This window comes from Hydractinia symbiolongicarpus, chromosome 15, assembly GCF_029227915.1.
Source record: "Hydractinia symbiolongicarpus strain clone_291-10 chromosome 15, HSymV2.1, whole genome shotgun sequence".
NCBI lineage: Eukaryota > Metazoa > Cnidaria > Hydrozoa > Anthoathecata > Hydractiniidae > Hydractinia > Hydractinia symbiolongicarpus.
The window spans coordinates 8,777,572-8,838,519 of NC_079889.1; the positions used below are offsets into that span (position 1 = coordinate 8,777,572).

Below are 60,948 nucleotides of genomic sequence, written 5' to 3' on the forward strand. Positions count from 1 at the left end.
CAGTACGAAAAGTTATATTGGCGTCATAAATATAAAAAAGTTCGATAAAAGTATTTTAACAGGTTGGAATTAGCAAAGCATGAAAGGGTTACGAAACATAGGAATTCTTGCAACGAAAAGTTGAATCAAGAAAGGAACACTTCCCCATCTATAACTATTAATTTCAACTTGGGTGTTTACCTTGCTGCATGAAATAAAATTTAGCTGATTAGTGATGGTAGCGAACTGTTATTTTACGTCTTATGACGTCGAAAAAATACTGAAAAGCAATTAAATAAGTAATTATAAATTTCTCGATAATTTTTTAATTTTGAAGAATTTTTTTTCTTTTTTGTTCAAGCCCTTTTGTTTAGTTGACTGATAGGCCTTGCCTAATACATAAAAAGTTTTTTGTTGACGTTATATCGTTGTTTTTTTTTCATTCCAAATTAGTATTTATGCTAACTTGTAAAACTTTCTTGAAATTTGGATTATACATGAACAATGAACTGGGATTTGGATAAAGCAAGAACAAGGCTTGAATTTTACTGATTTTCTGTTTTCCTGAAAAGTTGTAAGTTTTGCTGGGATTGCCAATATACTTTGGCTTTCAGCCGCAAAAATTTCTTCCTTTTGATATTAAATAATTTGAAATAATTTGATAGAAAAAATTTAGAATAATCTAATTTTTATACGACCAAAAAATGTTCAAAAAAAACAAGTTAAAGCATGAGAAAAAAAGAGTAACAATTCCGGTTTAAAGACAACTTGTCTGAATCTGATATCGCGTGTGTCAACAATTAATTGCCACAAGAACGATCGTTTTCTGTTTATACATGTCAATGTTGACCTCAAAGTGTATGAACATTTTTCCCTTTTTCTGGCAACGTAAGCAATTTTTAACGCAACTTGGATTTTTAATATTTTTTATTTTATTTATTTATTTATTGCTGCCTTTACACAACCATGTTAAAAAAAAGTTAAGAAAAGAAATTCCGAGTAAAATAAAAAAGCATATATCACTCATTTTTATCGGTACGCATAAGGGTGCTAAATTTCAGGTACCGAATACGCCAATTCAAATTTGCTTGCGGTCTCTACAAGCAAGTTTCAATGTTTATTAGACTTGGTGAACAATTCAATCTTTAACTACCTTTCGTAAGTAAAATTATTCACTGGAAAAAAACTGATGTGTTGTTGATAAGAGAACAGATTTGTTCAAACAAATACATAATACAAAATAATCATTTTAACAATAACAAAAGTGAACATCAAAAATGACATTCCATGCTGATAGGAATGGGTTCCCATGGTAACATCTTTTCACTGAATTAATATCGAGTTCATTTCTGCTGGTTAGCTACATCGCTTTCCAAAAGTTTTTTTTCTTAACGTATTACGCTTTTAACCCTATTCGTGCTGGAGGGGCGGGGCTGAATCAGCCCGCCCTCCTAAAACTTTTTTAATAACTTTTTATGTGTTTATAGTTACAACTTCAAATTTTGCGGCTTTCCCTAACTTTTATTTAGCTTTATTTTCCAAAAACAATTTTTGGGGAATTATGCCGTAGTGTTGCCATGACAACACTTTTTTATGTTGAGAAAACTTTTACTAAAAATTTTTTACTAAAAATTTTTGAAAGCTTTATCTCACTTCTTAGTTTATATTGTTATATTACTTTGTTTCTATTATTATTGTTACTAAATTCATCGCAATTATAAAACAATAAACAAAATTTAAAGTTACAGCTTTTTTTCTCTGTCACCGAATTTGATGACGTCATCATCGAAATGCTGACGTCATCACTTTTTTTTCATCAATTTGTTTATTAATACCTGGACAACACTCTTGGTAAGTTTCGGGTCCAACGGACAAGAATTTTAGAAATTACCAAAGGGGGGGGGGGGGCGAATCAGCCCCCCCCCCACAGCATTGAGGAGCCCCTAAAAGGCCCAGCAGGAATAGGGTAAAAATGTCAAAGTTTTCTGAACAAAAGTAGAATGGGATATTGAAAATCGTGAAATGACTAAGTTATGCTTTGAAAGTAAGTAAACCAATTTTAAATTGTTTTAAGGAAACTAGAATCAACAACTGAGACACTAAAACTACTTTCATCATCTTGGAATGGAAATTCCGAAAAATCTATTTGAAAAATTTTAAAGCAATACTTTTTCGAAGTTCTTGATATATTAGTAATTCAGTTTTTTATTTGAGCTTCGTACGTCATAACTAGTTCTAATACTTTATACACCTTGCTACAAACAAACGTTTACGCCCAAGAGTTTTAAGCTTATTTTAGAAAGAAAATATCAACAAAAACCTTAGACAGAATAATAAATATTGAACTATCATTGTTTGTTGTTGCGTTATTCTTTATCTCCAAGATTTGTTTTGGGAGATGTCTCTTGCTTTTGAATTGATTAGGTGGTGTCTTGTTTCGTCGAGTTCGACATAGTATATGAAAGAAAGAAAAGAATTTTTAAGTCTGAGGTTAACGATAACAGCTTGTTGCGAGAGAGAAAGAACAGTATTTAACTGTTGAATATATATTAAACGCGCTTCAAACAGCGCATGCGCGTAATTTACGCACTAATTGCAATGCAGAATCCGAAAAGAAACTTTGATTTCCGAAATCTTCGAAATCGGGAAACATCGCGTATATAAATAATATAATACACCTCATAGTTCGGCTGTTACAGATTACGGTGGTTTTTATCCTGGAGTAGGAGGCGATTACAATAAAAGTAATCCTCTTCGTGCAATGATCTCACGTCGACGTTATCGTGTACTTGTACATTATTTACGACGGATCTCAACGATTTCAGCCAGCGCGAAATACCAATGTTCACCAAAAGAGTATTTTTTTGTGTTTTTCAGAAAGATGTGAAAAGAAATGGTATTACTACATGTTTTTAAAGGAAATACTTTTTCACCTAAGGGGGTTCTAAAACAAATTACTCATGCGTTGTTGATTTATATAAGCAGGTGTGTGCATTTGTCAAAAAAACACAAACAGAATACATTTTTCTCACTGAATTCATCTGAAATTTTAATATTTTTTTTTAAAATCCTATAGGCAAAATAATTAGGGATTCCTCCAGCCACCAACTTAACAGCAATTCGCGCCTTACTCATAGCCTTGTTATAATATTTTGCTGCTATTTGAAAATTGGGATTGAAGCTGTGTTCGTAATGAATAGGCCGGGTTACCATATATGGTAAGTAGATGGAAAAGGGGAGTACCATTACGTGTGGTACTATTCTGTACTTACAATTGATACAAATTTGACATAGCTAACATTGAAATGTCATGTCTTTTTACTTCAACCCATAGAGGTTAGCAATATGTCCATTAGCAGTTACCACTAATTGAAATTTTATTGCACTAATTTACTTGTGACCATTGTATAACACTCGATGAGTGTATTTAGGTCTACACACACGTATAAATATGCCGTCAATAAATCACCAACAGTTGTCTTGAGGTTCATTCTTATCATAAACTGCCCATGCATATAATTCTAATTGTTGTGGCGCAAGCTAAGGTTAATTGAAACTTTCAAGCAGATGGTGATATCCTTCATAAGTACCTTTCATAATAATGTTGGGAATCAATTATAGTTTAGGAACTGAACGAGCAAAACAGGGGAAAAGTCAGATTATCACAAAGAATAAGAAAAGAGTTTTAAAACACAAACAAAACAATTTGACTTTATTAAATGTTGATCTGTTATAGCACCTTATTTCATCAGATATTACCAAAAAATTCATTAAACCGGTAAATATCGTTCTTTTACAATATCAACTTAGTAAAATATTCAGCGCCGTTTATAGAATCAAACTCAAAATTCTGACGATTCCAGGATGGAAAGTTTTAGTTTTTGCTCCTGTTGATGTCATAAAGTAACATAAATTCCTTCATCAGTAATTTGGTTTTGATTATAGACATTGAGCATCTCGTTCCGGGTCTCTCGATAGGACGCCATAATTGTTTACAATATTTCGCGCGTTTTTACATTATACTGCCTAATATTAATATTGAGAATCGGAATGGTTAAGAACGGCAACAGTGAATATCTTGTCCGCATTAACAACCCGTCGTCATTGCTTGGATGCCATGGACTTTTTAAAATTCCCTTTTTTAATTTTTAATTAATTATTAAGTTATTCTTTTTACTATTATTTCTAGATAAGATATTTTTCAGGATATCAAATTTCAAAATTCAGTTTCTCTCATACTACTCTGATACCTAAGATGGCGGCAAGAGCAGACGTGTTTCGTGTTTCTCGTATACTGTTAGCTATAATTATTTGTTTTATGGTAAAAAGAAAATCTTTTTTTAATACAGACATTATTGGTTTATTTTGTGGAGAGAAGCACCTGATGCCAGGGGCAGAAACATATATTTCAGTAAGTTTATGAAATAATAAAGTTAATAATAAAGGTAAAATATCAATGCTGGGATCACCACGTAAACATTCATGTCTTATTTTACTACTCGCTGGTGACTTTGAGACTCAGCCTGGACCTGAATATATGAAAGAACTGTATTATTTATTATCAAAAAGAGGTATGAAAATATTTCATCAGAATGTACGAGGACTGTTGGCAAATATAGACCATGTTAAAGTTTTGTTAAACGAACACAAAACCATTGACATATTAACTTTATCCGAGACACATATAAACACGAAAGCGTACACAGAGAATCCTGACCTTTATCGCATTCCGGGGTATACTTTTATCTTCCGGAACAAGAAAACGGGACTTTGCGGAGGAGTAGGCATGTATATTTTCAGTTGTATCAAATTGAAACGTAGATTTGACTTAGAACATCGTGACTTGGAGTGTATTTGGATTGAAATCTTTTAAAAAAACTCAGTCACAAGAAGTGAATCTTTTGGGAGACATTAACGTTGATTTTTTTGAAAGCAAACGATAATAAAGATATTAAGGAAGTATTCAATTTATATGGACTAAAACAAATTATTACTAAAGCGACAAGAGTAACCGAAACATCAAAAACTTTAATTGACTGTATTTTGACATCTTTCACGCACGGATAATACTTATGTCAATGACGTAATACCAACTTCTATTAGTGACCACGACATGGTTGGCTTTGTGCGTGAAATCAAAAGAGATAATTACCGCCGAAAAATGTAAAAAGTAGGAACTACGCAAAGTCCAACAGCGACAACATGAACGAGGAGCTTAGACATCACGACTGAAGTCCAATGTACGAAATGAAAAATGTTAACGAAGCATGGCTTTATCTGATGAATACACCTCTTAATGCATTTAAAAACACGCGCCGACAATCGAGAAAAAGGTCAAGGGTCGATTTTGCCCTTGGATTGAAAACAAAATCAGATACTCATGATCGAGAGAGATAAAGCCCTTAGAAAAGCTCGTAAGACAAACACAGCAGCAGATTGGAAAGCATATAGAAAAATTCGTAACAAATGCCCCACTGACTTACGAACAGCTAAAGGTAACTACAGTAGGCCTCTGTTAAATCGAAACTCAAGAAATCCAAAAAAGTTTTGGGACACTATAAAAACCATAATGCCCACCAAGACGAGGAAAGTTACTAATGATGCAACTACAACTACCAATAAATTCGAAAAAGTAAGTATATTATGTTTATTTTTCTCTAACGCAGCACATCAGTTAAAATTAAAATCTATTTAGCTAAAAGATTTTATCTGGAACAAACCAAAACATTCACTTTTAAGAACAAATATGAAATTTGAATTTAACTATATATCACGCGTATTTGTTGAGAAAGAACTAAAAAAGCTTAAGCGTCAAAAGTCAACTGGTTCGGATAATCTTCCGGCAGCTTTATTGAAGGACTGTGCATCTGCGATTGCTGAACCACTGTGTTATTTAATCAACTTATCATTAGACAACTCAGAAGTACCATCAGATCGGAAAAACGCACATAACACTCCCATCCTTAAATCAGGATCACCATCTGAACCAAATAACTACTGACCAATATCTATATTGTCAAGCCTATCAAAAATACTTGAGAAAGCAGTTCATAGCCAACTTATCTGCTATCTAGAAGACAATAATTTATTATATCGTTATCAATTTGGTTACCGCAGACATAGCTCCACGGACATAGCTGCAACATTATTTACTGATAGCATCAGAAAAGAGCTTGATAAAGGAAATTTAGTTGGTGCAATCTTCATTGGTTTGTCGAACGCTTTTGACACTGTTTCACATAGCATCTTGCTTGAAAAGCTTTGGGCGTATGGTATTTGTGGCAAAGAGTTAAAATGGTTTACCCGCTACCTATTCAACCGTACACAACAAGTGGTTATTGATAACGTCAGATCTAAAACTGAGAATGTCAAATGCGGAGTCCCTAGGACCGCTTTTATTTTTAATTTTCTCCAATGATTTTGAGACCTCGCTTATTAGAGCACGTACTATCCAATTCGCTGACAACACAGTGGTTTGTATTGCTGAAAGCAAAGTGAATTATATCGAAAATATTTTGAACTCAGAATTAAAAAATATTGAACAGTACCTAATCGATAGAGATCTTGTAGTTAACTTAAAAAGAGAAAAAACGGAAGCAATTTTATTCGGAACAGGAAAAAAATTGAATTCAGTATCCCACAAGCTCAAGCTATCTAACAATTTTGTGGAAGTCAACACGACTAGCTAGTTTAAATATTTGGGTTCGACTCTGGATTCAAAACTATCTATGCAGGTACATTTTGACGCAGTCTACAGGAAAGCTTCAACAAGGCTTCGTCTCCTATCAGCATTGAGATCGCAAATTGATGACAACACTGCTACTATCATTTACGACATGATACTACCTCTTATCACGTTTAACAGTGTCATCCACCTTAAATTTACAAATACACAACAGAACGAGAAATGGCACGAACAATGCAAACGTTACATCAATCAAAAGTATGATAATAAGAAACGTGTGTTGCGTAGTTCGTAAATGTATTGACGGAGAGAGTTGTAGCAGCTTCAACAATTACTTCGAGTTGATGAATCACGAAAGGGTTACACGGAATAAGCAGTTATCATTACGCTTGCCAAAAGTTAAATTAGAAGTTGCGAAAAGTGGTTTTTATTACATGAGTGCTGATACATACAACCAATTGACATTAAATATGAGAAAAGAAAAATGTTGTTTAACATTTAAAAAGAAATTGGAGCAATATTATATTTAGTTGTATTTTATGAAATTTTGTTCCTTTGTTTTCTAGATGTGTCCCATTTGAGTAGAACCTTTACTTTAGGTTTGTGTCCACACTCAATCATTTTCTCCGCCCTTTGTTTTACATTTTCTTCTAATTTTTCCCATACCGTTTTTATTTAGATTTTAATCATTTGATTAACTAATTTTTAGCTATTTTTTTAAACAGGACACATTTGTAAAGCAGATATTTTATCTGAAATGTTTTATCCTGTATAAATATTGATAAATAAATAAATAAAATAAGTACGGTTTAGACGAATAAAATGTGCCAGAGCAAATGCTGAATTCAAACCAACCAGTAAGCACAAAGTGGAGTTAATTAAATTTAAATAATAATTTAGGGAATCATTGTTAGAAAAAACGATAAAAAATATCACTTATAAACAAAAAAAAATTAGGGAAACTTACTTTAAATTTTCAACACAAAGCTTTAAGATTCCGTCTTCATTTTAGCTAGTTTTAAGTTGTAATTTTTATTTTTGTGTGCTTTCTTTTATACATTTTATGGTTTTTTTCTACCCAGACAGAGGGGAAAAATAAAACTATTTTATTTTAAATTATTTAGTATTATGCTTTCTTGATGTTTTTATAAAAAAAATAGTTCTATTTTTGCACGTTCATTGATATTTTCCCTAATTAACGCAAGATCAATACAAAAAAGTGCTAGCTACGAGCTATCGGAAAATTCTTTATGTCTGAAGATTTAAAAACATTTTATCAAAAAGAACACGCAAGAGTTATAATAATTTATTCCATTGACACATAAAAAAGTGATGAAAAATGGACCTTGTGTAACATTAACATCTATACTAAACTTTCATGTTTCATACGTTTTAACGGCCTAGATATTAGCCATTACTCGAAACTACCACTTAAATTTCTTGATATCATTATAAACGGTGCAATGTAATAACTTTCGTCAGGATTACCCTTAGAACTTGAAAAACGCAACACAATTTTACCTTATTAAAGGGAATCATTCTGAAGTTTGAACATGTGTAGAAATATGATTTAAAGTTAATACAAAAATATCGCCAATAAAACTTAGAAATGTCCACCATAATGTTATTTATTAAACCTTCTGTTTGCATATCAAGCTAGACTTAATGGTTTATCTATATTGGTTTATCTACCCTGAAGCATTTTCAATATCTTTTACAAAGACCTGATGTATAGATCCTTGGGAAAAAACCTGCCAGTTACTCATTACTACAATTGATGCAATTCATATAGTGAAACTTCGTTATGTACAATTGATATAATTATGTTTAACATACCAAGTCGTACATTTTTTCCTGGTTTCTTTTTTTTTCTTTCTTTTTTAAACAAATAGTACAAGTTGCGAGAAAACTGTCACTTTTTTAATAACTCCTTAATGCTATATTGCATGGCTATGATACTTACTGAATTTTAATAATAATCTACAATGCACCCGCATGCAAAATTATTAGGTCCCATACCTTTCAGAAGCTTTGATACAGGCTATTACTTGAAACTACCCCTAAAAATCTCTCTTATAATGTGGAAAATATAATAACTCTGGTTAGGATTAACTTAAGGCCTAAAACTTAAAACACAACTTCGTTTCATCAATTAGAATCATCTTGCATGTTTTTGACATGTGATTAATCCGATTTCCCGATTTGTTTAGATTTTACCTGAAAATCGATAAAAACGGATTTTTGGGCAATATTTGCGAATTTTTCATGCAATCTATGTAAAAACCAGAAAATTTGTTAAATAACTTTCATTTAGCTTTAGGAAACTTCAAACAGAATATAAACATTCGCTCCAGAACTAACGCAATTGAATTTTAAGCAGATAGTGGCATTTTCAACAAATTTCAAGCTTTTGATGACGTCACAGAAAATGTGCTGAAGCAAGCAAAAAATTGCCACCATTTTGTTTCCTTTTGTGGCGTACTATAAGTGTGCCAAATCTAATTCAATTTGGACAAGCCTATGAAACGTTATTAAGGGGGGGACCCCTGTCATAATATGTTTGAAAAACCCCGGACCGAACAGGGTTAATCCTGAATTCATTATTTTTTTAAGACCCCCTTAGACGGTGAACTTATACATCAAGTTCACTAAAAATAGAATACTTAACGGAATGTGTATTGTACCGAATATTATTGAAAATTATTAGCAGCATCAAAGTAATAGTTTAGGGTCTGTTTACACCTAAAATATTATCCCGGGATGAGTTTCGTCCAGTGTCGAGTTTATCTCTGTCTCTAGTAAAAATCCTCACAACGTCTACACGTTTCAGCCGGGATGAAATTTCCATCCCGAGATAACATCAGATAAGAATGCTGAATTTACACTTCTTCACATTTTTTAAACATTTTAAAATTAGCAGCCATAAAAACATTTCTTAATGACCGACAAGCCAAGAAAACACTTGAAATAAAAAAATATATGAATACATGAATACATGCACCGTTAAAGTGTTTTATTTCATTTTAATAAAAAGTTAAAATAAATTTCATCAAATTTTATACCAGCGAGTTCAACCATTATTCAATTCTTATATTTAGTAACTTTACGCGAATAATTTATCGTCTAAAAGGGCCTAGAGTGAATAAATCTCTCTGGTTGTCATAGATATCATAACCGAATAAGACTTCCTGCCAGCACGAATAAGATTATCAAAAATTACTTTAAGTAATTGTTAGAAAAAATTAACTTTCCTTAAAGATACAAGATTTTTTTATATTATTTTATCCTAAATTTTGCCAACATAAAAATTCAAAGGATTAAAAAGTTTGTTTATCAGACAGTTTCTTATTTAACACTTGAGGATCCTGGAAAATGGTTTCATTTCTTACAGGGGATATGGTGAAGGGGCAGCGAATCCAGCTTTTAATCATAAGGTTTCGAGTTCGATTCCCCTCTTCGGCGCACTTTAAATGTAGTTTTGTAGCCCATTGGGTGCCATCTACTAACGCACAGACAAGCTAGTTAGGGAAACGCTATTCGTATCTCTTGTGGTAAAATTACATAGTTACAGTCAGATGGAAGAGTTAACCGTCACGATGGAAATCCCGAAGGACGTTAAAACTTTCTTTTGCTCACTTACTTTTAGCTGAGAATGGCAATCGAAAAAATATTCATTTATTGATTTACTTACAACAACGATATTAAGTGTTTTAGGAAAATTGTTGTTTTAAAAAACAGGATGTTTAATGACCAATGTTAGCTTTGAATCAACTAAATGCAAATCACAACGAACATTCCCGTCCCAAAGACCCATAATTGAAACTAACAAAAGTTAAAAGATATCAAATATTTGGACTATAGCCTACCTAGAAAAAAGTTTTTTGCAATAAGTTGAAAGGGGTGGTAAGATTTATAACTAAATTAACAATTAGATGCAAGTTGGTTTCATTTGTTTTTAGAAAAGTTCCTTCCGTGCGACAGCAATTTAAAAGAGTACTTTTATAAGCAGGTGGAGAATCGATGCAGATTTCGTAGAATCAGGTTATAGATATTAATAAAATTCAATAAAGCTTTGAGCTTAGCAAGTAAAAATTTTAATATTTTATTGTGCATTATTGAAGCTTTAAGTGTTTTAAAGTTAAACGAAATTTTTAGTGTTGTCTAATAGAAGACAACAGTAAAATTAGGTTTACTTGAATTTGTTGGGGAGCGAAAAAGTTGGTTGAAAAGTATATGCAAAATGGAAATATTGGTACACCTTGAAGTCAACTGAAAATTCTTTTATGAAGGCAAGTTAGTTTCATTTGCGAATTATAAATTGATTTCACAATGGTTTATGTCAAGTTGTCAATTTTGCTTAAGTAGAATTGTATTTTGAGAATCGTGAAGTTGTTAAAAAAAGCTTTTGACCGTGAATAAATTGAGTAAAGTTAGTGCGTACTTAAAAACCTTATGTATGACGATTAACATAAATGTCATTTTAACCGATCTTTTCTTTGTTCTGATGAATTTCTTGCACTTTTGCTTTTGAAAGAAACAATAAAACATTTTTCTTGAGTTTTTCTGGCACTTCGATTGGTTAATCATGCTGTGTTTATTTTATATCGAGAAACGAGTGCAATATTTCCTAATTTTTAAATTCTACGATGCAAAATGCTGATATTTTTCTCTGTTTTGCTGAAATAGCCTGGGAAAAAGTTATAGTTGGTTGAGTAAAGAATTTGTAAGGAAATTGATTCCATAATTTTCTTCTTAAATGAAACATAATTTGTGGAACATTCACGATTCTATTATTCTTTTGTTCGCATAATAGTCATTAAATTTTCAAGAGAGAGCCAATGCTCTCCACTGCTGAGATAGAGCTTACACCTTTGATTTTAGGGACTTAATTTGATTATACAAAGAACTTCATCAACTATGATTGACATTATATAATCTTCTGCCGAGTTTAGCAAATAAAATGCTCGGTTTGAATTATAAAGTAGTTTGTAAAACAAGTATATGTACATATATTTGGGACATTTTTTAGTACTAAGACCCTCTTTCTACGCATGTTGCATTAATTGTAAGTAAAACGTCAGAGTCAACATGTATTTCGTTTGTTCATCTGTGTTTTAAACTATCAAGATTTTACATACTTATTGCACTTTTTCTTGAAAATTGTCGTATTGATCAGGGGGGCCCTCCTCCCCCACTTGTTTGCTAAGTGATAATTTTTTATTTTCTGCCAATAAGTGTCTCTATCACTGCATAAAAATTGATGTTACCAAACCAGGGAACCTGCAGGCTAGCCCTCCGCCCCTCCCCACTTTGGAAATTGTGGCGCCGCCCCTGTTATGATATTTTCTTGCCATCATGCGATACCTGCTTGATATAGGTGGGGTTTATTGGTAACATAAAACAACAAAGTAAGTACACTTATTAATATTACTACGATTATATTATTTATATTACGCATTTAACAAAAACTACGATTATATTAGTTGTACAACCTTAATAGCTACATTCAAATATTTATATTTCCTAAAACAATATCAATGCATGTGGATTGAAATATGACTCAGCAGTTTACAGTTTCTGTCAAACTAGCAAAACATTTTATCATAGAGGAAGTATTGGAAACCACTAAAACTTCTAATCAAATACTATTTTTGCTTATTTGCTTTCTTTATTCTTTACTTATCTGCTTTTAATTCACAATGCATATGATGTTTGCGACCTATTTGTTCAACAAATTAACTTGTATAAAGACTACCGTTTTGTGCACGTGCAAGAATAAGTAACACGGCGGCTAAAAAAAGGATTCTAAAAGGAAAACGAAATTGATAAGAGATTTAAAGGGTTTTGAAGAATTTAGGAAAAAGTCAGCGCCCATCGTGTTATTAAATCCATCGTATAATTTACTTATATAATACTGCTTCCTTATAATCATCATTCATTCATGGTTTGGAAAAAATATTCTCTTTATTAAGTTCTCTTGTTGAAATTTTTATTGGATGGGAAGTTGTCATTAGACAAATGTTTTACTGTTGATAAAAGAATTAAGCAATGATCATTTTTATAATGAGATATTGGAGCAGTATTAATTCACTCCTAACATAAAGCATACAGAGGTAGTAAAAGCAGACAAAAAAAACCAGTAAAGCTGAATCCTGACATATAATAAAATAAATTATATAAATAATTTCAGTAGTAAAAAGAATTGCTTGAAGAAAAATGGTTTTCTTATTTTTGTCGGAAAAGTTGATTTATTTCTTAAAATCCAATTTTCTTTGATTCGTAAAAGTAATTTAACTTGTGGAAATTCGAGCCATATTTGTGCAAGGATTTATCCATCTTTTATTTACTCTCAATTTTGCTTAAATAGAATTCATTTGGGTTTTTTAACGTTTATTATTTTATCCCATTGCAATAAGCCCTTGTGATCTTGCATTAGCGTAGTTTGCAACTTCGTTCAACACTTGTTGATCTTTATCTTCAAAAATGTTCTCGTAATCAAGAAAGTAGTTGTAAAGTTTACCACTTCTCAATCTTTGGGACAAATCCTCCAACATATCCAGATAGCGATCTGCTAGTTTCTCTTCTGACCAGTCCAATTGTTTTTTTTCATTCATCCAAAATAGCTGGTGCTATAAAAAGATTATTAGGAATTCGTTAAGCTGGCATCTTGTTTGTCCTTGCAATTTTTTCAATCATGGTTTGTTTTACTGATGTCTTAGTGCCATGTGATAAAAGAGTTAAAAAATATTTAACATTGTTTTAAAAAAATATTAAAGGCATTGGTGAAAGAAGTTTAGAAAGCTGTTGTAAGATTGATGCAGGGTTGATTATCTTTCATTTTACCTTGCAAAAATAATCGGACAGTTTGGTGTGTTAAAAAGATTCATAATTCAGTATTTAGCCTTATAGAATTGCACGCAAGACTTGCAAAAATGCTGTAAAACGCCTACTTTTAACACCATTGTTGATATTCCTGGAAGGTTATTTCCAGATCTTCCCAACCATGTCTGAAAATCTGCCTTTAACAATTTGTGGCATTGTCTGCGGCATCCTTTGTCGGCGTCATCAATTCCGTTCATCAGAGCTTGACCAGCTTTAGAAACGGATATGTACCAGAACTTTAAATGTTTAGGTGTCAAGTGCAAACCAGCATTCAAAATTAATCTGATAAGCTTTGGTGACAAACAATTTCTTGTTTGTGGTCTTGGCCACCTATAATGACGCAGTGTAATTTTATCAGTTGCGATGGAGGCACATAAGTTTATAGTAATATTCGGTAAACCTGGTGGTTTCATTCTTACGGTCAACGCTGGACCTTCAGCCTCCTGAAAAACGTCAAGGGTACCTAATAGAGAAAATTTTTAATTGATTTTAGATTTTATCTATTATAATATCGATTATTTTTTCTACGAGCTTTTTAAAAAGCATCTATAAAACTTTTTAAAACATTGTTCTGTGCTCTCACCCTCTACTTTCCCCTTTGCACACATGAGATCTTGATACAATTCTTCTTGAATTTCTCTCGGAACAACAGGTTCTCCCCGTTTTCTTTTAATTTCAACGTATCCTTGAGGAATCAAGTAATATTTCCTTGTCACCTTCATAGGTACATTCAACTTAAGATTCTAAACGAACAGAAGACACTAGAGTATTGTTTTTAAATTATCAAACGTTATTGAGCTCTCCAACATTTTAGTATATAAAATAATAATTTTATTTCAAAGACTAAAACTACATGAACAAAGATTACTTTTTGCGCTTGGTCAAAGTGCTGATACACTTCATTCTTTTCATAGTTCAGATGTAGTTTCTCCAACTGGAACTTTAAAGGCACGTCGAAGTCGAATTCATTGGCATGCAATTCCTTCGTTTTCGTAGAATAACTCCCTGATTTTTGAAACTGCTTTAGAAAAATGCCGTTGCCAAAGCAATCAGCCAGCGCTTCAAATACCTTTTGCACCTCTAACCGTGCAACTTTACGATCAGATGCTTCCACAGTGATTTCTGCGTAACGATTCTTCAAAAAATCTAGTAAAATACTTTTTTGATGTTTGGTTTGCTTGTGACGTAAACAATCTGATCGACGAGGGAATCTTTTCAAACATACGTCACATTCTGCACTTTCATGAAGATCATGGTCGTCCTCTTCATGATAAATAAGGTCCAACTCAGTTGAATAGACATTCTTACAACGTAAACACTTGTAATACATAATTACCTATGACAAACGAAATTTAATGTTAAAATTCGTTCTAGAACTAAAGTGATGTTCACCAGATTTTAGGTTATTTTAGGAAAATCTAAAACTTTTGATGATGTTACTGAAAAAGTGCTATTCCTAAATGGATTATCTCACGGATGTTATCGACTAGTTGCATAATATTTTTGAGATGTTTGTTATCATCCTTAAAAAGATTAGCCAGGTGACCAAGTGCTGCACACTAAGTGTACAGCGACCAGCAAACTGGACAGCGGACTTTGTCTATGCGCTTTCTAACAAAATAAGTTTTCACCAAATGGCAAAAAATAAAAAATACCATAACCAAAAATTATGGTGTTTTTTGTGCGGTCTAAGAAAATTAGTATAAAAAATAAATTTAGATTAGCTATACTTTCTATGTTTTCAAATATACAGAAGATAATATGATGTCAATACGCAATATTATCAATTTTGAACGAAAATTTGTACAGAAAATCAATAATATAATTCGTCTGTGACGAAAAATGCTAACCGCAATAGCGAGACACACGAGATGTAGTAAATAAAGGACGGACTAACCCGTAAATTTATCCATGGGCAACCGACTATTTTCTCACTTTTCTTGTTGTACAAAAAGATCTTTATGTTTTAAAAATTCCAGATTTTTCGGACTCGAACTTTTAAATTTCTAAAATTTTTGAACAAATTTTATAGTTTTGAGAAGCTAAATAACCCCGAGTTTTCAAATTATTAACTAGGCAAAATTAAAAAAAAATCGAAAAAACCTATTTTTTTAGAAATGCATGGTAAGTGATTAATAATAATAATTAGGGATCTTAAATACTGTGCTAAATGTTATGTCTAAATGTTTTTTTTTTACTTCTTCCATAGTATTCATTATTCCAGCATGAAGCAGCCGCAAAATATAATCCGAAAATCCAGTGGAAGTTATTCCTTAAAATAGACAAGAAAATATCATTCCAAAACGTATTAAATGTTTTTCCTTGTTTTTTAAAGACTTCTGGCAATTCTCGATTTTGCGAACCCCCGATTTTTCGAACTTAATTAATTAATAAGTCTAATAAATTAGTAAGAAAAATTAAGACGAAGATGCTGCTGTAACCCTTGAACTGTGAACATCTCTCAACCTATCATTCCTTTCTTCCACAGAAAAGGTTCTTGTACAAATCTGCTAAAACGATCTACAAAAAATAGCTTGTCACATCAATCAGGGTGAAAAATAGTATGCATATGCTGAATAGCACTCCTCCAATAAAATGTACGAGTGTATGCGTTGAAAATTACTAACATTTCCACACTTTTTTCTTGAACAATAAAAAAAGCGTAAATTTTGAAACTATACCTAACACAATTTTTTTAACGGATTTGAAGAGGTTAGTCTAAACAACAAATTAGAAGTTTTAAATCGATGCCTTTTTTTTAACGAAGTTTTTTTTAACGAAGTTTTTTTGGTTTTTTACAAGATAGCCAAAGGGTAGCTCTTCTTGGTCTGTTTGGTTAAAATCAAAAATAGAATAATTTGGTTAAAAAAAAGAGTTATTGGTTTGAAACTCGACAAGGGCTAAATGACCCTATAGTTAAAGCAATTGGATCTTTTTGTCAATTTTTATGTTAATAAATATGTGGTCCATAAGCAAAAAAGACAAACATTCGAGTCTAACGTCTAAAAAAATTTTATATTCTTGAATAAAATAATTATATAACTACTTTTTTGTATTCTTGGAATGTAAAATCTCCCCTTTTATGGGACATAACTAGTAAGCTAAATAGATTTTCAATTTGATAGTACAGACCATTCTAAGTTCAGTAATCATTATTGATGCTTAGGCAGATGGAGTGAGTTTAGTTTTGGACCCCAGATCTTTAGCAGCGAAGAATATTATAATATATCGTTTAGGCTTTATTTTGTCATCTATCTTGGCATATCTTTATATTTGTTTATTTATTATTATGTACTAACTCCTCCCCTTCAGACCTTATCCTGTTACATGCTTTAGCTAGCAAATGTTTGCATAACTTAGAACTGGCTAAAATAGCTGTTACCAATCTTGTCACGCCTGTCACAAATATTTTTAGCAACTTAATCCTTAATTATATAATTAAACAGGCTTATAACTCTAGCTAAGTTACGTCACGCCCTCCCGCCAAAAAAGAAAAGAAAAAAGGAAATATAGCTAATAACCGAATTACTCGTGTTTACTTATTGTAGACTAGTAATTTGAACCCGTGAAATAATCCACTAATTGTCTTTTTAAAATTTATTGTGCTTCTTATCACAAAAATGTTTGTTAGGAATTTCATTAAGAAGGCTGGAAAAACGTTTTAAACGAAAACCCCTGAAGGAATCCACTCAAGAACATTTAAAATTTATTTATGTTTTATATCACAAAGTGATTTGCTATCAATTTCAATAAAAAAGTACGAACAATGAATTAAAACTTTTGAACGAAATGGACAACAATAATAACGTTAATTGCTTGTGACTTTATCTGCACAATAATTTATAACAAAGCACTCATCACGGTAAATTTATATTATTAGGACGCAATGAAATTCTTAACTAATTTTATTTTATCACATGATTTGTTCTAGCCAATCAAAATCGTCAACAAAACGTTTATAAAATACAGAACACTTTTATAGGGGATACATTACGCTTTTAAAGAAAATTATAAAAATATTATCCACTTTGCTTGTTACAGACACCCAGAAGTGGTGTATTATTATAGGGATGACATTTAACTTAATTTTGGTTATACATATTAAAACTAAGTATTTAGTGTTCTTATGGTACTAATGTCTTATAAACGGGATTTCATAAGTTTTTTAACCATAGTTAACAAATACAAAAATGTTAAAATTCACCGACTTTTAGCCCTATTGGTTTAATATTCTATAAAATTTATCACAAATGGGGATTTGATTGTAGAATCCACATACTGCTAAATTTCCACTTCAATTTCAGTAGGAATAAACGACCTAAAACTGGAATAATTTAGCCAGTTAAAGTAGGCAACTTTGAATGGTGGTAACTCATGTTATAAGACGACCGCAATGGAAATGCTTTAAGTTTATAAAAGTTAAAAGTGATAATACCATATTAATATGTTCTCCTTCGTAACCTTTGTGAATCAAAATGTTCGGGTTTATCTTGGTAAGCTTCAAAATTCCCTTTATTATTTTTAATTAATTATTAACTTTTAATCAATATTATGTTTCCGTATTCTCATGTTCTTACATTTTTTAACATTATTCTAATGTTAATTGCTTAACAATTGTTATTAAACGTGCTTATAAAAAATATTTTAGTACAAAAAATGAAAAACATCAACATGCTTGATATTTTTAATGCTAAGTTTCAAGACTCTGTTTTTACTTCGGCAAATTAAAAGTTTTAGCGTTTAATTTTTGTTAGTTGTCGTGCTCGTTTTATTTTACCATGACAGAGGGGACAATGAAATTTTTCCTTTGCGTTATATAATTCCATGATTGATAGAGTTTTCTACGACAGATGATTCTGCTTTTTCCTGTTCATTTCTATTTTCCCTATATTCTTTGCTAAATAATACTGTTGTCTAATAGCCATTTGAAAAATATTGTTTTGAAAGCAGAATACTTTTACGTTATATGAAAACTTCCCGTTACTTACTTACTTACCTAAATCTAACTAAATAACTTTTTTCGTAACGTCAAAGTAGACAAAAAATCTTTTTTAAAATAAAATGAAATTTATATCAGAACTTTTTTCATATTTTGCTAGTTAGTTGTTATTAAAATGTGAATAACATGTGCAGCTACTTTCATATACTTTAAGTATAATTTTCATCTTTTATTTTTTATTCTAAATTTATTATCGTGTTACTCGTGGCCTATTATATCCTCTATTTTTGCAAAGAACAGGTAATTCGGTTTTGATTCTCTTTTAGGTTAGAATTCGCATCATTTTTTTATTTATTTTTGAAGTCACGCAATTAAAATCTACTTTGCTAAGATCAAATACTTTAGCATAAAAAGCAGAATGCAAATAAGACAAAATTAAAAAGCAAAGTTTTCACAACTATATTCAATTTCTTTTTTTTTTTTGTATTTTTTTGTATTTTTTTTTTTTTTTTTTAATTTCGACAAAAATAGAGATGGTATTCCTCGGAAATTGTTTTATAAAGAATGCTTATAATTAATATTCAATACAAAATAAACACGATTTTTGATAAAAATTGAGAATTTACTGGTGATGATATTTCCACTACCTAAAGCCCATTTAATTCATCACAAAATATATATGTTAAATTTGGACGAGCAGCTCCTAAACTAGTATTCAATAATTCGAATAAATAATTCAATGTTAGTTGTTAAATTAGAAAGAATCGTTCTTGCAAAGACAAAATAAGAACATCAATCATTTACAAGAACAAAAAAAAGAAAGGAAGCAACTCACTCGAAATGTTTAGCGCAAAGCTTCAAGACTCTGTCTTCACTTCGGCAAATTCCCAATATATGGTTTGATTTTTATGCGCTTCCCTTTATATATTTTGAACGTGCATCATATTTTCCCCTTTTTTCAATGAATATCGATTAATAGTATTTTAGAAAAATAGAGAATATCTATTTTATAGAATATCTATTATAAGGGGAAAATGAAATTCTTCCTTTAAATTATATACTAATCTCATTTTTCCCTTTTTTCAATGTCTATTTTACACGGCATGTTCCTGTTACAGGTTTTGTTCTGCATGTTCATTCCTATTTTCCCTATATTCATCTCTAGCGACTTATAATAATACCTGATAAAATAATACTTCGGCTAATAGTTATTAAAAAATCGTATTACAATTAAAAGCTTTTTACTTTCAACTTTTTAAAAAAAATTTTTTAGCAGAGTTGATTGAATTATTTGTTTGAACACAACAACTTGTTTACTTTATTACTGCTATGATTTGACCAACATATATAACACATCATTGAATTTCAATCCTATACTGTAAAATCATAAGCCTCTTGTTCAAATCTTTAAATCGCTTTAACCCTATTATACCTGAGCTTGTTTGACCTTTGTAACCCTGGGAAAGGGGACAAAGTGCCCACGGGTCATAAATCCTGAACCACTTAGGCTTAAGTGATGAAACTTTGCTCAATTGCAGAATGTCTTAGTACAAACTTATTCCAGGTAAAAAAATTGAAGGCGTCATAGGGATCAGAAATGACGTCATGTATGTATAAATTTTTCTGGTCTTGATAATGCAAAAATTCTGGTCTGCATTATATACACGTTATGGTATGTATCCATGGTAACCCAAAAACATCCATTAGCATATATAAAACTATTTTGTAACAAAACAACGCAACAAAACTGTTTTATATTGACTTGCTGAAAAAAAATCAAAAAAAAAAACAGACCATGAATTCAAAAATGGCGGGAATTTCCAGGAAATTAAAAATTTTTTGATGGAATCTATAATAAAATTTAGGAAAAGTCACCAAATTTTAACATTCAATGTCATGCACCAAAAGAGATATGCCCATTTGAAATTGACACAGGCACTTTGTGCCCCCCCCACCCAGGTATAACAGGGTTAAGTAACAATGACGCATCATCTGCACGAGCGCCCCTCTCTTGCGACAGGTACTCTGAGCCATTTCGAATAGCAAACCGAAAACTTTTTTTGTGTTCATTAAAAAAATAGCTATGTTTTATAGTATTTACGGGAGGTCTTCATTAATGAGTGTTAAAAGAACAATAAGCATGTTGTAAAATTTAAGTTTTGGTAGGAACATTAATAAAGGGACGTTTGGAATAAATGAGAGTGTATACGTATTGCGTTAAGTTTATTCTTTTTACATCAACTAAGATATTTTTACCTTTCTGGTGAAAAAATAGGCTTATAAATTTTAAGTTTGTATAAAATGTGATGTACTTTTATAAATTTGAGAAATCATAACTCGACGAAATGGACGAAACGTTTTTGTATTAGCTACATTCTTTAACAAGCAATTCGTGTTTAGCACTCTTGGAAGGCCTGTCTTTCTTATAAAGTAGTAATGAAAACAAAGTATTTTTATTTTAGCAAGCATATGCAATTTTATTTTGTTGTGATAAATTACATATAAAATGTGTGCAAAATTAAACTTTGACCAGGTAAAAATTTTTATGAGAAAAAGCATTTATGCGCGAATTCAAAGCTAATTCGTTTTTCCCCTAAAAATAATAAAAAATACGAACGCCTTTTGCACACCTCATATATACATTTATAGAAACTATAATAAAATTAAATAAACATTTAAAGCATTCAGAATCTATATTATAATGCCCGTATAGGTCTGTCCGTCCGTCCGTCTGTCACGAAAAATGGTAGCTTAGCTGCGACGGGCGAACCCGTGGATTTTTCCACGCGCCAACGACTAGGATATTAAAAATTACATAGATAGTACAACCATTTAACATTACAAATGCTATTTCTTGAAAATCTATTTCAACGTCTGTTATTCCACTAAGTGGAACATTAAGTATAGTTACTAAATGGAAAAATGTGCTTTTCGTTGCCTCCCGAAGTTTTCATCGATAAAAAACTGATGGCTAATTTCAGCTAAGATTTTAAATTAATCAGAGTGGAAGATTCATTAATGTAGTGAAAATAAGATTTGCAGTTCTTTTGTTGACCAAAACCAGACAATCTTTAAAAAGTCTTCCGTATAACGTATTTGTTGTTGTTGGTCGAAATTGTGATATCACAATGACAAGTAAGCACGCTTCAACTTTATTCGTCCTCCTAACAAACAGACACAAATACATCCCGAAATTTATGAAAATGCAGGCCCGATAAACAGTCAAATATTTTTCCATTGATTGATCGTAAATAAAACATGGTTATAATCTTCCAATAGAAGCAACTGCTTATTTATGATGTGAATGCTTTCAAATCCCTTAACCCATCATTGCAAGTTCTTGTCTTCTCGCATCAACCAAATTGGCTAATTGATTCAACACCTGAAGATCTCTATCCTGGAGAATATTTTCGTAATCTTTAAAATAGTTGTATAAAATTCCACTTCTTAATCGTTTGCCCAAATCTTCCAACATGTCTAAGTAGCGTTCTGCAGTCTTTGTGGGAGACCAGTCTAGTTTAGGATTGTCCTCGTTGAACCAAAAGAGCTGATGCTGGATAAAATAGACGGTTTATCATAAAAAAAGAAATTAAAAAAGTGCTTTTTGAGCCAAAATTATTGATCTGTTGTAACACAGAAATCTGACTATGTTCTACTTATATTCTTGCGAGTATAGAAATCCCCTTTTGAAATTTGTAAGAACAGCTAAATTCCCTGTAGCTCTTATTGACTTGTCAAAAAATTAAACATTAATTTTATTAACTTTACCTTAAAAATCATTGTCGATATTCCTGGTAAATTATTACTGGATCTTCCTAACCAAGTCTGGAAATCAGCTTTTAAAAGTTTATGGCATTTTTTTCTGCAGCCATTATCGTTAGAATCTATACCGTTCATTAGTGCCTGTCCAGTTCTGGAAACAGAAATGTACCAAAACTTCGGATTCTTTGGAATGAGATGGAGCCCAGCATCATTAATAGATTTAATTAATTTCTTTGTTAAACCAATTTTAGTTTTTTCCCTTGGCCATTTATAATCACTTAGTGTAACTTGATTTGTGGAGATAGATGCTGACAGATCAACCGTTATGTGAGGAAGGCCAGGTTTCTTTATTTTAACTGTCAGCGCTGGACCTTTAGGTTCTTTAAGAACATCTACAATACCTAAAAAAAGTTAAAACGAATAAACATCCATAAATGTTATAACGTTTAATCTCTTACCACAACTCGGGGCATAATTTGTTGCGAAAGGCCGTGTTTTAGCTATTATAAGTAAAAATGACTAAATGGACAAATAGCAGCACTTATCCCGTACTCAAAAGCCGGTGAGTCCTTATACACAACAAAATAAACAGATATTTTCAAAAAGGGTAACGTATCTTACCATCTACATTTTTTATAGCACATAGTAAATTTGTATAAAGTTCTTCTTGGATGATTCTAGGCACAATTTTTTCGCCATCTTCAGTTACAACTTCCACATAACCCTGGGGAATTCCCTCCCAACTTCTCGTGTCAACTACCTTCATAGGGACATTCAAGTTAAGCGTCTAAATAAAAGATGAAGATTTGTATATGTCAATATTATAATAACAAACATTGACCAATTTTAACATTAAATTAACATTGATACTTGTCCGTTAGTAGTGATTATAAATTTTCGGCTTTCTGAAAATTTGTCTTTATTTCTTACCTTCTGTCTTTGGGTAAAATGATAAAAGACTTTCTTTCCTTCTCGGTTTAAATGCAACTTCTCCAAGCAGAACCTCAAGGGTACATCGAAGTCGAACTCATCTGCGTGCAAAACTTTAGTGTCCGTTGAATAACTTCCAGACTTTCTGAAATTATTGGAAAATATCCCATCGCCAAAGTATTTTCCAAGTTCATCAAATACCTTCTGAACTTCCCTTCGAGCAATTTTGCGAGAAGCAGGTTCTACGATTATTCCACGATAGCGTTCTTCCAAAAACTCCACCAGATGGTTAGTTTCATGTTCCAGTTGCTGGTGGCGTATGAAGGTAGATTTTCGTTCAAATTGTTTTTTGCAAATTTTACATTTCTTTGGCTTAATTATCTCATGATCATCTTCCTCATGATATATTCTGTGAAGTTCAGTTTGAAATTTCTTTTTACAGCTTGATAATTTACATTTAAAATACATGATTATCTAAATAAACAATATCATATATATAGAAAACCGAAATGTAGAGTGGGCGTGCGGAGTACATTTCAGAACATTTTATTTCTTGGGTGTGAAAGAAGCTTAGCACTCGTTTGTGCCTTTAATACATAATATGTTTCAAAAAACAATCTCGGACTGAACAATGTTATTAATGAACTTAAAACTTGAGCTAATCAAGATCTGTCGTTTATAAACGTTCTATGGTTTTTGTTCTTATATGAAATTGTCTAGCGTGACAGTAAACACTGTTCCGTTTGGTTTTAAATTTTTAAAATCTTTTCTTTTTTTCTGAAACTTTTATTAAAAAAAGTGTTTAACCAACCCACCTTACCCAATGTTCAAACTATGTCTTTTCGTTAGCAAATATTGATAGGTTAGCCTAGCTCTTATATTTATGCACTTTGATAAATCAATCTTAGTTTTCCCTTTTTCATGATTAAGGGGAAAAGTTGGTAGCTAATAATGATTTTTATGTTGCTGCAGGTTGATTTTACGGGGAGAGTTCCCACATCTTATAAACAGTTAAAGTTTATTTATTCCAAATTTTCTCTTATGACCACCTATTAATCATCCAATACAATGGTTTGTTAGTATTTAAATACCCTCAAGTTATTGGGAAAAGCTTGCTGCAAAAGCATATATTTAAGCTTTTGTAATATAACAATCAATTTTACAAAAAGTTTACCTTTAAAATTGACTTTCTTCTTCTAATGCATCCAAGAAATTCTCCAAATTTAATCCTCGCAAAAGATTTTTTTTGCAAAATTTGTCACTAAAATATTTAAGAAAGGCAGTTAGTAGATAGCATGTTTTTTTATATAAAGGTCTGGTTTTGTAAAAGTTTTAAAGGTAGTGTTCTAACATGGGCCATGGTCCTCCCACAAGACCTTGAGAGAAGACCAAGGTCCCAAGGAGAAACGTAGCCAAAACAGTAAGTAGCGAAATTAACTTTTTTTCTCTTCATGACGTACATACTTAAAAGTAAAAGATGCAACTAATCCCATAATTACATCCATATGGCCGACTTTTGTTCTTCTAGCGACAGTATTCAATTCCTAAAATTCAAAAAGGGGGTAGTTTAACAATTACAAATATCTTAAAACACGCTCAGCCTTGAGGAGGATTTAAAGGCAGGGGAAAAAGAGAGCATATACCATCGATACATGATCAACATGTATCGATGGTATATTCTTGATCAAAATTTCCCCCGACTATTTTCCCCGACTAGTACTTTTACCCGATTTTTTATACCCGACTAAGAATTTTTGTACTTATTCTCGCAGTTGTTTTCGTATGAAAAGCATACATAGATAGCTGAATAAAAAAATTGTTTTAAATTCCCTTGTGAGGTTATGTACAGGAATATCAACAAAAGAGGAGGAAAAGTGACTTATTTGAAAAATTAGTCGGGGAAAAGTGACTTATATTTCAAAAGCGACTTAATTTTTCCCCAACTAAGTTTTAACCGACGAAATTTTCCCCCGATTTTTTTCCCGATAAGTTATAGGATCTTTGCTTTCAAATTACTAGGTACTCATTTGCTGCTTTTTGCGAAAGAGATTTCGAGAATGTAAAAGTATTTTTCCCTTTAAACATATTAAACGATGAAAATAAAAAAAAATTAATTTGTCACATGTAAGTCACACACTATTTTCCCCTTTTAACAATAATCTTCAAACGTCATTTCAATAGCACGACATTTGAATTGCTTATTATGAATTATGTAAATCTTTTAATCTTGTCAATAAAACATGTTTCATATTAAGAACATTTTGTGAGTAGAAATGACTTAAAAACTTTACAGGAAAAAGTAGTTTATTCTACTTGTATCAAAAAATCTGTGTATCATTACTTCAGGATGACATTTGGTTCCAGTAAAAAAGAAATGTGTAAGATTTTAAAGTTCTGAAAATAGCTCTAAAACAAAAAATTACGTCACCCGAGTTGTTTAAAAAAAACAAGGATGGTTCTGAACAAATACGCCACGTAAAGAAAGAGAAAGCAAAGAAGACAGTTACTTAAAAACCAGAGGGTAAGAAGCCCAATACAAAGCAAAGTACATCAATAAAAAAAGCAAAGAAGAAGCACACCAAAGAAAGCTATGAGGAAGTCTACAGCAACCAAGTCATTAGGTGAAAAAGCTGTTAAAGACACAAAGAAGTCTGTTGCTAAAACGCCTTCAGCAAAAGACCTGAAAAAGACTCCCAATAAGGCAGCTAAAAAGACCGCGAAGAAATTAAATATCTGCAAACGGCTATTTTATAGCCATATATACATAAGTTATGGAAAATTACTTTGCTTTACAGTATGTGAGTGTATATAAATATATGGATATATGGATATGTTATAATTTTCCTGATATTTGTGTAAATTTTCAAAAATATGAGTATATAAGTGAGAAAATAAAAAAATAATAAAAAGGTAAAGACCCTTCATTAAAGGTAAGACCAAATTATAGGTTTCTGAGGTTGTGCATACTTAAAAGTAAAAGATGCAACTAATCCCATAATTACATGCATATGGCCGGCTTTTGTTCTTCTAGCGACAGTATTCAATTCCGAAAATTCAAGAAAGGGGTAGTTTAACAATTAGAAATATCTTAAAACACGCTCAGCCTTGAGGAGGATTTAAAGGCAGGGGAAAAAGAGAGCATATACCATGATACACATGATCAACATGTATCGATGGTATATTCTTGATCAAAATTTACCACGACTATTTTCCCCGACTAGTACTTTTACCCGATTTTTTATACCTGAATAAGAATTTTTGTACTTATTCTCGTAGTTGTTTTCGTATGAAAAGCATACATAGATAGCTAAATAAAAAAATTGATTTAAATTCCCTTGTGAGGTTATGTACAGGAATATCAAAAAAAGAGGAGGAAAAGTGACTTATTTGAAAAATTAGTCGGGGAAAAGTGACTTATATTTCAAAAGCGATTTAATTTTTCCCCAACTAAGTTTTAACCGACGAAGTTTTCCCCCGATTTTTTTCCCGATAAGTTATAGGATCTTTGCTTTCAAATTACTAGGTACTCATTTGCTGCTTTTTGCACAAGAGATTTTGAGAATGTAAAAGTATTTTTCCCTTTAAACATATTGAACGATGAAAATAAAAAAAAATTAATTTGTCACATGTAAGTCACACACTATTTTCCCCTTTTAACAATAATCTTCAAACGTCATTTCAATAGCACGACATTTGAATTGCTTGTTATGAATTATGTAAATCTTTTAATCTTGTCAATAAAACATGTTTCATATTAAGAACATTTTGTGAGTAGAAATGACTTAAAAACTTTACAGGAAAAAGTAGTTTATTCTACTTGTATCAAAAAATCTGTGTATCATTACTTCAGGATGACATTTGGTTCCAGTAAAAAAGAAATGTGTAAGATCTTAAAGTTCTGAAAATAGCTCTAAAACAAAAAATTACGTCACCCGAGTTGTTTAAAAAAAACAAGGATGGTTCTGAACAAATACGCCACGTAAAGAAAGAGAAAGCAAAGAAGACAGTTACTTAAAAACCAGAGGGTAAGAAGCCCAATACAAAGCAAAGTACACCAATAAAAAAAGCAAAGAAGAAGCACACCAAAGAAAGCTATGAGGAAGTCTACAGCAACCAAGTCATTAGGTGAAAAAGCTGTTAAAGACACAAAGAAGTCTGTTGCTAAAACGCCTTCAGCAAAAGACCTGAAAAAGACTCCCAATAAGGCAGCTAGAAAGACCGCGAAGAAATTAAATATCTGCAAACGGCTATTTTATAGCCATATATACATAAGTTATGGAAAATTACTTTGCTTTACAGTATGTGAGTGTATATAAATATATGGATATATGGATATGTTATAAATTTCCTGATATTTGTGTAAATTTTCAAAAATATGAGTATATAAGTGAGTAAATAAAAAAATAATAAAAAGGTAAAGACCCTTCATTAAAGGTAAGACCAAATTATGGGTTTCTGAGGTTTTATCATCTTCCAGTTTTCGCGATGTTTAGTAAGAACCTGTTTAAAGCTGACAGAATTATTAAAAGTATACACGTCACGTCACGTAATTCCATCACTTTACTGAAATCTTCATCTTGAACCTAAATCTCGTTTAATTTAACCGTAGTGTGTTCTGGCAATTGAACATCAAATTAACACAAAAATTTATCGAAACATTGAATTTGGTTAAAGATTAATTTCCATTTACATATTTTTTCTTTGGAATTAAATTGACGTGACTTTTTTTGTGCATACGAAAATACATTTTCTGAAGATGTGACTCCGACATTTCTTCCGTTTCGTTCAAATCGAAAATTGAAATCTAACTTTTTACCGATGCTTGGAAACATATTATTAATCAACTTAGTTGATATTAAAATTAATACATTTCTATTCCAATTCACTCCCATCCGGTTTGTTTTGAAACATGAAGTGTGTAGGTTTCTTTTTCTCCTTTTTTGTTTAATGACCCAATTCAGGGGCCACTTTCTTGCTAAGTAATAATTTTTTATTTTCCGCCAATACGTGTCTCTATCACTGCATGAAAATTAATGTTATCCCAACCAGAGAATCTGCTGGCTATCTCGCTAAATATAGCCGTTTTAAGTGTTTTAGGACTCTAAATATGCGAAAAATATTATTAATAGGAGGAATGTACGTGGTTTTTAATAAGAAATATTTTGTAAATAGGGAAAATTTGTCAGTGGCTCATGAATGAACACATCAAGTGATAAAAAACAAGCTTTCGATGACGTCACAGAAAAGTGCTGACATAAGAAAATTTTTATTGCTGCCATTTTGTATCTTCTATGACTTACTATAATGATTCAATTTGGACAAGCCTGTCTAAAGTTATGGAGAGGGGCGGAATCCGCCCCCCGGTCATAATATGTTTGAAATACCCCGGACCGAATAGGGTTAATAACTTGTGGTAAATTATTTTTAGTACAAGTTTAACTTTCCCCAAAAATAACTAGGGAAAAATAGTGAGTTTTCTTTTACATAAAGTGTAAAACTATATAATTTGCGCGTGTAAATTTGCGCACAAAACGTTCTTCTATATCAAATTTTGCGCTATAAAGAACATTTTTGGGTAAATAGGTGAAAATTGGTACACGTAAAAAAAAGTTCGATTGTGGTAACTTACAGATGGTTCATAAAATATCATTTCCATATTATAGATGGCTTTTAAAGTTTAAAGAATCATGAAAATAGCACTATCTCCGTTTATCTTAATTAATCTCCAGTTTATAATAATATTAGAATTTTTATGTTTTAAATTTGACGTTCGCGACATGACTAAGCATGCAAGCACTACCCCCACTTTATGCAAGGCTGTGCTTTTATTTAATCGATGATACAGTTAATGTGGAAACTTTCACGAGAACTTTGGAATTGTTGTGAACACAAGAACTTATTATACAAAATATCATGTGTTCATATGACAGCGTTACGATAAGCTGTACGTTATACACCTACTTTATAAATAGTAACTTACAGGCATATACCCGATGGTTGTTATTCATACATTAAATTCGGAGTTTGGTATCAAAGAGTCCGTTTTGTTTGTTATATTATACATACATGGAAACAAATTACATAGTTAGTTTGCAGTTTTCACCAATATTAATTACAATGTTTACAAACACTACAGCTGTTATTTTTTAAATTTTGATTTACAATAGAGTGTTCGGTTTTTTGCCAAGAACTAAACTCTGATTGAGCAGACTGTGCATATAATGGTGGGCTTAAAGAATCGAACTGATGACGTTCAATTTTATCGTAGCGGTTTAATTTACTATGTTTGAACCTTTGCCCAATTCCATGTATTAAAATTTTCCAATGAAACTATGAAGAAAGAAAAAAGGCCGTTAACTCAAGTACCAGTCAATCCATCATCTTTGCATCACTTCAGAAGCAAATGAATTCAAAACGTTTTCCAATTTTTCTCTTAACAGTAAGTTTGATAAAACGTGACTCCACTACGCTTCATTCGCCTTTTTAATAAATCACGGGTTTTTTCGATAAAACCATAACATCCTGAAAATGCGGTTCTCCACCCGTTACTTATTACATGCCGTTAGCATTCTCAGCAAATTCTCTCCCTTGGTTAATCTTGTTGCAAATGAAATCCCTCAACCCATCATTGCTAGCTCTTGTCTTCTCGCATCGACCAAATTGGCTAATTGATTCAACACCTGCATATCTCTATCCTGGAGAATATTTTCGTAATCTTTGAAGTAGTTGTATAAAATTCCACTTCTCAATCGTTTGCCTAAATCTTCTAACATGTCCAAGTAGCGTTCTGCAGTTTTTGTGTGAGACCAGTCTAGTGTAGTGTTACCCTCATTAAACCAAAAGAGTTGATGCTATGTAAAAGAAAAATATAATTATACTTATGGAATATATAAAATGGTGCTAACATGGATTTATTCATCAAAACTGTTTGTCAAAATTTTTCGAAACGACATTGTTGAAAGCAATTTCAAACTATTTCCTTGCCATCTTGAAAAATTGAAATCTTTTTATATTTTCTGTATCAACTTATTCCGTGCACCACTTATCAAATTTTTAAAAAAATCAAACTTCAAAAACGTACCTTAAAAATCATCGTTGATATTCCAGGTAAGTTATTATTGGATCTCCCCAACCAAGTCTGGAAATCAGCTTTCAACAGTTTATGGCATCTCTTTCGGCAGCCGTTATCGTTAGAATCTATACCGTTCATTAGAACCTGTCCAGCTCTGGAAACGAAAATATACCAAAACTTCAGCTTCTTTGGAATTAGATGGAGCCCAGCATCTTTGATTGATTTAATTAATTCTTTTGTTAAAACTAATTTAGTTTTCTCCCTTGGCCATTTATAATCACTTAGTGTAACTTGATTTGTGGAGATAGATGCTGAGAGATCAACCGTTATGTGAGGAAGACCTGGTTTCTTTATTTTAACTGTCAGCGCTGGACCTTTAGGTTCTTTAAGAACATCTACAATACCTAAAAAAAGTTAAAACGAATAAAACTTCCATAAATGTTATAACGGGAATAATTTTTTGCAAAAGGCCGTGTTTTAGCAATTATAAGTAAAAATGACTAAATGGACAAATAGCAGCACTTAGCCCGTACTCTGAAGCTGGTCACAGCTTATACACAACAAAACAAAAATATATTTTGATAAAGGGTTTCACATCTTACCATCTACATTTTTTATAGCACACAGTAAATTTGTATAAAGTTCTTCTTGGATGATTCTAGGTACGATTCTTTCATCATTTTTTGTTACAACTTCCACATAACCTTGGGGAATTCCCTCCCAGCTTCTTGTTCCAACTACCTTCATAGGGACATTTAAATTAAGCGTCTAAATAAAAAAGGCGGTTGCTATTTTTATTGAGTCATGTCTACAGTTCCTCATTGTCTATTGCTCAAAAGTAATGCCTAATTGATAAAATTGCATGAAACAGAAACTATTTATACGGTGTAGTTCTAACATTGCACATTGGTTTTTTTAAAAAAATTACTTCCTACCTTTTGCCTTTGTGTAAAGTGAAAAAATACTTTTTCTCCCTCTCGATTTAAATGCAATTCTTCCAAGGCGAATCTTAAGGGTACATCGAAGTCAAACTCATCTGCGTGCAAAACTTTAGTATCCGTTGAATAACTTCCAGACTTTCTGAAATTATTGGAAAATATTCCATCGCCAAAGCATTTTCCAAGTTCATTAAATACCTTCTTAACTTCCCTTAGAGCAATTTTGCGAGAAGCTGGTTCTACGTCTATTTCGTAGTAACGCTCATCCAAATATTGCGTTAGATTTTTTGTTTCATGTTCCTGCTGCTGGTGACGTATGCAAATGGATTTTCTGTCAAATTGTTTTTTGCAGACTTTACACTTTTTTGGTTTAATAATGCCGTGGTCATCTTCTTCATGATAAATTCTGTGAATATCTGTTGGAAATTTCTTTTTACAGCCCGATAATTTACATTTAAAATACATGATTATCTAAATAAACAAATTCATATATGAGCTATGACAATACAATCTACATTTAAATAGCCATTCTTTGGGTATACAGGAACATTGATAAATAAATAAATAAGTGATAAATAAGTAAAAGAAGCGTTTGCGTCACTTACTACGACATTTAATGTAAGTACGGATTGATATAAAGAGACTAGTAAAAAAAAAATTCTTCGAATTTTACATTTTCACTACTCTTCTTAATATTCTTCACAGATATTGAATTCTTCTCTTATGTCCTATTCTAAAAGAAATACGTTGTTTAGCTAAAGATAGGGTTTACGTGCATCTCACCTTTAATATACCACTGAATAATCTTGTATATCAGTGTCTCCAATATAACTAACTGACTAATCTTTTGGCCAAGCTTATATTAGATATGGACAGTTCAAGTTGCATATTTTTACCCTTTTTCCGGGGAAATTGGCAAGTCCGTCACTGATAACCTTGTACTATGCCTTTTTTATTCATTGATGAAGTTCCCTTGCGACGCTACGTTTTCCCGATACCAATACCCAGTCGGGTTATAGGGAAATTCAATCAGAGCATATGTTACATATGTTGCCATGGTTTTGATTTTCTGATTTTCTCAGCACAAATCTTTTATCAATGCAAATCTTTTTTTTTTTTTGTTATGTTGCAACCTATCCTAATAAAATGATGTAAAAATAATGTATTATTAAAAGATCAAATTGCATGTTATTTTTCCCTTTTTAACAATGTGATGTATTTATTACTTATATCTGCACTTATATCGTGCAGATATAAGTTACTATGAAGTATGAATTGCTTTTTATAAATTATATACTTTTTTTTTTGATTTAAGAAGTTGCTTTTTGTAGGACAAGACATAATTTTATAACTTAATAAGAAATGTCTCATTAAAAAGATTATTGGGATCAGTGAAAGAGGAAACAAGAAGGTATTATCAACCCTTCTGCAAAGTGCTTTTTTGAGAGCAACAATATATTCCATAGCAACGCTTCCACATATGCGTGTAAGAGCACATTTTGTAAACTTTGGAAAGGGCCTATTGAAAATAATACAAAGAACGTTTTTTATATAGATAATATTTTAAGGACCAAGTGGTAAAACAAAGTCACTTGTGTTACCCCCATAAATTTCGCAATCAACCATAAATGTCGCAATTTTAACCATAATGTCGCAACCATAAATGTCGCACAGAAATTGATAATCAACTATGCATGTCGCAAAGTCCATTTAGACCTAAAGCAACTTTTGAGAGGGAATTTATGGTTAGTAGGACTTATTAAATAATTATTAAGTGATGGTATGTCTTACATTTCGAATGATTCCGTTATCCAGTGTAATCTTTGCAATCATAGGGTGCATGATAACTTTAGAGACAGAGTCGTGTGAGGTGTTTTTGCACAAAACGTTTTATTCATATTGTTTCGTTGTTATATGTAAAGACCTGTATTTACTCAGAAAAAGCACTTATACTTTTCTCTTTAGCGGTATATAATTCATCAAAATAACAACCATCTGTATTGTTTTGCTTTCAGCATAATGTTTTCAATAAGGGCACTTACTAGAGATCGTAAGATACCTATTGAAATTTACAGGTGGTTTGATATTTTGTCCGCATCAATATTTTTTCGTTTTTATATAAAATATAACTCTATAAAGAATTTCAAATGCGACATTTATGGTTAATGACGAATTTCTGTGCGACATTTATCGAAAAAAGTGACTTATTTATTTGCGACATTTATGGTTAAGTTTGCGACATGAATGGTTTTTGGTTTATTCGTATGTCATCATGTGCATATGATCTGGTTCAGATCATATACACATGTTGTAAAAAGTCACGCTTAATTAACTTTATGTTTTGTTTGATGGACAAATCAAATTTAAATTCTTTGCTTTGTAAATTTTATTTGCTATTGTTATGCTAATTAGTAGCAACACATGATCTTGTATCTTGATTTTTGAAGGAGTTGTCTAAAAGTTTCTTAGTAAACAGAAGTGTGTTTTTCGCGTTCCTTAAGAAGTGTTACTGTTTTTCAACACATGTGTCAGAAACCTAACTAAATAGCACTTTTGAAATCCAGTTGTATAGAATAATATTTTTATTTGGCTCACGATTATTACGAAGGAGAAATAAAAGCAGCATTGACGATAAATGGACAAGAATAGTTAATGGACAAGTTCTTGCATATTTTGGGAAAAAAAGAAGAAGAAATAAGGTTCTTCAATCTTCGGAATAAGATACAGTATTCTTTTCAATTAGCGGACACTTTCGGTGCAAGAGCAAAGTGTCCGTTAATTAAAGGTGTCTCCTCTCTGGAAAGTTTTCCAATCTAAGCCTCTAATTTGAAAATAAAGTTAAGTTTTATATATGAATGGTGTAATTTGGGTGGTTAGTGAATACCGGGTTGAACCATGAAGGTAGAAACATGGAAGGAGATTGAACTCATCTCATTGCGCATTAACTATATTTAAATTGCTATTGTTTGGGCATCCCTTTTGTATCCAAAACGGCATTACATAATCTTTCAGCTAGCCCTTTTGTTTATATGGCAAAAAACGAGACTTTTAGATAAAGCACGAATATTCATATGCTCTCTGGAAAGAGTAAGTTGTCATACATGCTTTAATTATCTTGATAGAAATCCGTTTTTGTAGCCATAATTCTGAACTCTGAAGAAAATAACTCAATTGAACGTGATATAACTTATTCCCAACAAGAATAAATATTAACACCATACAATATTAAATAACTAACACAAAATCAGTAAGCAAATGTTTATTTACCAAATTTTAGCTTTAACAGTCTTAAATGGGCTGTCGTTTTTTGTTATGGATCTGAATAATTTCTGATCTCTCTTTAAGTGAAGACCAAGAAGCTATTTCCTGTCTTGAAAGTTCCAAACTCTTCCATTGCGGCTCAAAAATTAGTGGTAAGAGGTTGAATTGTGAAGGTGGTTATGGTGTGGAGATTCCGAGACAAGAAAAGTTCAAATACTGCATAGTAAAAAAGATCGAAGCTGTAAAAAACTAGATAGATTGTAAAGTTTTAAACAGTTTAAAATAAATATTTGAAAAACTATTCATTTTTGTTTTCCAGCTCCAATTTTCTTTCGACTATCCGTTAATTGAATAGAATACTGCATTCGATAATGACAGCAACTACAAGGTCTTTAACATAAAATATAAAATTCGTGCCAGGAGTTATTGTTTTTCGTAGCAGCTTGTATGGCATTTTCTCGTTTATCATTGCTTATATAAAAAAGAGTCACTCATGCAAATTCTTTCTAGAGTAGCTAACCACGTCTGCATTCTTCTGCCCTTTTCTGTGCTTTGTAGATCCTCTAATACTTTTTATTTATTCTCTTGCTTTCTTTTTTATGAAAATTGGAATTTTATTCGCATTCCCATTGATTTCTTTAGTTCATGGGTTTTGTATTTCAACACAACTTCAACAGCCTTCTCCGCCTTCTTTCTGCGCAATTAGCTACTTGGTTTAAAACCTGTTGATCTTTCCCTTTTAGAACGTTTTCAACATCTCGAAAATAGTTATATAATGATCCGTTTCTCAAACGTAAAATCAAATCATCAAGCATATTAATGTATCTTTCATGCAGGCAATATTTGGACCAATCCTTGTTTGGATTCTCTTCATTCATCCAGAACAATTGATGCTAAAACGAAACAAAAGAATGAACTACATGCTTTTTAACTAACGCACTATGTTCTCCAGCAAAAACGAATCTAAAAAGAGACGTTAAGATCAACATGTTTCTTATGACGAGTAAGTTTTATTGTATCTTTACCGCTGAAACAGCTCACAAAAATAGAAAAAAAAGCAGATTTTTAACATTTTCGACATTCTCTCTCTTTTCTATATTCTCAATTGCATTGAAAAAAATTTATATCTGATAGAGTTTTGGTGATAAAATTAAACCACGATAATTTACTTAAGATAAGATTTTTTGAAAATACAATAATGACTCCAGAACTTTAAGAATTCTACCCTACCTTAAAAAGCATTGTTGATATTCCTGGTAACCCATTGGCGGATTGCTTTTTCCATCCATGAAAGTCTGCTTTTAGCAGTTTGTGGCAATAACTTCGACACCCACTGTCTTCAACGTCCAGCCGTTCATTAAAGTGTTTCCTGCTTTGGAGACCGATACGTATCAAAACAACACATTCTTTGGTATTAAGTGCAAACCAGCAGCGTGGATTGCATTGATCAGTCTGTTAGACAACACTTTCTTTGTTTGAATTCTCGGCCAGTTGAAATCAACAAGACTGATTTGATTGGTTGAGATAGATGGAACAACTTTGTGTGATTCCGGCCGAGTGATTTTCAAAGTTAATGCAGGACCATGTGCCTTTCGATCAAGGGTGATAACTAAAAAGAGGCTAATCGATTTAACTTTTCTGCAATGTGTAAGGTTTTAAAAAATAAAGCAGGTTCTAAATTCCCATGCTTGGATAAGTAACCTAATCACCCTGTATTTAACATTAAAGAAACTTTTTCACTTTATGCAAGATATAACTACATCCTGTTACAACTGAAACAGGTAAAAAAGAATAATATTATTTGCAGGATAGAATGATGGCAGAATAACCCTCTATGTATGTTGATTAGCGTATTTTCAGTTTCATGACTGCGTTGTAAATAACTACTAAAAACGTAGCAATTAAATTGTTGCTTGACAACTGAACGTTTTTAATTTCTACCTACCATTGAGATGTTTTTAAGCAAGCTATTTCTTTCGCTATCAACCACAAATATAAGGAAAAAGAAATGAAATGATAAAAAAAGAAAAAGTGTTATTAAACTACAGATACATACATTTCAGTCTTGTAATTGCGCATTTCAAGTCTTGATACAACTCTTCTTGTATTTTACGCGGCAAGATTTTAGTTCCTGTGTTTGCTTTTACTTCAACATAACCATTCGGAATACCTGTGTAGTCTCTTGTGCAGGAACGTTCAAGCTTAATGTCTTAATAAAAAAAGGAGAAAAAGATGTGATATCGTTTTAACCAGGGAGGTATACATATGTAGTTCCCCCCTTCCTCCCCCCCCTCCCCACCCCAGTGTTTTTGTAACAAATACTGAAACAGACAGGTTTTTCTGATTGAAATTTAGTGACTTTTCATCATTTTCAGTTAACTGTAGGACAGTCAAAATAGTTTGTGTGATGTCACGTCTGTTGTCATGTTAACAAGTCATTCAATTTCATATTTTATCCTTTTTATGCTTTATTAACTAATTTTATAAGGTTAGAGGGCTTTTTTAGGCGATAATTTTGAAAATGTATAACACACATCATAATTGGTCGTAGACCGTACTAAGGTTACTGTAAAGGAAAAACTCACTTGATAAGTAGTCTCAGAAAAACCCTTATAATTTATCAATACTTTTATATATTTTTTTATGTTTTTTTTGTTTCTGAATGCTTGATGAAAGACTTTTTTGATGGTGTTATTTTCGTGAGATGGTAATTTTCCAAAAAGAAAATATTATGAAATAAACACACACCAATTTTTTTTCACCGTACGTTTTAAAATGGCTTCTTTTTCCGAACGCGTGGTCGCAGACTTCTCGTTTTTGCACCATTATATTTAACATAAATTAAATTTAAAAAGGTTCCCGTTTTTTTTTTCTAATAACGTCGTTATGAAATTATTTGTAATTATATATAATCATTCAAAAAAATGCATATTTTTTTCTTTCTGTCGTCATAATTCGCTAATCAGTAATTTATACAAAAAAATCCGGGAACCTTTTGTGCATAATTTATTCAGCTTTTCATTACCGAAAATTTCAATGAGCCAATAGGAAGCTTTCGGAAAAAGAGACCACAAACGTAAAGGCATATATGCGAAAATTTACTAACGAGATATTTGTTTTTAAAGATTTCCGTAGGTGTTATAAAAATGTGTGAACTGAGTATGCAGAAAGATGATAGAAGTGCGAACTCTTTTTTTATGCTGAATATGCGTGCACGCGCTCGGAATCATTAATAGACAGAAGTCAGGTTTACAAGAGACAGCTCATATGCATATTCCTTAACTTTGAGGTTTTTTAATTCGATAGTGAAAGTAAACTATCTAAAAAATATTATTATGCATATTTTTATACTGGAGTTCCATATTATGCATAATGTTTACAAAAAATATGCTCAACTCATTTTGCACATATTTTTTCAAAGGTGTGAAGGATATAACAGCTCTAAAAAGGCTTTTTCCAGAAAAAAGGGATGTTCCAAATATTTTCATAGACTATAAAATATGTCATTGGAAAGAGAATTGTTTTTTCTATATGTCATGAATTTTTTGCAAAAAACGTAAAAATAAAATTGTTTCCTTTACAGTAACCATAATTAAGGGCATAACAGCGAGACCTTACTTACTCTTCACCGCTGTGTTGCTGCCCTACTAACTACAGCCGGTACTTATTTTCCAATTTCACATGTGAACATTCTTTGGATGATTTCATAATTTATAAATTTAGTTTTTTATGGTCATTGCTATTTTACCTATGCGTACAACAAGCTTTAATTAATTTATTTTGACTGAAAATAACATTATCCTTCTTGCGATGCGTGGCCTTGTGGTTATGGAGTTCGCTTTGTAGTCACAAGGTTTATGGTTCGATCCACAGCGCAGGCATATTTAGCAAGTGTCTTATACCAGAGCTACGGGTCAACCAATGTCATGTGAATAAAATTGGTCAGACAATGCCGGCGTGTACTTAATATACATTCGGAACACAGGACTCAACAATTTCTTTTAAGAAGAATGCAGTAAAATGAACATGCAAAGAATTGGTGCCTGATGACCAATCAAAAGTTGGTGATTCTTACAAATAGTTTCAGAAGAGTACGTAGTTATATGGCTAAAATTAGTTGAAAGATGGTGAGATGATAAGTCAACCACAATTTTCTTTATTTTACACGTCAATTTCTGATATGTTCGCCTAGTTACTGATGATAATATCTTAAATATTATTTGCAGCAAAAATAATTATCCTAATGATGTGGTAATTTTAAAAAAAGTTATGGACGAATTATGTCATCTTATCCTAGCAAAATAAAGAAAGTGTATTGCACTAAGTGACGTCAAACCAAGTGAAAGCATTTATTACTCACGAAACAAATAAAAACACTTTTTATCAAAACATTTCATGATTTTGTGTTTTACCGTCATCTCAAGGCAAAAAGGAACGATTTGCAAATGTTTTATCACAGTTTTAGCACGAACTGAAACTGACAGAAAAATATGAAAGCATTGAGATATTTGCACGTATATTTGAAACACGCATCTTTTGTTCAACCTCTAAAATAGGAAATTAACCAGAAATAAAAAAGATGTTATGAATGTAATAAACGGAGGCCAAAAATAACCGCCGGAAAAATAAACCTCAGTTTGGGCGAGATACCGCAGTTTGGGCGGAAAGAAACAACTCACTCGGGCTGAAAGATAAACAGTAGTTTGGGCGAAAAGATGGACCACGGTTTGGACGAAAGATAAACCGCAGTTAAGGCGGAAAGATAAACCGCAGTTTGGGCGAAAATATGGACCACAGTTCAGGCGAAAAGATAAACCGCAGTTTTGGTGAACGAAAAACCTCAGTTTGGGCAGAAAATTAACTACTGGATGACGATGATGTACAGGACTTAATTGAGTTTTGTTTGTGCTTGACCAAAAACATTAAGATGCCAAATCTTAAGAACATATATTGTTGCGGGCATAAATTATTGCGCTTTTTGCTGAAAATCGCGTTAATTAATATCACAAAATGCAAAGAATGTTAATTGTTTTATTTAATAAGAAACTGGTATATGTTGGACGGTAAAAATTCTGTACAAAAAATACAAGGATAGTCTTAAAGAACATTTTTGTTAATAAAATCGTAATAATTTATGCCGCAATATTATCAAATTATTATCAAAACGAAATAATTTATATCACAAAATGTATAGTAAGCATTTTTTTCAATTTTAAATGCAATAATTTTTGCACACAACAATTTTTTCAATTAAAGTGAAACATTTTTGGGCTGCACTACGAACAATGTAAGAGATGTGTAATATGTGTGGTATTGTTTATCATTCTATTTCTATTGAGTTGTTTCGCTACAAATTTAGTTTTTAACTGAATAAATAAGCGGCAAGTTGGCGAGATGAAAAATATTGAAATCCTCATACAAAAATTTAAAATGATAACTATTAATTTGCTTTGTAGTATCACAATTTGTTGAGAAATAACTCCTTTTTTAAGGTGGTACAAAGAGATATTATTAAAATGCATGGCACAACGATTGGTTTGGAATCAATCGAATACCATTGTCACTTCCTTAAAGTGAAGTGACAATGGAAAAAAGGCAACTTATGCGTGTCATAGGTGCTTGTTTGTCCAGTCATGCATATGTTTATCAGGCCACTCTTACCTGTTGTTTTTGGGTGTATCCGTAATACACCTCCCCTCTCCTTCGGATATGTAACTTCTCCAATGAGTATTTCAGCGGGATATCAAAGTCAAACTCATTTGCTTTAAATATCTTTGTGTCTGTTGAATAACTACCAGACTTTCTGAACGTTTGTCCGAATATACTATCGTGATACGAAAAAGTCTTCCCGATTTCCTTTAACACCTTTTCAACGACATGTAACGATTTTTCTCGATCCGAGAACGTAACATGTATTGATGAGATTCGCTCATGCAAGTATGCAAAGCGAGAGCAGCTCGTATGATGAGAGCGCGAGTGATGTCGCTTATTATTTCTCTTAAGCACCTCGCAACATCTTCTCAACACGGAAGGAACCTCTCCATGAATTTCAAACTCGTGTTCCTTTAAATCCGTTTTCGTGGAAAACTTGCCAGTGCAAAATCGATATTTACACGGAAACATAATCTAAACGTTAGTTTGTTAATATTGTAAACAAATAAATTCTTATTTTTATTATGTAAGTAAACAACTAAAAAGAAATAATAGTAGCAGAAAAAAAGAATTCTTGATAAGAACCTGGCTATATTATTAGCTGTTACCCCTTAAAAATTTAACGGGAGTTTTTTGACCGAACGCTACCCACAGCTACCATCCTTTGCTAATAGTTGGGTATTACCGTTCTTCAAAATAGTACTGCCAGTAGGGAGACCCATGAATGCAGTGTGTAAAGGACGGGCGAACCCGTAGATTTATCCACAGGCAACGTAGATAAATCTTTATAATAATTTTCATTGTCCGTCTGCCAGCCAAAAGCTGATCATGCAGGCCACGTACAAAATTTTAGAGCTACAAACAACAAATGCGATACATTTTTATCAACTTTGTTGTAACAGGCGAATTCCCACGGTTTCATCATCCGCTAACGACTTGTCTATTATAATCTCCGTTAACTGATTTCAAGTCAAACGTTCGTGTTTGCATGTAGCAGTGAGTGAAAGTCATGTGAATTTTTTAATAATTGAATTCACGTGATACATACCGAATGCAACAATCTAAATTCTTTGTCAAATTTTGATGTACTCACTGACTTGCAGACAGCCAGTCAAATGTTTTTAAAGTTACCTTCCCCATTGTCGGAAAGCAAAAATAATTTATTATCCTTTAATTACCAAATACACTTTTTCATAGTACAAAATATGGAAATAAGTGATCAGATTCACTAGGTGATGATAAACGTTTTTAGGATTTGGAGACACAGATAACGTTGAAGATAGCGCAAAAGAAAAAAGTAACTATTTGAAACTAATTGTTTTTTCGTACACGTGTTTTTTATAACAGAAATTTTGAATAAGGCTCGATGTTGCTTAAATTTCTTTTGGCGCATCTAAAACTTTTTCACATGACTTTTAGAACTACAAGTGTGGAAAACTATGGCTGATTTTATCCGCTTTGTTATGTTTATCATTTTTCCGATTTTATTTAATTACTTTAGGCTGGCGTTCACAACTTAAGAAAGAAAAGTGAGAAATTTAAGAAATTTAAGAAATTTGAGCCTTGTTTTGCTTAGAAGATGTTGTTTATAAAACAAAAAAAAACGTGAAATTCCATACTCATATTTATTTTGTTCGTATAATTTATGACGTAATAAAGGTCGAGTACGTTCTTTATAATCTAAGTTCTTCCAAAAGAATAAAAAAACCATAGCCCTACTATAGTTAATTAATATTCAGTTGAAAAATATTTTCGTATGGAAAAGTGGTAAAAGAGAAATAACTTTGATGAGTGAAAACCTCAATCAGATGGCAACAGTGTAAAATAATCATGCGAGCTTCATATTGCGTGTATATAGAATAAAATAGATCACCTTATACCAATCCTTCGTCTTTGATTTCTGACCAAACGTTCAACTTTATCATGCGTAATAAAAACAGATATTATTTTAAAAGAACCATCATTTGTGTCATCGCTTGTAGGAGGGAAATTCCCGTTGTTAATTACTTACTGTGTACACTTAAGGTAATGAATGGATGTTAAAGCTTCTTTCTCGTATAGCGTTGAGACTTTTAACATATGCATAAATTAATGCACGTATTTTTGAGAAAACAGCATCAATAGATAGAAAGAGGTTGTTAAATTGAAGTTTATTTAAAGAGATTTGCGCAAGGCAGCAAAAAATGACGAAAGGAACTTAATATAATCAACAAACGAACTTCCGCCGTCATATTTTCTGAGAAGAGAAACTAAGACGAGCGGCTCCGCTCAATAGGGAACTTGCGCAAACCCCTATTTTACGAACGTACGAGCCTCTGGGTCGCGGAAATCGGTCCCGATCGTCGGTCCGTTTTGATGTTTACAATCGAACTTGCGCAAAAGTCAAAAGGTGGCGAACGGTGGCGCGAAACATTTTTTAAAACTTGTAAACAAACATGGAGGATGTGTTAATATTCCAACTTGAGAATGGTTTCATTGATGATGAAGAATATTTTTTTTTTCTTGACGAAACACGAAATAAAAAGAAAAATCCTGTGTTTCCCTATTGGGAGCAAGATAAATTTTCTCTTGATAATTGGTCAGATGATGAATGTTGGGCAGATTTTAGATTTAGAAAGACAGATTTGTTACGTTTGTGTGATGCCCTAGGGTTGTCAGGTGAAAGAGTTAAAACAGAAAATCGGTTGACCATAGACCCAATGGAGGCCTTATGTTTGACTTTGCGTCGCCTTGCCTTTCCATGTAGGTTTTCAGATCTTATTCCGCGGTTTGGGCGGTCTGTACCTGATATGTCCTACATATTTAACAGAACTTTGGATATCATACACAATAGATTTGGACGACTTCTCACATCATTCAATCAGGCGTGGTTGTCAAAGGATGCTTTGAAAGATTTTGCAGACTGTATACACGCAAAAGGTGCCCCACTTGATAACTGTTGGGGTTTTATTGATGGCACTTTAAGGGGGATTGCTCGACCAGGTACAGATCAGAAAGCCATGTACAGTGGCCATAAAAGACACCATGGCTACAAAATGCAATCTGTTTCCACTCCCAATGGTCTCATTGCGAATTTGTTTGGTCCAATTGAAGGCTCGAGACATGATTGTTACCTTCTTGCACAATCTGGCTTTATGGATATTCTCCAAAGATATTCAATTGCTCCTGATGGCACAGTTTTATGTGTTTATGGTGACCCTGCATATCCTCATAGGGAGCAGCTACAAACAGGTTTTAAAAATCCCCTATTGGAAGAAGAACGTGTTTATAATGAGCGCATGTCATCAGTCAGGGTGTCAGTTGAATGGGTGTTTGGTGATGTTATCGAAAGATTCAAATTTACAGACTACTCAAAGATGCAAAAGATAGGTTTAAGTGCTGTTTCAAAACAGTATATTGCATCTGCTCTCTTAAGTAATGCAAGGACCTGTATTTATGGCTCTTGCACATCAACATTTTTTAACTGCCAGCCCCCAACATTAGAAGCGTATTTATCTGGATGATTGAAATTAAAACGGCTATTTTTATAGCCACAAATCTTCTAAGAAACAATATTGAGGCAAATGTATATTTTCTTGCTGAGAGCTCAATTCGCAAAAATAAATCCCGTAAAACTCTTTTTTTTGGACGTTTAATCGCAAAAATTAATATCGCAAAAATTTATCCTGCATTAATTTATACGCTTACGGACAGCAAATTCATAAATTCTTTATAAAATACATAAACGTTTTATTTTTCAAGTTTCTGTAACAGCAACTGCATCATTTGGCTCTGTTGAGCTTGCATTTGCAGTAATGAATCTTGAAAAAGTTTCTGCTGGTCTTTCATTAAACCAGTCTCTTCCTTTCTTAAGTCCAATTCCGCCTTTCTCAGCTTCCTTTCCTCCTCTCTATCTCTCATCATAGATTCATTCCTTTCTCTAAAAAAATCCATCCTGTCATTATCCTTGTTTTTTTTTTCTTTTTCCTGGATCTCCCATTCTTTCCATACACCTTTTCCTTATATTTATAGCTTTTTTGCGGTCATGTTCTGTGTTTTCTTTTTTACTCTCAGTTGCTTCTTTCTCACAGTCGCGCTCTAAATCAATTAAATCCTGCATCAACTGCTCCAACTCACTGTATGTACATGTGATTCCACTGCCTTTTTCTTCTGCCCTCATTTTTCTTAAAAACTTGTCTTTTACTATCTGGAACCTCTCTCTCACCACTCTTTCGGAAACAGGAATTGTTATGCTTGACTTCTCGCAATTTTCTGCAATGTCTTGCCATGCCATTCTTCTTTGCGGTGATCCTTTCTTTGTTTGAAAGGGGTTTCTTACTGATATCTCCTTCATCAGGATCAGTAAGTCACCCTCTTGCCACCTAGACCTATAGACAGGAAGCACAAATATATATAAATTGTAATAAATATACCCTTTTGAACTAGAACACTAATGAATGCTAAATAGTATAATTTACCCCTTTTCTGTTAAACTGATGGTGTTTTTTTGTTGTTGTTTTTGTGGCGGTTGAAATTTTGATTTCGTTATGTTACCTGATGATCCCAATGTCTGACTAAATATATAAAAAACTTTACAATTAATTCCTATTGCAAGATCTACTAGTCTAGCAAACTATATAACTGTTAAGGCTAAAATATGATCAATTTAATATAATATTTACCCTTTTTCTGATGAAATAATAGGGTTTTTTTGTTGTTTTGGTTTTGTAATTGTGCATGATGATCCCAATGTCTGACTAAATATATAAAAACTTTTATTGCAAGATTTATATACTGGGAAAGCAAACTAAATAAATTTCCTTTTTCTTAAAAAAACTGAATATATATAGCTATATATATATATATGTATTTTAAAAAAACACTTTATTTAAAAATAAAATTCACGAAGCTTTTCGAAACAGTGTTATATTATCAAGGATTTTTGGCTGATTTTATAATAAATATATATATATTATATAAACTATTTAATATACTAATACAGCTAAATTGTGATTCCATCTAGTTTTTTTACCTATTAAAATTAAGCTAAATTTTTAAGCTATTTAAGCTAAGCTTTTACCGTTTTTCTGTTAAACTAGTTGATGATGTCTTCTGTGTAGGTTCGTTCTTTTCTTGAAATTGCATGGTTGATGATAATATTGACTGACTAAATAAAAAGAACTTAGTACGTTGTACACTTGTTTCACGCTGCGAGATTTACTTGGCCACTTCTAGAGATCATGCAGTCAGCATATAGCTGTGCTACACAGTTTAAATTACTCTAAGACCTTTCAATCATGTCGGAACTTTATGTTGTCTAACAAGAAGCTAGCCAGCTAAAATGTAGCAAGCTAGCTATAGCTAAAACTATTCTTTTTACTATATATATAGCTACCTAGTTAAATAAAAAGACTATTCAACTATACTATAATAAAAAGGCTCACTATTCAACTATGCTATAGCTAGCTACCTCGCACATAATTTATCCCACTCTTCCACAGCTTTTTTGCCATCACTCCCATGTACTATAAAATCTGTTGGAGTCGAATTTGTTTTAAAAAAACTTTGTCCTGTGTTGTCTCTAGAACTTTCGCCAGGTGACGGTAGAGATTTGCATAATTTTTGCAGTATATCTTTGTTTATAACAATTCTTTTCATCCTGCTTATGCTTAAGAAGTTTTCTCTCTGACTTTGTTTATGCTTGTCAGTTTCATTTTTGCTTTACCATTTATTTGCCGCACATTTTTTTCACCCTAAGCACTTGGGCCTGAAGAAATGATTGTATAAATAGTCTTAGGTCACAACCACTGTATCTTACGTGCCTACGTATGGTTTTCACGTCGGCAAGAAAAGGATACGGCGCGGGGAAGTTATGCAGGGTGGTTATTTCCAAAGCAATTCGCTATTCCCAATCTTTAAAGGTACCGTCATCCGTCAAATTTGAGTTTGCGCAAGTTCCCTAATACCATGATTATGATGTAAGAACTGTGCAGATAAAACCTCGTCCCCAGGTCTTTTTAGTCTTTTACTACAAAAGTGCACAGGTTTTTGAGTTTCAAGAGAAACAATTACTGCAGCTATCGAACCAGATTTTAAATTTACCTTTATCTTTATTTCTAATTATTAATTATCGCTCATTTCATAACAGTTGTTCTTCAAAAAGCCGTTTGTATACTTATATAAGTGTTTGGCTATTAATAATCTCTGTCTGTGAATTAAAAGTACACCAATATGTATATTTAAGAACCGGGGGATTTTGTCATTAAAAACGCCTTCATAATCACAACCATATTTATAGTAATAACTTTTCATTGATTTGTGATAATTGGTAAAAAACCATGTACGAAATACTGATGAGGGAAAATTGTGCAGGGGCGATTTTCTGTGGAATTTTAACGATTAGTTAATAACTTCAAATAATCTATTAATAATAACTACATATATTTACAATTCTATCTACTATTCAGTTACACATATTTACTATTTATTTAATGTTTCTTTCTTTTATCATAAATTCTAAGTTACAGGTGCACAACTTTTTCTACCCCGTCATTGGACTGCTTTCCTTTCACCAAAAAACGATATACTTGGTATGAAACAACACAGTGCGCTGAAGAATTTGTTTGTCTAAAGTAAAAAATTAATCATACTTTACAAACACTAGTAGCTAATGACTCTTTTTTGTACTGCATTTAACCCTAAACATTTTTTGTTTATATTTTAAGAGTCCTTATCTTTTTTAATATCTTTTCAGGTCATAATTAACATTGCTGCACATAGCGAAATAAAGGATTGGATAGGCAAGCATTATAACATACTCTATTGTCACAGATGGAGCTAAATGCAACAATCGGCTAAAAATTGCAGGACTGTTCCGTTAACACGGAATCCTTTCTCATGAAACACCGGTTAAAGAATCAAATTTCAAAAATATTTCAATTTTTTACCTTTTCCATTTCACCAGAATCCGGCTTTACTGTTTTGGTAACACCAGGTTGTGATAATATTACTGGCTCATCTAATTCCTCCTCCATAATCATTTTTGCTCGCTTAATACAAATCTGACAAGTTTGGCTGCCTTTTTCATTTAAACAATTATTTTTAATTTGTTCAGTACATATGCAATAAAAGTCATTGTTAAACTCCTGGTTAAGCGAGAACATATTCCTAGTCATTGTTTTCTTATAAGTATCACAATAACATTTCAACCATTGATAGCTCCATAAATGGGCATTTTCCTCCATAGGACTCAACAACGTGCTCTTGTCTTGCTTATCCGAGAATGAGCCACATGATGTATTTTCTGTGTCGCTATTGGCTGACACATACGCTGATTCTTCACTATCGTTGTCATCTTTTATATTCAGAAGTTCTTGTAGTCCGCTGAGTTTTTGTTTATGATCGATTTGTAATTTATGAATTTTATATTCGTGTTTAAGTCTATAATTGTTATAATCAATTTTCACAGACTTTAAGTTATTTTCTAGCTTTTCGCGCGAAACATGTTCCACGTCGTATTTCTGCCTTAAGTTGGCTATAGTTTGTTCATAAGCCAAACGCTCGTGTTTTGATATAACAACCGCTGAACGAACTGGCACCGGCCTGCCGTCGTCTTCCAAGTCGTTTAAAGAAGATGGTAATGGAAGTAATGGCATTTCTCCTGTCATTTTCATTTGCGCTGATAACAACTGACGTAACATTTTAATTTCCCTTTGGTACTGACCAATAAGCGCGTCTTTTGGATCTTCATTCATGCGCGGGCGATTTTTTATATTTTTCGCTCGGTTGGCGTATCGCAACGTACTCAGCGTCTCGCCATAATTATTTTCTCCAGGGCTGACACATGCGATCATAAGCGTGCGCGAGTTACCGCCAAGTGAGTCTTGTAAGAGGCGAGTTAATTTTGACGCTCGATAGGGTATGTGTTTTGACTTTTCATTAACAAGGGCTGAGATTACATTTCCAAGTGCACTCAATGAGAGATTGATTTTAGTAGCTTCTTTGAATCGCTCCCCAACTGCTTTTGAATACCTCTGACGTTCACTTCCAGCCAAGTCGACAAGGTTTAAGCGACCTAAACACAAATACAAATAAATAGTCCTTTTCAGACTTTGCAAACCAAATTACTAATATTTTTAAGCTTTGTTTCCTTGCGCTTCGTGCAAACACACCTAGCTATCCAGTTTGTGTTATTTTACATATCTTTAAACATCTGTTGTATTTTCCATGGGTCGCCAATACATCTTTCCCGAGACTTATTCTTTTGATGTGCCGCAACTTTTTCTGTTGAGTTTTATGAAAAACGGACAACAGATTTGAATTCCTTATCAAAAATGTCATAAACAAAGAAAATTTCGAAACAATGCAGCAAGTTAACAACCTGCAATTCTAATTTAAAGATTTGTGGTATGTCAAATCTCTTTTTGAAAACGAGGCGGGACATGGTAACTTGAGCATTAAGAAGACTTTAACTGTGATATATATCTCCTCAAAATAGCACTTTCTGTTGGCGTATCAAGTTAAACTTTTACGCATAAATTAAACAAACTATGCTGAATTCAAATATGGTATTCATATTTTACGAGTTTAAAAAAAGTATGACTCATGGTCTCCGGATAGGTGTATTATTTTTACTTTTTTTAATAAATAGTTTATACTAAAGGATTTATCTCATTCTCATTTTATTATCGCATTTGTGACACATTAGCACGCATTTATATATTCAAGAGAATAAGTGAATGTGCTTAAGAGGCAAAGAGTACAAGTGAAAAAAATGACATAGTACGGAATTGTGGAAATCGTAAAAATACACATATGTAATCTCACAAACGAAATTCTTTACTGAACAAGTTAATTTTTTTACTAACCAGATCGATAGTGTTCTTTCCGATCATGCTCGCTGGTAAAACACAATTCAAATTCCACAGTAAATATACAATGTGATCTTGACGAGTCTGGATTCTGTGCAGTTGCACCAAGAGCTCGGTTCCAACTCCCTACTTCCAGAACTTCTTCCATATCTTCCACGCATGTAACATCGACAGTGGTTAAGTCTTTCACATAAACACCTTAAAAGATAGTGTAACGAAAGCTTCAGTAAACAAACCATTGTGTATCCAAGGAAAATGTGTCGTCTATTAAGAGATTTATAGGCCGTGATTCAAATTAAATAGATGCACGGGTATTGCATCAAGGTTAGTATTAGGATTTGGATAGACAGTCTTTTCCCTTCTCGACAGATCCTGATTCGATTTGTTGAGATAAAAAGGAAGGAATTCTTTTTAACAGCAATATCACCGATATTATTATTATTATTATTTTTCAAGAAGCCTTTTCCATTTTATTAGGTACTGCTATCAATGAGGTTTCTGCGATAAGATGCCTGGTGCATTCGCAGCAGCAGCAACGATTGCTAGTTATATACAAGGAACAGAGTGTACTAACATTTCAAACAGACTATTACTTACCTTTCTCAGGGTGTTCTTTTATTTCTAGCTTATTTTTATTGTGCTTGTGTAACAAATCACGAATTTCTTCATTGTATATTTCCAAGTATGAAGTCCTTACGATGTAATAAGTTACATCTGTTGTTTGAATGTTTTCGAATATTTGTTCGAATGCTCGACTCATTATTCCTTGTTGTGCAGGGGGATTACTCACACCTAAGCATACATAAATTGATATGTAACAGAAATGTAACAGATTTCTTGGTAAAATGGAATTCACGCTTTTTCATAAGAGTATCAAAACACTAATCAGAATGGTCATGATTCATTTTTTCTTTTTCACTCAGCCTAATTCTTATAAAGCATTTTTTTATTAAATAAAAAGCTAAACAGCAAAGTACGATTTTGTTTTTTAAAACACTAAATGACACGAAGCCGAAATTTTAATGAGCTGTCCGGCGATGCCTTCATTATCCATTCACGAAATACCTGCAATCGACTATTACATTACATCTATTTTTTAGTCTATCCATATGCTCAAAGTCACCTGTGTAAAATCAACAAAATATTAAGCGGCAATTAGACCTGGATAACCACGTTAGTTCTAAAAAAACGCGGAGTGTGATAGACAAAATCGCAAAAGGGTACATCAACGAAACATTCGTGTTCTTTGTCTCATTTTTGTTGTTGTTTAGTTTGTTTTGCGATATAAATTTTTAATGTGCGTGTTTCTACATGAAAAACACACACATTAAAAATCATTTGTGGAACTTTTTGGAAAGCCAAAGTTCCAATAAAATACACCTTTCAGTGTAGCCCGATTAAAATAATCCTGGACTTTAAAATATTCCTCAGTTTTTCCCTATATTAATTATCATTCATCACGGAAGTTGATATCTTACCTTGCATAGAAAATGTTTTCCCACATGACGTTTGACCATACGCGAACACGCATCCATTGTAACCTAGCAACACACTGTCGACAAGAGGTGAAACAACATCAGTATAAATCTCCTGATTGGTTGAATCTGTGTCAAAGATGCGATCGAACGTGAAAACCTTTCTGGGACAGTTATCAATGACGTCTAAGAGATAATTTACAAATGTTATTTTTATTGATATTATTATTGAGTAAAACGTCGAAAAAAACTTTTGCATACACCTTTTGGAAAAAAACAATCCATTTCCTTAAATCATGTTAGTTGTTTTGATAAATATTGATTCAGACAGACTTACTTGCTTGTCTCAAAATAATTTGTTGTTCGATTGGATCCACTGAGACGAGGATATCCATATTTGAGTCGAGTTCTCTGTCATTTAACGGGCGACATCGAACAATCACTTTCACGCATTCACTCATGTTGATGTTGGATTTTGTTTTACAATCTGAATGAAAGAGTTAAAGAAGATTTGACAAAAGAAATTTTGTGGAAGGACTGTTAATAAAACTTTTATGAGATAGAACTTTCAACAATTCTTTTAAATCCACATTTTACTGCTGTGGCGAACTTTGCTGTAAGATTTAAGAAAGACACAAGCCTTTTTCCTCAAAAACTTGTACTTGCGTACTCAAAAGGTAAAATACAATTTGTTAAAGAACTTATACGCACGAACATATCAGTGTGCAGAAAATAGACGCATATTATACTTTCGTGATCACCCAGTATTTATTAGTTTGAAACATGATCGCGCTGGATTTTATGACATAAAACCCAGCGCGATGATAAACATGACAATTTGTACATGATTTGAATATAACACTACACGCAGAAATACAACACATTATGAATGGATGAGACAAAGCAGTTCGAAGATTGAAGCTCCAAACATATTTGGAGTATACACCTGTTTATTAGTGAACAAAATGAAGAATCGGTTAAACTAATTTTGATTGCAGGTGTTCTTTAGGGAAAACAAAGAAACAGCAAAAAAGAATCCATCATTATTATGCTTTAAAGATTAAATTAAAAGTAAGAAGCGTGTTTCAAATTTCCCCAGACTCACAATCTACAACTCTTGGCAATCATTGAAGATGAGTTAAGAGCTCGTCATATCACAACAACAACAAAAACTTTACACAAGAAAACAAAATAAACCACAATATGTAAAGCCGTATTTTCATCTTGTAAAAATGCCAGCATAGCCTTAACAAAAAAATCAGAACATTTCGTCGTTGAAGTCATCAATTATTGTAGCTATAGAACTCTCCACCTCATCAAAACAAGTAAATTACAAAAATATTAATCTATTTCTTCTGAGTTTGTTTTCCATTAATTCATTTAACATTTTCAATCAGGGAGGTCTCACAAAAGCACACGCTTCACCTAGCTTTCTAATTTGGAAGTTAATTTATGCAATGTTTTTGTGTTGCTGTTAAGTTATGCAGAAAAATTTTGATTTATTTATTTCGTAACCGATAGCTTCAAATAATTTGTTTGACTTAATTAAAATAATTAAGTCCGGCAGTCGGTAGGATAAAGAATCGCTACATTTGTAGACACGAATACCAGGTGCGTCCAAAATCTGCCCGTATTGCGCAAAAATAAATGTGAAGGCCTACAAAAACCTGAAATTCGACGTCAAGCCACATGCCGTACCTATATAATATTTTATGGGGAAAGAACTTCAAAGTTTGTAGTTTTGTCTCAACATATATTTCGACGAAGATTGATATTATGGAATTGTTTACTTGGGAATTTGTTTTTATTTAAATAAATATTGATAAAAGTATGCATAGTCCAACTTCTTTTATTTCTTTTATACTCACATGTGCATCAAAATTATGCAGGGCTGATATATTAAATACAAAATTATGCATAAAAAGTATATTTTGTGTATAATTTAATTTATGCTCATCCAAGCATAATACTTAAACAGATTGCTCTTCTGATTTATTGCTCTTTATTAAGATATATAAACAATACCGAAAGTGAGAGAGGCTTGTATGCAAGTGCAAGACGATAAGCACGATGTAGTTGTACTTTGAAGACGATTATACTTTATCGATAAGATATCTTGTAATACGAACTCTATATGATTTTCTTATCCTAAAGCTTGTTGTTATGAGGCTGCATTTTCCGCAAGAAGCTCACCAGTTTTTTGTTAGCGTGTTAGCACTTTGAGAATTTAGGTCGATTCTTTAGTGGACAAAATATCTTAAGCCATGTTTGTACTCCTTGCTTAAACTCATTCAACGATTGTAAAAGCTTAACCGTTGTTTTACCGAAAGAAGCAAATTAATTTCTATTTCCATTTTGCAAAGGTTTAATTGTCAGTTCTGTAAAAACAGATGTGCTAGAGGGTGAGGTGCATTGCCATAAAACATGGAGGTTGTTAAAGAACAATCTATGTAGAAAATTTTCTCATCCAACTTCTGAATTCTTTACACCCTACGTGAATAAGTAAATGTTACAGCAAAGTAGCAAAAAGAATCCACGAAATAAATATATATCATAGATTTAAAGGCCATTTCCAGAAATTACAATCACACGAGTGCAAAAACATTGTAGGGAGGAAGCAGGAGAGAGCTTTGTCCAATAAGTTATATAGATTCTACAAGTTTTTCTCCATTGTGCAATTTTTGGAAAACACATCCCCTTAAGAACGTTCCACAGCATTTAGATGTACTGATCTTAAAGCTGCTAATTATAAAACAGTTGAAAGCAAAATCAATGTTTATGTAAACGATGTAAGTTTAATTGATTCCGAGTTCATATTTTTAAATCAGTAAATTGAACATAAAATTTCGTTACTCATGTAAACTTTTGTTAAAGTAATTTTATTGCATTACAACTAAATGTAAATAAATTGAATGACTTACCTTAACGACAGCGATTGCAAAATGATGTTGACAACATCAACACCAGCAACAACAACAAAGTATATCCATCGCCCTTAGGTAGTAATCCACACACTTCGTTCGTTTATACCTCATGGAGGTCTCTATAATTTACTTCCTCAACCCCGGTTATTAAGCAAATTCACACTTTCAAACCGCGTTCAATGAATCTTATGTATAACAAGAAAAATGTACGGCAAAACTTAGTTAACATGCTTTAGTTTTGTTCCTGCTTTTTCAGCTAGGGATGTTTTCGTCTTCCGGCAAATGAGTAAATTTCTGCACATTTATTGTGTATGCTCTCTGTGGTCAATGAGTACTTACAATCTGTATAAGTTACTTCGTAAAAACATGGTTTGCTTGCGCTCTGTGATAGCTTTCTATTTGATGCTCAATGAAAAAGAAGACGGTAGAAAAAAACATGCTCTTTGTGTTGAACATGCTTTTTTAATGGGCTTACCAAACTTATACATCTTCTTTGGACAAAAGTGACTTACTACCGTCGGGTGACGTAAATCAATTCGTAAATTTTTATGAAGGAGTGTTTGACCAAAAAGGTCTATTGTCATACGCAAGAAACATTCCATTTTAGGAGTTGAGCTTGGCTGTTAATTGTTCTACTTTATTTCCTCAACCTAAAACAAGGACAGTGTTTTCAGAATCAGGTTGACTTGTTTGTAACCTTGAGGAGAATTTTACCTCGATTAAACTTGGTCTGATACCGTAACTACTAAAGTCACGAATCACCCTGAACAAGCCAAACAAAAAAAGGACAGGACACAAGAACCGTATCTTTTAACAAGGAAATACAGTATACTCTCCAATTAACGGACACCATCGGTGTATGACCAAAGTGTCCGCTAATTGGAAGTGTCCGCCTTTTGAAAAGTTTTACATTTTTAAGCCGAAAATTAGAAAATAAGGCCGTTTTTTTATCACAAACGAAAAACAACAAAATGATATGATAATATAATATTAACATAATGATAACAAAACAAACTTTCAATCTTCATAGAACTTTAAAATCTTTTAAATAAATTTTAACAAGATGGATAAATGATTAAACTAATTTTTCTTACTGCTATTTCTCTTGACGATCTCTAGTCGCTCCTTAATGGAGGAAAGTGTTTCTCTTTCCTCTCTATTGAGATCGTTTAGTTCTATAAGCTGGATAGAAACTTCTTTTTTTCTTCTTTTTATTTCAGTCACAGAATTATCACCATCTTCGTCATCGTCATCAGATGAATCTCTTCTATATTTTCAGAGTCTTTTCGAATATATTCATCTACACATTTTTTTAGGGAGTTTACTTCCAATCTACTTCATCCGAGTTGAATACTTTCCTGTTGTTTATTGCTTTTATGGCTATGACAAGCTGATAAAGTGGTTGATAAAGAAAGTTGACGAGATTAAAAGCAAGCTGGGCAGAGTTGTAAAATGTTTGAAATAAATGTTAGAAAAACTATTTACAATTTTGTCTATTTTCCTTTCCTTACTTTTAATGTTTTTGGACTGTCCGCTAATTGGGAAGAAAAAATATTGGCCGCTAATTAAAGTGTTCGCTAATTAAGTGTTCGCTTTTTGGAAAGTTTTTTATGAGACTTTGACTAGAAAACAGCCGGTGTATGACCAAAGTGTCCGCTAATCAGAGGTGTCCACCTTTTAAAGTGTCTGTTAATTGGAGAGAATACTGTGCGAACAAGCTGAAATAATTTGTGCACCAGCTAAAATTATTTAAAGACCATTCTATACCTCAAGCTGTTATAATCTAAAGTGTCCTCAAAAATTGATCTAAAAAGGATTGTGTTTAACGAGATCGCGTGCTATTAGCTATGCGTGTGTTTTAAGACGCGGCTACGTGTTTTGATATATTTGGCACAGTCTCTTAACTACCGTACCGCCATACTTCAATGTAATTTATTCTGCGTAGATACTAAAATTAGGAACCAGCAATAACCACCAGTAACCAGCAGTATTATGAAGTAACCACCAGAGAACCAGCTGTTTTTTTAAGTAGCCACAAGAGAACCAGCAGTTATTAATAATTTACACCAGATAAGGCAGCAACAGCGGCGCAATGGTGGTGTGGTTATTATGTACAACACTTCATGACCTTAAACTACCAAATATGATAATTAAAAGGGCACCTAGTTTTCGGGGCTTTTTTGACAATCTCTTGCTAACCAGCTACTTTTAAGTTGTTTTCACGAGGTCCAATAAATGGATTCCGCGAAGATTAATTTTCGAAAATATGAAATTCGCGATAATTAACCAACTTAAGTTATTTATTTATTTATTTCGCCTAAAAGCAATAATGGAAACAAGAAGAACAGAACGAAAATAGTGTTTTCAGAATTAAAGTTCATTTGAAATAAAAAGTAACACGTTTTAAGGAAAAAGCATAATGTGAAGGAAAGCATAAATTTTTTACTTGAACAGAAACAATGTGAGAACAAACGTATATTTCTGCTGGATGTCACGATGTTTCTTCACAACATTTATTATGAAAATCCTTCGGTCAAATATATAATCAAACAAGATAGCTGTACAGCTATGAAGCTGTGAAACCAATGTTAAAACGGAGCTGGGGTTTTTTTGTTACTGAGGATACACAAAGCCTATTTCTAATCATCGACGTATCGCAAGCCAATAAAAAACTTAAGCCCGCGTGCCTAGCATTTGCAACAGGTGATGCTAGACTAATTACCAAATATCGTTTTTTTTAAACGTTCTCACAAACGCAAGACTGAAATATAATGAAATAAAAAGGTACATCATTTTTTGAGTAAATAAGGTTTCTAATAAAAGTTGTACCAGTAAAAGCATGTTTTAATAAAACAAAATCCCTGCATAGGAGCTAGTTTATGTCAATAAAGTATATGCAGCATCAAAAAAACACTAAGCATGGAAGAAAAGAAATTCATTAAAGCAACAAAAGGTTAGCATTGCAATTTAGGTTGACCACATAGTCGAATTAAACCATTTCGCACAACCAGTGTGGAGTGCTTCCAGTAAAACATTTACGGAGGTCTGCTATAGCAAAAACTGTCAGACGACATATTTTATTTCACTTAATCTGTTTCCCTATAAAGGTTGCAAAACTAATGTTAAACAATGACCGGTCAAGCAGTCAATACAATAAACCACATTGACCATCAGAATACAGGTATATGTGTTACACATCCAATGAGAAGCCCTTTTAGAAATGCCGTTTCAAAAATCAAAACACACATGTAACTTCAGATCAAATAAAATAATAAACAGGCTACAGTCTGTCGTATACCATACCAATTAATTACCTCTCACAGACAAGATTGAATACATATACTGCACACGCTGTTTTTTTTATAAGAAACCAGTTTTGGCTACTGAGGCTCAAGTTTCTTATTTTTTTCTAATTTTGAGGCTAAAAGTTTCTTAACAGTTCTTAATTTTGACGACATGGAAGTAGATGAGCTTACCAACGATGGAAACATTTTTGATCTATTTCTTTACAGTTCAAATGATTTTGTTTGTACATAAGTGATATATACTAGTGCTGTGTTAGTAGTATGAGTATTGCTTTCTGATAATTCATATCGCTTTTGGAAATGAAGGGTTGTTTCTTTCTTAATATATAGTTCTAGTTTTGTCTGTTATTTGACCAATTAAAAAATTGCTAAGAGTTCACATTAATATTTTCTGTAATAGTTTATGGTCTGGGGAGCTTGAGGTACTGAGCCAAGCTAAGTTTCTTAATATTTTTAAATTTTGAGCCTCGGGCTTCTTATAAGCGTGTTTCTTATTAAAAAAGTGTGTATCACAAAAAACAGGTTCTATTTGAGCTTGCATTGTAAATACTTTATTCATAGCATAACTAATAAAAAATGAGCTTTTGGTGCTTCTTTTAGAAAGGAAAAATTAAACAGGCTGGCAAAATTGTAGAACCCTTCCTGTTTAGTCACTGAGCAGCAAGCTCAATAATATACGTATTTTATTCAAACTGGTATAGCCGAATTGTCATTTTGTACTGAGGACGCCCGAAAAAGGGATGGCAAGTCTAAAAATATCTGAGCAAACCCTTGTTTCATGGGTTGAAGGCTAGTCCAATAGAACACCCTTTCAGACATGATCTGCAGAAAATTTCTACAAATCTGAGCAATTTCAGAGTAGTTTAAAATATTTCCAAGATCTTTTGCGCAAATCGACAGGTAAAATAAACATGAAATAATCCGTAGACCAACCAGCCTATTAAAAACTTTAATTTTGAGAGGAGGCATTTTTTGATCTTGAAATTAAAATATAGTTTTTGCGTACAGATTAATTTACAACATACCGTATTTTTCGGTATATAACCCGCACATCGTATAACCTGCTGCTCAGCTTTTTTAGGGACTTATGAACTAGATACTATCAGATAGCCCGCACCTTCGTATAACCCGCATAAAATTTCAATCAATGTGTTTTACTAACCCGCACCTTTGCATAACCCGCATAATGTTAAGAAAAAAATTCAGCGTGTTTTTACTTACCCAAATCATTTTATAATCATGTGCGTGTGTTCTGTTTTTTCATGCCGGAGACAAGTGGGGGACGTTTAAACTCGTGAACCCCAAACACAAGAACCAAGTAAGCGACTCTCTTATTCTTAACTTCCTTGTCTCCGATTGGCGAAATAATAATGAATTAAAATTAATTTGACAATTCGATATTCTGCTAATGCCGGCAGTACCAAATCGGACAATGCTGTTTTCTTTTATTTGTAGACATTAGTTTCAGCCAATAATAACTCTTCCTGCGATTAAACAAACAAACAAATAAAAAACCATTTTATCAGGTTATAAACCTAAAGTAAAATCTCTGTTTTTTATGTATATTTAATGTACGGAACATTCTTTTCTAATGTTTATAGAATTTTGTTATCTATTTATATCTCAGCAATCACAGTGTGCATGATAGAATGAATGGCGGCAATAAGGAGGAGATGTTGCGTGTGTCAATTAATTGTATTTTATATTTAATTTTCCTATTTTTAGTGGCCACCTGTTGCTTGAAGGTAGCGAAGATATAAAATAAAATTATTATCTATACTTTAATTTTAACATTTTTCAAAACTTTTAACAGGAATTAATAATTAAGTCCTGGGCACTAGGTTGGGAAATACGTGTCAATTAAACCTAAAAATAATACCTGCTATATTGCCTTATTACCAATAGCAAATCATTTCAATGTGCTCCATGTGATTGCAAAGATATAAATAGATAAGAATTACATTCAACACAAAAGAAAAATGATCTCCAGAATTGTGTTTCAGAGAGAGCTCGTACTGTGTAAAAAAAATTAAATCACGTAGTTGAAGTAAGATTACGAAGATATAGGATTGCACATGCAGTTATATTAATGTACGCATTTTATCCCGTGGCTACTATTTTCTTCATTGAATGTATAAACTTTAAATTTCACAATAAATGACAGAAAATATAAAACTTATCACATAACCCGCACCACAATATAACCCGCGCCAACAGTGGAAGTCGTAAAAATCAACTTATAATCCGCGGGTTATATACCGGAAAATACGGTACATAAGTGAAAAAATGCTACTAGGCTAACAATTTTTTATCATAACTTAAACAGTCGGGAAGAACTGATAATTAGCCTTTAAAGGACTGTTAGCCAATACAGGAAACTATACGGTGCACAGTAAAATTAGCTGCTTATGTGGCAAATATACGGTAGAGATCTTATTTCTTCAATTTCTGCACTTTTCTTCGATATCGATCTTCCAATAGTCATCTAACTAGTTTCATAGCATGTTATGCTCCAATAAAAAGAAAATAAGAACAAGAAACGACTCCGCATGAAAGATATTCATTTTCAAACTAATCCCGGCTAATTAACCTTATAGACTTTGCTGGTACTGCATGGCCTCAGTTCCATATATTTATAGTGTATATTATATAATTAGCTGATTCAATGACAACGGTGGGTTTTTGGATAAACATTGAAAAGACGTAGTCAGGCGTGAAAAATATGGGGAAGGCATACCCTACAATATCGACATATTGAAGAAAATTGTAAAAATTTAGGCAAAAAAGATCTCCACCGTATTATAGCCGTATAAGCATCGACTAACTATCCTGTTACAAGCTAATTATGAGTTCTCCCCGACTGTTAATTTTCTTCTTCTATATAGTCTGCATTTTATTATCCCGTCAGAACGTAAACATTGAAACTCTATTGAAACTTTATACCACTGGGTTGAAATATTTTATTCTGTTGCTGTGAAGGTAACACTATAAACTATGATGTATGGAAAGATACTTTGTTAAGCAGATTATTTCAGCTAAATTTTGCAGGGTATTATTACAAGATTTATAGCTGACCTGGCTGAAGCTAGCCACAAAACCTACAGCTAGCCACAAAAGTAAGGAGGCATTCCTTACTTTTGTGGCTAGCTTCAGGTTGGTAAAAGATAACACAAGAAGTAATAACGATGGATAGCACACAATGCACTTATACCAAACTAAATGAAAAACTTTGGAGAAAAGCACAAAAATGGCTATAGCTAGCTGTCTGTATTGCTATCTATTGACACTGACCACGTTAGCTGGCCTGCTAAATATATACGCCAGTTATAGCCAAGATAATAAAATGATTTTACTAAGATTTACATGGATGTAATTGTATCTTTATTAGCATATAGAAGCATAGAAAATATAGACAAAAAGATATCTTTTCCAAATCTGAGCTATGCAACTTTTAAAATCGCAGATTAAACGTCAATTTCACTAACCGCGTCCGAAATACGCATATCTTCACTTAAATCTCAGAAGATCAAGATTTTGTTTGAGCTTTCAGACGAAACTAGAAGCTGTGTGTTCCACAGCTAATTAAGCGGAATAATGTTTTAGGAAGAGTTGAAGGAAGTGTGTAATCGCTGCGAAAAATAAACTAAAATTTGATATGGATTCCTCAACAGTGGATACAATGGCAGTAGAGGTATTACTACGCTCGATGACTTCAAACTGTGCGGTTTATTAATGCATGCAATTCATTCGAACTTGAACGTCTACCACAAGAAAACAATGTTTTGTTTTGGACTCTCCTCCGTATAGCGTTTTTCGTTATATTTGGTTTACAATTCAGACTTTGTTATTTAAAATAATAATTTTATTTTTGTTAATTTTCGCGTGTGGATTTAAAAGTCTTCTGTCTCAACTGTCGCATAAAGCCCGAGTCACACCAGACAAATGGGTCATGAACTGTTGTGTACATTATAAAATTTTTCACATTCGAAGCGGTAGTTGCGTTTATTTCGTTTTATCTATTTAACTGGTCGTTCTCTTGTGGTCACTTAAAAAAACTGCTGGTTCTCCGTTGGTTACTTCAAATACAGGTGGTTCTCTGGTGGTTGCTTCAAAATACAGGTGGTTCCGTGGTGGTTATTTCAAAATACTGCTGGTTACTGCTGGCTCCTACTTTAAGTAAAATCGTTTATTCTGTATTTGCCAGTAACCGAAACTTGGAGAGCACAAGCAATTTATTTTTAACCACATTGTGAGAACGTTAGCTTTTATGGCACTAAATTTCCTGATGAAAAGTC

General features: G+C 32.5%; 6 protein-coding genes and 1 long non-coding RNA gene across 11 annotated transcripts; 1 reads left to right on the forward strand and 6 right to left on the reverse strand.

The window, feature by feature from the left end:
* The first annotated feature begins 2,001 nt into the window (after positions 1-2,001).
* On the forward strand, positions 2,002-7,629 carry LOC130628795 (uncharacterized). The gene is made up of 2 exons (XM_057441804.1): positions 2,002-5,611; positions 5,675-7,629. The coding sequence occupies exons 1-2, from the start codon at positions 5,360-5,362 to the stop codon at positions 5,978-5,980; spliced, it is 558 nt and encodes a 185-aa protein (XP_057297787.1). The 5' UTR covers positions 2,002-5,359; the 3' UTR covers positions 5,981-7,629.
* Positions 7,630-12,073: 4,444 nt separating this feature from the next.
* LOC130628537 (protein mab-21-like 3) lies at positions 12,074-19,475 on the reverse strand. Its single transcript, XM_057441476.1, has 5 exons — positions 19,321-19,475; positions 14,415-14,882; positions 14,130-14,289; positions 13,615-14,009; positions 12,074-13,293 (listed from the first exon to the last, which is right to left on the reverse strand). The coding sequence occupies exons 2-5, from the start codon at positions 14,874-14,876 to the stop codon at positions 13,063-13,065; spliced, it is 1,248 nt and encodes a 415-aa protein (XP_057297459.1). The 5' UTR covers positions 14,877-14,882; positions 19,321-19,475; the 3' UTR covers positions 12,074-13,062.
* Positions 19,476-20,691: 1,216 nt separating this feature from the next.
* Positions 20,692-24,440, reverse strand: LOC130628535 (cyclic GMP-AMP synthase-like). 3 transcript variants are annotated; one of them, XM_057441473.1, is made up of 5 exons: positions 24,352-24,440; positions 23,178-23,651; positions 22,869-23,034; positions 22,254-22,648; positions 20,692-22,038 (listed from the first exon to the last, which is right to left on the reverse strand). In XM_057441473.1, exons 2-5 carry the CDS (start codon positions 23,643-23,645, stop codon positions 21,805-21,807), a joined length of 1,263 nt encoding a protein of 420 aa, XP_057297456.1. In that variant the 5' UTR covers positions 23,646-23,651; positions 24,352-24,440; the 3' UTR covers positions 20,692-21,804. The 3 variants fall into 3 exon arrangements, with proteins under 3 accessions (XP_057297456.1, XP_057297455.1, XP_057297454.1); XM_057441472.1 differs by lacking the exon at positions 24,352-24,440 and adding an exon at positions 23,998-24,213; XM_057441471.1 differs by lacking the exon at positions 24,352-24,440 and adding an exon at positions 23,993-24,212.
* A 4,775-nt stretch (positions 24,441-29,215) lies between these two features.
* On the reverse strand, positions 29,216-32,130 carry LOC130628536 (cyclic GMP-AMP synthase-like). Of its 2 annotated transcripts, none has more exons than XM_057441474.1 (5): positions 31,971-32,130; positions 31,185-31,658; positions 30,852-31,017; positions 30,259-30,653; positions 29,216-30,028 (listed from the first exon to the last, which is right to left on the reverse strand). In XM_057441474.1, the coding sequence occupies exons 2-5, from the start codon at positions 31,650-31,652 to the stop codon at positions 29,795-29,797; spliced, it is 1,263 nt and encodes a 420-aa protein (XP_057297457.1). In that variant the 5' UTR covers positions 31,653-31,658; positions 31,971-32,130; the 3' UTR covers positions 29,216-29,794. The 2 variants fall into 2 exon arrangements, with proteins under 2 accessions (XP_057297457.1, XP_057297458.1); XM_057441475.1 differs by lacking the exon at positions 31,971-32,130 and adding an exon at positions 31,793-31,944.
* Positions 32,131-35,203: 3,073 nt separating this feature from the next.
* On the reverse strand, positions 35,204-37,945 carry LOC130628539 (uncharacterized). The gene is made up of 3 exons (XR_008981846.1): positions 36,505-37,945; positions 35,679-36,057; positions 35,204-35,341 (listed from the first exon to the last, which is right to left on the reverse strand). It is a non-coding gene; the product is annotated as an uncharacterized LOC130628539 (long non-coding RNA).
* A 4,641-nt stretch (positions 37,946-42,586) lies between these two features.
* On the reverse strand, positions 42,587-45,737 carry LOC130628701 (uncharacterized). The gene is made up of 6 exons (XM_057441683.1): positions 45,550-45,737; positions 45,160-45,246; positions 45,074-45,098; positions 44,762-44,886; positions 44,558-44,653; positions 42,587-44,467 (listed from the first exon to the last, which is right to left on the reverse strand). Exons 1-6 carry the CDS (start codon positions 45,735-45,737, stop codon positions 44,041-44,043), a joined length of 948 nt encoding a protein of 315 aa, XP_057297666.1. The 3' UTR covers positions 42,587-44,040.
* A 792-nt stretch (positions 45,738-46,529) lies between these two features.
* Positions 46,530-53,501, reverse strand: LOC130628934 (kinesin-like protein KIF17). 2 transcript variants are annotated; one of them, XM_057441998.1, is made up of 7 exons: positions 53,346-53,501; positions 50,762-50,911; positions 50,428-50,610; positions 49,547-49,741; positions 48,947-49,147; positions 47,027-48,153; positions 46,530-46,706 (listed from the first exon to the last, which is right to left on the reverse strand). In XM_057441998.1, exons 2-7 carry the CDS (start codon positions 50,883-50,885, stop codon positions 46,629-46,631), a joined length of 1,908 nt encoding a protein of 635 aa, XP_057297981.1. In that variant the 5' UTR covers positions 50,886-50,911; positions 53,346-53,501; the 3' UTR covers positions 46,530-46,628. The 2 variants fall into 2 exon arrangements, with proteins under 2 accessions (XP_057297981.1, XP_057297982.1); XM_057441999.1 differs by lacking the exon at positions 53,346-53,501 and having other exon boundaries at positions 50,762-51,727.
* Positions 53,502-60,948: the final 7,447 nt, after the last annotated feature.

Excerpts from the sequence above, each read along its gene's own strand:
- LOC130628795 (XM_057441804.1), top strand. The coding sequence starts at position 5,360 with ATGATCGAGAGAGATAAAGCCCTTAGAAAAGCTCGTAAGACAAACACA. Across the intron at positions 5,612-5,674 it reads CTACCAATAAATTCGAAAAA|CTAAAAGATTTTATCTGGAA; the intron begins GTAAGTATATTA and ends AAATCTATTTAG.
- LOC130628537 (XM_057441476.1), bottom strand. The coding sequence starts at position 14,876 with ATGTATTACAAGTGTTTACGTTGTAAGAATGTCTATTCAACTGAGTTG. Across the intron at positions 14,010-14,129 it reads TGCAAAGGGGAAAGTAGAGG|GTACCCTTGACGTTTTTCAG; the intron begins GTGAGAGCACAG and ends TTTCTCTATTAG. Across the intron at positions 13,294-13,614 it reads TATCAACAATGGTGTTAAAA|CACCAGCTATTTTGGATGAA; the intron begins GTAGGCGTTTTA and ends ATCTTTTTATAG.
- LOC130628535 (XM_057441473.1), bottom strand. The coding sequence starts at position 23,645 with ATGTATTTTAAATGTAAATTATCAAGCTGTAAAAAGAAATTTCAAACT. Across the intron at positions 23,035-23,177 it reads ATTTTACCCAAAGACAGAAG|ACGCTTAACTTGAATGTCCC; the intron begins GTAAGAAATAAA and ends TCTTTTATTTAG. Across the intron at positions 22,039-22,253 it reads TATCGACAATGATTTTTAAG|CATCAGCTCTTTTGGTTCAA; the intron begins GTAAAGTTAATA and ends TATTTTATCCAG.
- LOC130628536 (XM_057441474.1), bottom strand. The coding sequence starts at position 31,652 with ATGTATTTTAAATGTAAATTATCGGGCTGTAAAAAGAAATTTCCAACA. Across the intron at positions 30,654-30,851 it reads TGCTATAAAAAATGTAGATG|GTATTGTAGATGTTCTTAAA; the intron begins GTAAGATGTGAA and ends AACTTTTTTTAG. Across the intron at positions 30,029-30,258 it reads TATCAACGATGATTTTTAAG|CATCAACTCTTTTGGTTTAA; the intron begins GTACGTTTTTGA and ends TCTTTTACATAG.
- LOC130628701 (XM_057441683.1), bottom strand. The coding sequence starts at position 45,737 with ATGAAAAGAATTGTTATAAACAAAGATATACTGCAAAAATTATGCAAA. Across the intron at positions 45,099-45,159 it reads ACTAGTTTAACAGAAAAACG|ATGGAATCACAATTTAGCTG; the intron begins GTAAAAGCTTAG and ends TAAAAAAACTAG. Across the intron at positions 44,654-44,761 it reads ATTATTTCATCAGAAAAAGG|TCAGACATTGGGATCATCAG; the intron begins GTAAATATTATA and ends TTATATATTTAG.
- LOC130628934 (XM_057441998.1), bottom strand. The coding sequence starts at position 50,885 with ATGAGTGAATGCGTGAAAGTGATTGTTCGATGTCGCCCGTTAAATGAC. Across the intron at positions 49,742-50,427 it reads GAAAACATTTTCTATGCAAG|GTGTGAGTAATCCCCCTGCA; the intron begins GTAAGATATCAA and ends ATGTATGCTTAG. Across the intron at positions 46,707-47,026 it reads ATTCTGGTGAAATGGAAAAG|ACAAACAAATTCTTCAGCGC; the intron begins GTAAAAAATTGA and ends TTTTTACTTTAG.